The sequence below is a fragment of the Loxodonta africana genome, unplaced genomic scaffold (assembly GCF_030014295.1).
Source record: "Loxodonta africana isolate mLoxAfr1 unplaced genomic scaffold, mLoxAfr1.hap2 scaffold_32, whole genome shotgun sequence".
Taxonomy (NCBI): Eukaryota; Metazoa; Chordata; class Mammalia; order Proboscidea; family Elephantidae; genus Loxodonta; species Loxodonta africana.
Genome location: NW_026975036.1, coordinates 1,531,498 through 1,603,586, shown reverse-complemented (window position 1 = coordinate 1,603,586; position 72,089 = coordinate 1,531,498). Strand labels below are relative to the sequence as shown.

The 72,089-nt window shown below is 37.1% G+C and overlaps 2 pseudogenes; both read right to left on the bottom strand.

The window, feature by feature from the left end:
* Positions 1–35,119: 35,119 nt before the first annotated feature.
* On the bottom strand, positions 35,120–36,060 carry LOC135229499 (olfactory receptor 13G1-like; annotated as a pseudogene).
* Positions 36,061–58,686: 22,626 nt separating this feature from the next.
* LOC135229501 (olfactory receptor 6F1-like) lies at positions 58,687–59,647 on the bottom strand (annotated as a pseudogene).
* Positions 59,648–72,089: the final 12,442 nt, after the last annotated feature.

Genomic DNA, 72,089 nt, shown 5'->3' with positions numbered 1-72,089 from the left:
TTCTGTTCCATTGGTCTATGTACCTGTTGTTGTACCAATACCAGGCTGTTTTGACTACTGCGGCTGTATAATAGGTTCTGAAATCAGGTAGAGTGAGGCCTCCCACTTTCTTCTTCTTTTTTGGTAATGCTTTGCTTGTCCCAGGCTTCTTTCCCTTCCATATGAAGTTGGTGATTTTTTTCTCTATCACCTTAAAAAATGACATTGGAATTTGGATCGGAAGTGCATTGTGTGTACAGATGGCTTTTGGTAGAATAGACGTTTTTACTATGTTAAGTTTTCCTATCAATGAGCAAGGTATGTTTTTCGACTTAAGTATATCCTTTTGAATTTCTTGTAGCAGAGCTTTGTAGTTTTCTTTGTATAGGTCTTTTACATCCTTGGTAAGATTTATTCCTAAGTATTTTCTCTTCTTGGGGGCTACTGTGAATGGTATTGATTTGGTTATTTCCTCTTTGATGTTCTTTTTGTTCATGTAGAGGAATTCAAGAGATTTTTGTACGTTTATCTTATAACCTGAGACTCTGCCAAACTCTTCTATTAGTTTCAGGAGTTTTCTGGAGGATTCCTTAGGGTTTTCTGTGTATAAGATCATGTCATCTGCAAATGGAGATAATTTTACTTCCTCCTTGCCAATCCAGATGCCCTTTATTTCTTTGTCTAGCCTAATTGCCCTGGCTAGGACTTCCAGCACGATGTTGAATAAGAGCAGTGATAAAGGGCATCCTCGTCTGGTTCCCGTTCTCAAGGGAAATGCTTTCAGGTTCCCTCCATTTAGAGTGATATTGGCTGTTGGCTTTGCATAGATGCTCTTTATTATGTTGAGGAATTTTCCTTCAATTCCTATTTTGCTGAGAGTTTTTATCATAAATGGGTGTTGGACTTTGTCAAATGTCTTTTCTGCATCAATTGATAAGATCATGTGGTTTTTGTCTTTTGTTTTATTTATGTGATGGATTACATTAATGGTTTTTCTAATATTAAACCAGCCTTGCATAGCTGGTATAAATCCCACTTGATCGTGGTGAATTATTTTTTTGATATGTTGTTGAATTCTATTTGCTAGAATTTTGTTGAGGATTTTTGCATCTATGTTCATGAGGGATATAGGTCTGTAATTTTCTTTTTTTGTAATGTCTTTACCTGGTTTTGGTATCAGGGAGATGGTGGCTTCATAGAATGAGTTGGGTAGTATTCCGTCATTTTCTATGCTTTGAAATACCTTTAGTAGTAGTGGTGTTAACTCTTCTCTGAAAGTTTGGTAGAACTCTGCAGTGATGCCGTCCAGGCCAGGGCTTTTTTTTCTTGGGAGTTTTTTGATTACCGTTTCAATCTCTTTTTTTGTTATGGGTCTATTTAGTTGTTCTACTTCCGAATGTGTTAGTTTCAGTAGGTAATGTTTTTCCAGGAATTCATCCATTTCTTCTAGGTTTGCAAATTTGTTAGAGTACAATTTTTCATAATAATCTGATATGATTCTTTTAATTTCAGTTGGGTCTCTTGTGATGTGGCCCTTCTTGTTTCTTATTCGGGTTATTTGTTTCCTTTCCTGTATTTCTTTAGTCAGTCTAGCCAATGGTTTATCAATTTTGTTAATTTTTTCAGAGAACCAGCTTTTGGCTTTGTTAATTCTTTCAATTGTTTTTCAGTTCTCTAATTCATGTACTTCAGCTCCAATTTTTATTATTTGTTTTCTTCTGGTGTCTGACGGATTCTTTTGTTGCTCAATTTCTATTTGTTCAAGTTGTAGGGACAGTTCTCTGATTTTGGCTCTTTCTTCTTTTTGTATGTGTGCATTTATCAATATAAATTGACCTCTGAGCACTGCTTTTGCTGTGTCCCAGAGGTTTTGATAGGAAGTGTTTTCATTCTCATTGCATTCTATGGATTTCTTTATTCCCTCCTTGTTGTCTTCTATAACCCAGTGTTTTTTCAGGAGGGCATTGTTCAGTTTCCAAGTATTTGATTTCTTTTCCCTCGTTTTTCTGTTATTGATTTCTTGTTTTATTGCCTTGTGATCTGAGAAGATGCTTTGTAATATTTTGATGTTTTGGATTCTGCAAAGGTTTATTTTATGACCTAATATGTGGTCTATTCTAGAGAATGTTCCATGTGCGCTAGGAAAAAAAGTATACTTTGCAGCAGTTGGGCTGAGAGTTCTGTATAAGTCAATGAGGTCAAGTTGGTTGATTGTTGTAATTAGGTCTTCTGTGTCTCTACTGAGCTTGTTACTGGATATCCTGCCTTTCTCCGAAAGTGGTGTGTTGAAGTCTCCTACTATATTTGCGGAGGTGTCTATCTCACTTTTCAGTTCTCTTAAAATTTGATTTATGTATCTTGCAGCCCTGTCATTGGGTGCATAAATATGTAATATGGTTATTTCTTCCTGATTAATTGTCCCTTTTATCAGTATGTAGTGTCCTTCTTTATCCTTTGTGGTGGATTTAAGTCTAAAGTCTATTTTTTCAGAAATTAACATTGCTACTCCTCTTCTTTTTTGCGTTTTGTTTGCTTGATGTATTTTTTTCCATCCTTTGAGTTTTAGTTTGTTTGTGTCTCTAAGTCTAAAGTATGTCTCTTGTAGGCAGCATATAGATGGAACATGTTTTTTTATCCAGTCTGAGACTCTCTGTCTCTTTATTGGTGCATTTAGTCCATTTACATTCAGCGTGATTATAGATAGATAAGTGTTTAGTGTTGTCATTTTGATGCCTTTTTATGTGTGTTGTCGACAATTTCATTTTTCCACATACTTTTTTGTGCTGAGACATTTTTGTTAGTAAATTGTGAGATCCTCATTTTCGTAGTGTTTGACTTTATGTTTGTTGAGTTATTACGTTTTTCTTGGCTTTTATCTTGAGTTATGGAGTTCTTATACTTCTTTATGGTTACCTGAATATTCAGCTCTATTTTTCTAAGTAAAAGCCTAACTTGTATTGTTCTGTATTGCCTTGTATTACTCTCCATATGGCAGTTCTATGCCACCTGTACTTAGTCCCTCTTTTTGATTATTGTGATCTTTTACATTTTGACTTCAGTGATTCCCTGTTATGAGCATTTTTTTAAAATTAATCTTAATTTGTTTTTGTGATTTCCCTATTTGAGTTGATATCAGGATGTTCTGTTTTGTGACCTTGTGTTGTGCTGGTATCTGATACTATTGGTTTTCTGACCAAACAATATCCTTTAGTATTTCTTGTAGCTTTGGTTTGGTTTTTGTAAATTCTCTAAACTTGTGTTTATGTGTAAATATCTTAATTTCACCTTCATATTTCAGAGAGAGTTTTGCTGGATATATGATCCTTGGCTGGCAGTTTTTCTCCTTCAGTGCTCTGTATATGTCATCCCATTACCTTCTTGCCTGCATGGTTTCTGCTGAGTAGTCTGAACTTATTCTTATTGATTCTCCCTTGAAGGTGACCTTTCTTTTCTCCCTGGCTGCTTTTAAAATTTTCTCTTTATCTTTGGTTTTGGTGAGTTTGATGATAGTATGTCTTGGTGTTTTTCTTTTTGTATCAATCTTAAATGGGGTTCGATGAGCATCTTGGATAGATATCCTTTCGTCTTTCATGATGTCAGGGAAGTTTTCTGTCAGGAGATCTTCAACTATTTTCTCTGTGTTTTCTGTCCTCCCTCCCTGTTCTGGGACTCCAATCACATGCAAGTTATCCTTCTTGATAGAGTCCCACATGATTCTTAGGGTTTCTTCATTTTTTTAAATTCTTTTATCTGATTTTTTTTCAGCCTTGTTGGTGTTGATTCCCTGGTCCTCCAGATGTCCCAGTCTGCATTCTAATTGCTCGAGTCTGCTCCTCTGACTTCCTATTGTGTTGTCTAATTCTGTAATTTTATTGTTAATCTTTTGGATTTCTACATGCTGTCTCTCTATGGATTCTTGCAACTTATTAGTTTTTCCACTATTATCTTGAGTAGTCTTTTTGAGTTCTTCAACAGTTTTATCAGTGTGTTCCTTGGCTTTTTCTGCGGTTTGCCTTATTTCGTTTGTGATGTCTTGAAGCATTCTGTAAATTAGTTTTTTATAATCTGTATCTGATAATTCCAGGATTGTATCTTCATTTGGGAAAGATTTTGATTTTTTTTTTCGGGGGGTTGTAGAAGCTGTCATGGTCTGCTTCTTTATGTGGTTTGATATGGACTGCTGTCTCCGAGCCATCACTGGGAAACTTGTTTTTCCAGAAATTCCGCTAAAAAAAAAATGCAGTCAGATCCATATCAGAACTGCCTTTGCATTATAACCGCCATCTTGTTCCCTGTAAGGATGAAAGTCCGAGATTTGGATCATATATGCTTGGCTCTAGCTGGTTCTGTGTTTTTAGTCCAATTAGGGATGGATTTTTGGTCCCTGTTTTTTTTGTGGTTCCTTCTCTCAGGCGGGAAGAGTGGGTTAGGAAAAGACCAAAAGAAAATAAAAGGGGGGGGGAAGCAAAGCCACAGTGGAGACGGAACAGTTCTCCCTCTGGCTCAGGAAATTCCAATGTTAATGAAGGCGACTGCGGAGGGTGGGGGAGGGATCAGAGAGATAGAAGAGTAGCACCTCGGAATATAGCCAGAGTTGCTTGTCTTGCTTGGAATGACTATTACATCTGAGATTCCTGAGGGGCATGTCGCCTATGTGTGTTGGCTGTATGGAGATTGGCCCCGGGTGTCTGGCCCGCTGAAGCTGCGGTCATATCCTCTGCTGCCAGTCCAAAGCCTAGCGTCAAGGTTCAGCTGCTGGGACGCTGTACTCCCGGCTCCAAAATCAGCCGCTGCCTCCCTGGGATTTCTCGTCCTGCCAGCTGCGTCTCTGCGCCACCCCCGCGGACTGGCTGGGCCCCCTCCCTGGGTTAGTTCAGTGGAGTAGGGCTGCGCCCCGTGCTTGCGACATGACAGCACCCAGTCAAATGCCAGGTGCCAGTCTTGCCTGGCTGAGACACAGTACCCCCTGCTCCAAAACCAGTCACTGCCTCCTGGGGAGTTCTCCCACCAGCCGCGTCGCCAAGCGGCCCATGCAGACTGGCTGGGCCCCCTCCTGGGTTCAGTTCAGGGGGGTAGGGCTGCGCCCCTTGTTTGTGCCGTCACAAGATTTATGAGTTCAGCTCCCCTGGGCCCAGATGCTTGGAGCCAAGGTTACCTGACTGGAACGCTGGCTCCAGGCTCCAAAAACAGTCGCTGCTTCCCCGTATTTGTTCATTTTCCGTCTCTAAATCTGTGTTTGTTGTTCAGGGTTCGTAGATTGTTATGTATGTGATCGATTCACTTGTTTTTCCGAGTCTTTGTTGTAAGAGGGATCCGAGGTAGCATCTACCTAGTCCGCCATCTTGGCCCCGCCCTCCGGAACTGCCTCTGATCATCACTTTTGAGCATGTTCTGATACCAGAGGTAGAATCTGTCACTCTCTGCGTTTTTTATTCTCTCTTACTCTCAGGCATTTAATATCATCTCTGGATTCCTCTTAGCAGCATTCTGTTCTTTGTTTATGACTAAGTGAAGTGGTCACATCTCTATTGATGTGTTCTTATATCATAACTAGTCATCCTGGTCTCTCCTCCTCTAGACTGTCATTGGTCTTTTAGTTATTTTCAAAACTTTAGCAAGAAAGGTCTTATCTTATGCACCTTTGTCTCACAGGTTAGGGATTGTTAGTGCTTTGAGATGCCATACTTTAGATCAATTACACTTCCCAAATTTGGCAATGCCCCGATTTGTATTTTCTACATGTTCCAGGGCTGTTCGTGGTCATAATTGATCAAATATTTGTTATTTAATTTTAGATACAAAGGAAAAATCCATACAGGCTTGAGTAAGAAAATGAAATAATAATAGTACATTGGCGAGATTTGTTTTGTCTTCTTCCATTTAATTCTCTATCGCAGAATTTGCATGAGATGTGAAAGAATCAAGTAATGATCTCGTATTAAAAAAAATAATTCCGAGAATTTGTTAAATGTAATCGTACATAAAATTAAATAAAATCTTAAAATCTCAACCATGTGTTCATTTTAGATATCTGATACTAAAATATTTATTTAATATTTACTCTGTCATTTGAATGACTTTGTTTCACCAAACTGACTGCGATGTTAGTTTTACATCTGTGATACACAAACCACTGTGTAATCTAAACTATCTCCTAGCATAATGGTGTATATCTCACTAAATCTACCCCATTTCTGGCCTTGGCCAAAACTGGAGAAGATTGTTGTAAAATGTTAAGAAATAAGTTGCAGAATTTGTCATGCTTATTAAATCAAATTTTTATTTTATTTGTAGAATAATAATGTTGATGTGAAGGAAAAAAGTTTCTAAAGTACAAGTAAAATGATTTCTCTCTGCTTCCATCCTGACGTGTTTGGGAAGAACTGTCTAGAACTTGAGACTTAAAATTATTAAATATTTAAGCTGGCTGACATTGGCTTATGATATGCTTTTGCGTGCTTTGGATACATAGGTCTGCCTAAATCTATGACTGGTAGTAATTTGACGAACACAGGTTTTTTCTCTTGAAGATATTATGGTTTGCTGTCTTTGAGAAAATTAAGGGATGTAAACATCTCTATTTCACCCCCTTCTTATCCTTGCAAGTCACAATCATCTGATAAAAAAGTCCAAATTACTTGACAGTTATGTGCTCAGCAACTTCTCATGGGATGTAGCTGAGTCTTCAGCAGTAATATGAATGCATAGTCCAGCTTAAAATAGCTTTCGAATAGCTTTAAAGTCATCCTTTAAAATTCAACGCACACAGCAGTGGCAGATAATTCACTAGGTTTGGATGATTGATACCTCTGTAAATAGTTTGACATCTTATACTGATTATTTAAAAGCCAGACTGACAATAATCATATATCCAAGAGAGATGACCAGGAAGACTGAAGGAAAATGTCAGAAGGAAGTAAAACTGATGGCAGTAGATAGGGCGGGAACAATGATTAAAATGATAACATTTATTCTAATTCAAAGAGGCCGAAACTTCAGTGGCTGCTGTGCTTGCCTTGCTAATCTCTGCCAACTCAATCTCAGAGTAGGTGAGCCTTGTAGCCAAAGCATCCTACAGTAGGAAAAAAAAAAAAAGACTTTCTACCCTGATACTTTGTTCTGTTGCCTCTGGTCATCTTGCTGTTTTTCAGAAGCAGTAGGCTACCGACCTTCTGTCTGAGGGCTTGTGCTCTCATGGCATGTTTGTACTGGGATGATCTTGCCCAGAATCCTCTCTGCTCAGTTTCATACTTCCTCTAAATCTTTACTCCAATGTTACCTTCTCGGTGAGCCCTTTTCTAGTTGATGTTGTAGTTCCATACTTTTTATCCTCTCTCCTTTTTTAATATATTTCTTTCTCTTTGCTGTTTGTCACTATCTAATCTATTTTCTATTTTGATTAGTTTTTAATGCATATATTCTATTTTGTTTAGTTTTATGCACATTTTCTGTTTTGATTAGCTTTTATGCATATTTTCTATCTTCTCCACTACAATATAAAGTTTTGAGAACAGGGAGTTTTGTCTTTGCCGCAGCCATATGTGCAGCAGCTATAACATTGGCTCATACATATTCTGAAAGTAAAAAAAAAAAACCTGTTGCCATCCAATCAGTTTTGGCTCATGGCTACACCGTGTGTTACAGAGTCAAATGAAAAAAAAGAACAACACACCTGTTGCTACCGAGACAATTCCTCCTCATAGCGACACTACAGGAAAGAGTAGAACTGCCCTATATGGTTTCCAAGAAGCGACTGGTTGGTTTGAACAGCACACCTTTTGGTTACCAGCCACGCTCTTAACCACTGCACCACCAGGGCTCCTGTTACAGAGTAGAACTGCTCAATAGGTTCTACTTGGCTTTAATATTTATGGAAGCAGATTGCCACACCTTTCTTTTTTGGCACCTATGAGGGGGTTTGAACTACCTACCTTTAGGTAAGTAGATAAGCACACTTTTTTCACCAAGGGACCTCTCACACATATTAGGTTCTGACTAAATATCTAGGGCCACATGGAATTGCTATAAGTAGGAATATACTCATTTTCAGCTAATAAGAGCAACTACAGATGTCTGTTCAATAAATAAAAGAATGGATAAGCTCATTATCATTTGGGACAGGGATATCTTCTGTGCAGACCAACAAATGTCTCCTATGCTCATTTCAGAAGCAAGAGATACAAAAGTAGCAAGGACTGAGGCAGTAACAGAAGCTGCACCCACAGCAGCACATGAGTCTACCATCTAGAAGTCCAGAGAGTGAGAAGGGAAGCCAGGTTATTGGGCCAGAAAGTCTGCATCGAGGTGGCAAGAATGGCAGCTGCAACATGACATCAAAGAGGTGGGTTGTTGAGCAATAGGAGACCACTGAGCTCTCCCAGGTGTTTGTAGTGACAGCAGTGGTCCGAGAAGTGAGGGAACAAATTCTGTGCACATGGCAAAAGGAAAGAGGAAATCATTTCTGAGAGCTCAGCCCCATATCACAAAGTGACTACAGGTTTTTTCAGTGGCAGGAGGCTGGAATGATTGAGCTACAGTAGAGGGGGTAAGGAGAAAGGTATCTTTATCTGACTGGATACTGCAGCAGAATTCTTTGTCCAACCCTAAAACAGGACTCTTTCTTTAATAGTAGGCACTATGTCTTTTTCTCCCCCCATTGCCCTTGGGCACTTAGTGTGCTTGAAGTCTGTCCCAGGGCACCAATCACCTTGTGTCATGGATTGAATTGTGTCCCTCAAAATTATGTGTCAACTTGGCCAAGCCATGATTCCCAATATTGTCTGATTGCCCTCTATTTTGTAATCTGTCTTCCATTTTGTGGTATGTGCTGTAAATTATAACCTCTATATGTTAATTTTTTTCTATGTTAATGAGGGAGGTTTAGGCTGGTTTGTTTCTTGAGCCATAGCCTTACAAGAGAGCATGGCTCAAGTTCTACCCTTACTTAATTCCCACCCTTATTTAAGTCACACCCTTGCTCAAGCCATACCCTTGCTTGAGTCACGTCTTTTATTCGCAAGAGACAAAAGGAGAGAGAAGAGAGCAAAGAGTAGAGAGACCTAACTACCACCAAGAAAGAAGAGCTGGGAGCGGTGTGCATCCTTTGAACCTACGGTCCCTGCATTGAGAATCTCCCAGAATCAGGAGAAGCTTTGTGCCAAAACACGAGGAAATCTCCAAGAAACTCCGGGCCCACAGATGTTGAAAAGAGACGAGGATCTTCCCCCAGAGCTGACAGAGAGAAAGCCTTCCCCTAGAGCTGGTTTCCTGAATTCAGACTTCTAGCCTCCTAAACTGTGAGAGAATAAATTTATGTTTGTTAAAGCCATCCACTTATGTTATTTCTATTATAGCCGCACTAGATAACTAAGACACCTTGCATTTTGGCAGTCATGGAATTCATGGCATATTTTTTGCTTTTGTGGGTAGACCTCACAATGAGAGTGCTTCCTAGCTCTTTGGCTCCTCTTCTGCTGTGTTGTTTCTGAGTGCACTTTGCTCAGAGTACTGAGCCAAGTTCAGATTTTACTTTCCCACACACAACCTCCCCCTCTGTCCCACCATTACAGCCAGATACTAAATTCCAAATTATAGGGGAATCTTTCCTCATCTCCTTTTCCTGGAATGGACTTAAAACGACATTAATCTATTGGGTCACCTTCTGACAAGAATATCTTTCTTTTCTCAGCTTGGGAGGAAGGAGTTAAAGTAGCCTGTTTTATTTCCATGTCTGGGGAAACACTCCCAGGGAAACAAGGAAGTCAGAGAACAGAACAAAATTGCCCTGTAAATATGCTGATATTTGATCTTCAGTTAAGTAGAGTTAAAATTTTTCTAGAAGAAAGGGATTTTCCTTGGAAGGTTCTAAGTAGGTCAATTCTGGTCAGATTATTTACGGTAAGCAAACCTCGACTTATGAGACCTGCCACACATATGGCACAAGCCGTGAAAGTATTTATATTTAAAATGGAGATATTTCAAAATCTAAATGTTCTCCTGCTTTCTGAGGTAGCCCACTCCTCACTTAGAAACTTCTATTATTACCCTGAACAGGAAGGAGGGATGCAGGAAGGAAGGACCTGGGAATTTTCCCTTGATTCCTTGCTTTGCCTGTTCGACTTGATTGCTCATATCTTCAAAATTGTTTGGTAACACTTGATACTAGTTAGAATCTCTTGTTTAGGAGAGTCTGATATCAAAATCTGATACCTCATCATAGCTTCTTTGCCCATTGTTGGCAGTGAAGGTCTCCGGTCTTGCATTGTCCTTCTAAAATAAAGTGGTCCTTTTGTCATCTCTAAGTAAGAAAAAAGTTTCTTTTTCTTTTTTTTTCTATTGGTCACAAAATAAAGAATCTCTCAGGTGACTGAATTGTAGGCTTGTTGAACATAGCAGCACAACAATGATAGTCAGGATGGCATAAGATCAATCAGTGTTTCATTCTGTCGTACATGGGACCTCTATGTTTCAGAACAATCTTGATGGCATCTAACAACAAGACTGGCCAAAGAGAATTCAACTATTATATATATATAAAACAAACGTTTTCGATGTAAAAGAGAGGGAATTTTAATGTTTTGGAGACATTATGCAGAAATGTGAGGCTATAAAAACAATCAATTAGAAACACTGGTTAAAATGCTTAAAGATTCGATAGATAGAATGCAAATCTGGAAGGAGATAACCAAACATTGTATTGCTGAGCTGAAATTTCAAATTAAAAATAAAAAAAACTCCTAAGAAGCACCCAGAAAAGATTAATATATTGGAGATATAAAAGCAAAGCTAAGTGAGTAGGTAGGGTTAGTATCCTCCATAACATGAGAAAGGCTGTCATCCATTATTACAAGTAGGTGCTCTTGCCATGCTAAACCTGAACTTTTTTTTTAATATAAATCTGTCTAAAGAAATGGTAACATCAGTATAATTAAAAAAAAACAAAAACCCTGCTGCAGTCAAGTCCATTCCGGCTCATAGAGACCTTATTGGACAGATTAGAACTGCCACATACGGTTTCCAAGGAGCGGCTGGTGGATGCAAACTGCTCACATTTTGATTAGCAGGCAAACGCTTAACTGCTGGACCACCAGGGCTCCTGTACAGAGCAAAATTAATCTTGGGAAGATAATAATTGAAGATATAATAACCAAGAATAATGCCAAAAAAAAAAGATTTAAAACGATATGAAAATGTAAAAAATTATATTAACAAAAACACTGAAAGTTTCATAGACAAAGGGAATATTTAAAAAGCCTCCAAATAAAGGGAGCAGATCACCTATACTGAAAAACATTAGAGAGGCTGCCTTGAAGAATAAACACTTACAAAATTTGTAGTTCGGTATCCATTAAATTGTTATTTAAATTGGAATGTTAAATTAAAATATTTTCAGCTCTCTTATAATTCTCTTTCAAAGCCCTCTTGAAAAAAGTAATAATTTAAAAACAATAAACAATTGGTACACTGTTGTGTGTGTGGAGGGTAAGAAATGGGGAGTAAACACCATGGTAAACTTTTTTGTTGCTTAAATGAGTACACCAAAACAAGTTATTTCTTTAATTAGTTCTTTAATCTGAATGCATAGTTCAAATTCTAGGCACTGTTGTAATTGAAAACACTATGTGAATTCTTTTAATTTTACAAGTTTGATGATCTCATAGGCGATTACACTCCAGGGTAAACCAAAAAAATAAAAATACATTGCTATTGAGTCAATTCCTACTCATAGAGTTTGGTATTTAGCATATTTATTTGCTCTTCTATATACTTTTTTTTAATATACATTATCCATGCACAGAGGAAGGTATCAGCCTTAGTTTTTTAAGTCTATCTTCTTCTAAACAGGTGGACTTTAGATTTAATTTTGAATTTTTGAGTGGCTGAGAGATAGGAGGTTTTAATTTTAATTTATACAAGTGCAACTGATGATAGAGCATATTTCTTGAGTGTGAAAGCCAGTAATCTCTAGGTTATACACTAAAAATGTATAATGTTGGATTAATCAAATTAAAAGGCAAGAAAAGAGAGCAAGAAGAACATAAAAGCGTATGTATGTGTGTGTATTCATGTGTAATATTCTATTGTGTTGTCAAAAATAATCAAAATTTGGACATAAGGATTATTCTGAGCAGTTATTCTATACACATGTAGGTAGACCATTATGATTCCAGAAAAAAAGCAAATGCCTTGAAGAAGGTAGGTACATTGAGGTTTATAAAGAGAAGTGAGAGATATAGTCAGTCATTGGCTAATCTTGACAGGATTGACTGAATCCTGCCCTCTTCCTTTTATTGAGATCAACTGATATCAGATCACAAGATGGCCTCTGGCCCTCTACCCAACCATATCTTTTGAAATGCAAATTTAGTAAGCCTTGCTATGAACAATATTGAAAGGGTTAGCAACTTTCAGTGAAACGAAAGCCTCTGGCAGTATTACATTTTTGTCAGGAATTTCTTTAGAGTGAACATTTGGTTTTATGGATAAGAAAGTTTTAAAAACAAAGGTGTCTCATTAATTTCTCTCCTTGACAGTTCTACAATTACTTTACAGGCTTGATGAAAAATATATATATATATGCTGCTAACCAGAGAAAAGTCTTATAAAAGGGTGGAGAAAGATATACTATGCAAATGTCATGCAAAAAAAAATACGTTAATCTTATATTGATATGAGACAATCATATGGTCTACTATGTCAGGAATGACAAACTGAAGAGGAATGGCATCACATTCATTGTCAAAAAGAACTTTTCAAGATATATCTTGAAGTACAAAACTGTAAGTGATAGCATAGTATCTCCATGTATACAAGGAAGACCAGTTAATACAACTATTATTCAAATTTATGCACCAAACACCAAGGACAAAGATAAAGAAATTGAAGATTTTTTCAACTTCTAAAGTCTGAAATTGATCAAAGGAATTTATATTTACTGATGATTGGAACGCAAAACTTGGAAACAAAGAAGGATCAGTAGTTGGAAAATATGGCCTTGGTGATAGAAACAGGGTCAAAAGATCGCATGATTGAATTTTGCAAAATCAATGACCTCTTCATTACAAACACCTTTTTTTCAACAACACAAAAAGCAATTACACACATGGACCTCACCACATTGAATACACAAAATTCAAATCAACAACATTGGTGGAAAGAAATAATGGGAAAGCATCAGTCAGAAGGAAGCCAGGAGCTGACTGCAGAAAAGACCATTAATCACTCATATGAAAGTTCAAGTTGAAGCTGAAGAAAACTAGAACAAGTCCATACGACTCAAAATACAACTTGAGTATATCCTACACGAATTTAGAGACTGTCTCAAGAATAGGTTTGATGCACTGAACACTAATGTCCAAAGACAAGATGAGTGATGGAATAACATTGTCTTAGTTACCTCGTGCTTCCATAACAGAAATTCCACAAGTGGTTGGCTTTAACAAAGAAAATTTTATTTTCTCACAGTCTAGTAAGTTACTAGTCCAAATTCAGGGTGTAGGCTCCAGGGGAAGGCTTTCTCTCTCTGTCAGCTGTGGAGAAAGAATGTCCTTGTCCTCAATCTTCTCCTGGCCCAGGAGCTTCTCAGGCACAGGGGCCCCATGTCCAAAGGATGCACTGTAGTTCTGGTGCTGCTTTCTTGGTGGTATGAGGTCCCCAGCTCTCTTGCTTGTTTCCCCTTCCTTTCATCTCTTGAGAGAAAAAAGGTGATGCAGGCCCCACCCCAGGGAAAATTCCTTTTCCTTGAATCAGGGAGGTGACCTAAGTAAGGGTGGGATTACAATCCCACCCTAATCCTCTCAACATATAATTACAATCACAAAATGGAGGACAACAACACATGGTCTGACCAAGTTGATACACACATTTTTTGGGGGACATAATTCAATCCATGACAAACATCAAGGACATTACACATGAAGAAAGCAAGAGGTCATTAAAAAGATAGGAAAGAAAGAAAACACCAAAATGGATGTCAGAAGAAGCTCTGAAATTAATTTACTCTTGAACACAGGGTAGCTAAACCAAATGGATGAAATGATGAACAGAAGATCTCAGAGGGCTGCTCGAGAAGACAAACTAAAGTATTATAATGACATGTCCAAAGACCTGGAGTTAGAAATCCAAAAGTGAAGAACACTTTTGGCATTTCTCAAGTTGAAAGAACTGAAGAAAAAAAGCCTCAAGTTGCAATATTTAAGGATTTTATGGGCAAAATATTAAGCCACGCAGGAAACATCAAAAGAAGATGGGAGAAATACACAGATTTACTGTACCAAAAACAATTGGCTGACGTTCAACAATCCCAGGAGGTAGCATATAGTCAGGTACCAATGGTACTGAAGGAAGAAGTCCAGGTAACACTGAAGGCATTGGTGAAAAATAAGGTTCAGGAATTGATGGACTACCAATTGAGATGTTTCAAAAAACAGAGGCAGTGCTGAGGGTGCTCACCTTCTATGCCAAGAGTTTGGAAGTCAGCTACCAGACCAACCTACTGGAAGAGATCCATATTTTTGCCCATTCCAAAGAAAGGTAATCCAAAAGATTGCGGATATTATTTAACAATACCATTAATACCACACCCAAGTAAATTTTGCTGAAGATCATTCAAAAGTGATTGCAAGTCGACAGGAAACTGCCAGAAATTCAAGCTGGTTTCAGAAGAGGACATGGAATGAAGGGTATCATTGCTGGTGTCAGATGGATCTTGGTTGAAAGTAGAGAATACCAGAAAGATGTTCACCTATTTTTTGACTACGCAAAGACATTGGATTGTGTAGATCATAACAAATTATGATAACATTTTGAAGAATGGGGATTCCGGAACACTTAATTGTGCTCATGAGGAACTCATACATAGACCAAGAGGCAGTTGTCGAACAGAAAAGGGGACACTACATGTTTTAGAGTAAGGAAAGGTGTGTGTCAGGGTTGTATCCTCTCACCATACTTATTCAGTCTATATGCTGAATAAATAATCTGAGAAGCTGGACTATAAGAAGAAGGATGTGGCATCAGGATTGGAGGAACGCTCACTAACAAACTGCGTTATGCAGATGACACAACCTTCTTGCTGAAAGTGAAGAGGACTTGAAGTGCTTACTAATGAAGATCAGAGACTACATATGCCAGTATGGATTGCACCTCAATGTAAAGAAAACAAAAGTCGTCATAACTAAACCAATAAGCAATATCACAACAAACAGAGAACAGGTTGATGTTGTCAAGGACTTCCTTTTACTTGTATTCACAATCAGTGCTCATGGAAGCAGTAGTCAAGAAATTAAACAACACATTGCATTGGGCAAATCTGCTGCAAAAGACCTCTTTAATGTGTTAAAAAGCAAAGATGTCACTTTCAGGACTACAGTGCACCTGACCCAGGCCAGGGTATTTTCAGTTGCCTCATATGTATGCAAAAGCTGGACAATGAATAAAGAGGACAGAAGAAGAATTGATGCCTTTGAGTTTTGGCGCTGTTGAAGAATATTGAATATACCATGGAATGCCAGAAGAACGAACAAATCTGCTTTGGAAGAAGTACAGCCATAATGCTCCTTAGAAGCAAGGTTGATAAGATATCATTTCATGTACTCTGGATGTGTTATCAGGAGGAACGATGTATAATCATAGCATGAGATTTAAACATTCCATTACTAATGTATAAATAATATGCAGATAATAAATTAATAAGAACAGAGAAGATGTGAACAAAATTAAGAAAGTAGCTTTGATATATAGAGAACACAGAACCACAGGGACCAAACTCATAATCTTTTGAATTGTAAAATTGGCCCTATGTAGGACCATAAAACAGGCCTCATCAAATTATACAAGGTAAAATACTTTCTAATCTGTTCCTTGACCACAACGAAATTTGACTAGAAATGTGTAGAAGAAAATTAAATATATTTTTTAAAATTCTCAACTGTTTGAAAATTAAATAGTCTGCTGCTATGTTTCACGTTAACAAATCTGTCTTGGAAGAAATACAACCAGAATGCTCCTTAGAAGCAAGGATGGTAAGACTATGTCTTACATACTTTGGACACGTTGTCAGGAGAGATCAGTCTCTGGAGAAGAACATCATGCTTGGTAAAGTTCAAGGTCAGTGGGAAAGAGAAAGACCCTCAATGAGATGGATTGACACAGTGGCTGCAACAATGGGCTCAAACATAGCAAGGATTGTTAAGATGGAACGAGACTGGGCAGTGTTTCGTTCTCTTGTACATAGGATTGTTATGAGTCTGAACCAACATGACGTCACCTAACAAAACAATAACATATAATCGCTGATTTAAAACAAACAAACAGGAAATTAGAAAATTTTTTACTTTAACAATAATAATGATGTAAAATGCCTAATTTGGGAGAGGAACCCAAGATAGAAAAAGAATAGCAAACCAAACCTATGAATTCAGAAACAAGCAATAAGAAGAAGAGGAATCAACAGAGCACAAAGTTACATTAAAAAAAACCAATACAACTAGAAATGGATTTCATTCAGTATTTATAAAATTGATAAACCCAATAATAATAATGAGAAGACAGAGGGAAAAATCCAAATAAGAAATAGTAGGATTAAAAGGTCCATTACCGTAGAACCTATAGTCCCCGAAAAGATAACAAAAGATTATTAATTAAAACATTATGTCAATAAATTTGACAACTTAGGTTACATGGATGCTTTTATAAAAAGAACAACATGCCAAAACTGAAAAAAAAATTAAAAATTTGAGTACTCTGATAGGTATATTTAATATCAACTCCATTATTACAAAAAAAAATTCAGACCTAGATGGTGTCCTTCATGGCCTTCATGAGTTCTTCTAAGTAGTAAGGAAGAAAAAGAACCAATCTTGCACACACTGGAATGAAATATAAAAAGGAGGAGAAATCTCCAACTCCTTTTATAAGGACAACATAATCTTGATACCTGGACTAACCATGATAATTAAAGAAAGTATAATTTAACTCCAATATTTCCTAAAAGCATAAAGGCAAAAATTGAACATCCAGCTATGATAAAAAACCAAACCCACTGTTGTTGAGTCAATTCTGACTAATCAGCCCTATAAGACAGAGTAGTACTGCCCCAAGTGGCTTCCAAGGAGTGGCTTGCATATTCAAACTGCTAACCATTTGGTTAGCACTCGAGCACTTAACCACCGTGCTATCAGAGATTCCAGTTATTATACAAACTCTTGGAAAAATAATAGAGAGAAATCTTCTCAGTATAATAAGCAGCATCTTCAAAAATAAACCCATAGCAAACATATACAAGGGTGAAATATCTCATAATTCTCTCCCCGAGTATGAAAAAGAAACAAAGATAACCACTGTTCCTAGTTCTATTTAACATTATGTTTGAAGTTAAGCAAATACAGTAAAGCAAGGATAAGAAATAAAATGGCTAAAAATACCAAAGGAAGAAAGAAAATGCATCATTATTCACAGACAACGTGAATTATGGAGAAATATTAATAGAATTTACAGACCATTTGAGAGTTAATGAATAAATGTAGCATGATTGCTGCACACAAAATGAATCAACAAAATTGACTAGATTTCTATGCATTTTAGATAAAATATTATTTTATTTGCAATTGCATCAAATAAGTCAAATTCCTAGTAAAAAGTCCAACAAAAGATATGCAAAACCTGTACAATGAAAACTATAAAATATAATTGAGAAAAATTTAAGACTACCTAGATTACTGGAAGAATTCACCAGGCTTATGGATTGAAGACAATATTTCAAAGATCACAACTCCCATCTCCTAATTGCCTGTAGATTCAATGCAATCCCCATCACAATTCCAGCAGTTTTGTTTGTTTTTAATTGGGAAAGTTGAGTCTCAAAGAAAGGCAAAGACCTAAGAATAATCAGGGCATTTTGAAAAATTAACTAAGTTCTGTGAGTACACTGTACCAAATATCAAGACCTCCTATAAAACCATAGTGACTAAAAAAAAAAAAAATTTTTTTTTTTTTTTAGTGACTAAGACTATGTGGAATTGTTGATATATAGGCAAATAGACCAATGGAACAAAATAGAGTTACAACTTTCTATGTATGTATGTATCTAACTATCTATGTATCTATATGTGTATCTACCTACCTACCTGCCTGCCTGCCCACCTGCCTGCCTACCTACCTATCTATCTACCTACCTACCTACCTGTCTGTCTGTCTATCATCATCTATCATCTATCTATCTATCATATCTGTATATCTTTACACAGAGATATTATATATAGATACATAAAACCTGCTGCCATCGAATTGATTTTGACTTATGGTGACCCCGTGTGTGTTAGAGTAGAAATGTGCTCTATGGGTTTTTTAATGGCTGATATTTTGGAAGCAGATCACCGGGCTTTTCTTCTGAGGCATCTCTTGGTGGATTCAAGCCTCCAACTTCTCAGTTAGGAGCCAAACATATCAACCATTTGCACCACTCAGGTACTACATATATAGAGATAAAGAAGGAGACTGACATAGAGAGAGAGATAGAAATAGAGTGCAAGGGGATGACACAGACTATTTGCACTTAATTGCTAAAAGTAGGCTGGCTGTTTGAACTTGCCCCAGCAGCATCATGGAGGAAAGGCCTAGGATCTGCTTACATAAAGATTAAACCCCAAGGAGCTCAGTTCTACTCCGTAACACATGGGGTCACCATGAGTAAAAATCAACTTGACAGCAACGCTTTAAAAATATATAGATGATTTATGACGAAAATAGTACAGAAAAGCCTTGGTGGTCTTTTCAGGATGGTACTGTATCAATGGATGAAAAAAAAAAATTTACTCTTGACTCCTACGTCATACCAAACACAAAAATAAATTGTAAATGGATATAGATCTAAACGTGAAAAAATAATATAATGATGTTCTAAGAGAATGTAAAGAAGGCCACCTTTATGACGTTGGGTAGATGAAGACTTATTAAACCAGGTTAAAAAAAAAATCACTAACCATAAAGGAAGAAAAAAAACTGAATTATTTTAAGATTAATCACTTCTATTCATCAGCAGGTGCTATTAACAAAGTGAAAAGGCATCCCAGAGAGTTTGATGTTGGAATACAAATGTCTGTCAATAAACTTATAGCCGCAATATATAATGGATTCCTACAAATTAATAGTAAAAAATGCAGTTATCTCAATAGGAAAAAATAAAACAAACACAGAAAAGCAAACAAACAAAAAACACAACAATGCATTGCCATTGAATCAAATCTGACTCACGGCGACCTCATGTGTTACAGAGTAGAACTTCTCCATAGGGCTCTCTTGGCTGCAAACTTCATGGAAGCAGGTCTCCAGGCCTTTCTTCCATGGTGCTGCTAGCTGGGTTTGAATTGCCTACCTTTAGGTTAGTAGTCAGGAGCCCTGATGGCCCAGTGATTAAGTGCTCAGCTGCTAACCAAAGGGTCAGTGGTTCAAACCCACCAGTAACTCATCAGGAGAAAGATGTGGCAGTCTGCTTTCATAAAGATTTACAGCCTTAGAAACCCTATAGGGAAGTTCTACTCTGTCCTGCAGGGTCACTACAAGTCGCAATTGACTCGATGGCAGTGGGTTTTTGGTTAGGTTAGTGGTCGAGTGCAAACCACTTGTGCCACCCAAGGACTTAGTTTTCCCCAATAGATACATGGATAAAAGCCTTGAATACGTACTTCCCTGAAGAGGATATCCAATAGCAAATATGAAAATGGACTCGTTTGTTATGAATCATAAAAATGCAAATTAAATTCATAAAATATAATATTACCTCATGCCACCTAGAATGAATAAAATGGAAAAGACATACAACTCAGTAACTGGAATTCTGATTATTGCTGGTGGGAATGTACATATGTGCAATTAGTTTGGGGCAGGTCTTTGTATGCCTTAAAATCAAGAATTGATGAAAGAAATGTAAATTAATTTGACATAAAAAGTACAAAATCTGCACTGAAAAATGTATCATGTCTAAGGGAAATATTTTCAAAATTTTTATACCATTTTTACAATATTGAAGGACTTTTTAATTTAATTACATTTTATTCCTTTTTTTAATTTCAACTTATAACCTTGAAAAGGGGCTCTTAGAAACCAAGAATAAAAATACCAACAAATGAACAGAAAAAATAGGCAAAAGAAACTAAGAGATAGCTCATCAAAAAAATAGAGAAAATTTGTTTTAAAACACCTGACAAATACATTGAGTTTCATTCATAATGAAAACATGCTGATTAAAAGTACACTGAAGTTTGCAACAATACAAAATTTGACAATATACTCTGATGGCAAGGATGTGTAAAAGCAAGACTGATGAGAGGATAAAGTTTTATAACTCTTATTGAGATAATTTTTTTTCCTATTTATGAAAATTTCAAAAGCATTTCCAATTTGTCATCCATGCTTAGGAATTTACACTATAGATACATCTACCTATATTCAAACTGATGTACTGACAAGGCTACTGAAGCTAGCATGGATAAGGTATTGATGAAAACTGCTCTGCTGTCCACATAATGGAGGAGAAAATGATGATAGATTGACTGAACCCAATTATATGTATTTTTTTAAAGTAGAAATAAAATGAGGGATAGACAAATTATAGAAATGATAATTTTCATTTAAGAATGGGAGGCAAATTATATGTATTATAACTGCTTGCAGTTTCATAATAGAAAGCACATAATTATGTTTGAAGAACTTTCAGAAAATACATTAATAAGTACACCCACTCCTCACTTATTGACATGGTTATGTTCCAAAGACCAGGTCGTTATGCAAAAATTGGTATTATGAGAAAATGGAGGATGACCACATCAGATCATAAAATGGAGGATGACTACATCATTACACAACTGCCAAATTACCTCTTTACATGTCTGCCAAAATATATCATTACATAACTACCAAAACGCTGAGAATCATGGCCCAGCCAAGTTGACACATAATCTTAACCATTACAGCAGCATTACACTTGCCTCACACCTCGGTGTTTGTTACTGCCAGATGTACATTGTTAATGTGCTGAATAGTCACATAGCAGATTTTTTACTATTGTTGTAAATGTGAAATGTTGGAAAATGAGGTAGTTGATAAGTGAAGGGTAGCTGTAAGGCTAATCCAGGGCACTGACACAAAAGATTCTGACTCATAGCAACCCTATAGGATAGAGTAGAACTGCCCCATAGAGTTCCAAGGAGTGCCTGGTGGATTCGATCTACCTATCTTCTGGTTAGCAGCCTCAGCACTTAACCATTACACCACCAGCGTCTCCGAATATAGGGCAATATCTATTAAATAAGAATAATCCTGATGCAGAAAATTCAGTGAGAACAGTGTCATAGAGTGCCAAATGACAATATACGAAAATTCCATACAGGACAAATAAAGTGCTTACAGAAATGAAATAGAAGAATGGGAGATGTGGTATTTCAATCTTGGTGCGTGTTCCTTCACTCCCCTTTCCGGAGGTCGCTGTAAATCCCAATGTTGACCTAGACAGCCTTTTCCGATATGCCCCAAATTGCCTTAGAATCCTGAAAAGAGCCACCTTGCATCTGAGATGAAGCGTATTTCCCATGACAGACATAGTATCTGAGGAAGAACATATCAGGATCTGTATTTCACTCACTTTTCATTCCAAAAGAGTTACATTCAAATCAAATATTTAAATACATAAATTACCTCCATAGAATGGCTAAAATAATAAGTGATGATAATTATAAAACAGTAGTGGCAGGAAGCATCTTTAGATAAAACATGGTTATTCACTGATATTAAATGTCAGCAGAAACCTAAGATTACTGAAAAAATGTGGCATTTTTCAAAATAAAAATGTTAAGGACAAAAGTGAAGATGGAGACTGGAAACTTACAAATCCCTCAATGAGAATTTCAACATCCAAAATTGAGCTCTTTGTGCTTTGACTGTCACAGTTTTACATTTATAACTCATTTCTTCACATACCCTGATTGGCTCTGTTTATAACCCAATCAGTGATCAGTTATTTAATATCTTAGCCTGTGTCTAGCATCCAATCATGCTTTTTTTGGGGGAGGGAGGGTGCGGGTAGGAAGAGGACATGTAAAGGGGCAATGGAGTATGATTCTTTTAATTAGATTGTCAAATCTAAACTGATTAATGTTAGTATCTTTTCTCACGAAGCCTCTTTATCAATGCGGGAGCCAATGTGGCCTGCTGCTTCATAGAAGTGAGTGAGGGCACATGTGAAAAACAACATCACAAACAAAAAGCTTTTGTTTGAGAACAAAGAAAACGCAACAGTATTACCCAGTAATTTCAATCCAAAATCTGATTGCTTTGACTCATCAAACATGTTGCACAGAGAACTTCCCTTGAGATGGTAGGAAGGTTTCTCTAACTTGATAATCACTTGGCATCCCAGTGAGACGTTTTATTAAAATATGCGCAGGTTAAAAGCATCGGGACTGAGCAAAGACTTAGATTGTCTCTCACAGAGGATTAAAAACGAAAGAAAGAAAGAAAGAAGAGGAGAAAGAAAGAGAGAGAGAGAGAGAAAAGAAAGAGAGCAAGCCAGCCAGCCAGCCAGCAAGCAAGCCTTGAAAAGAAGCTTTGTTTTCTTTACTTAGCAAGATGACAATTAGGACCTTGAAAATAAAAAAGGGAGCCCTGCCAGTTAAACCCCAGCTCTGGGCATGCCAGGGAACTTGTTAGAGTGTTTCAATATAATAATTAAAAAGTTTTAATTAAATGGAGGAAATTATATGCACTTGCATATGCAGTTTGGATCCCTAGAGGATAAGAGCTTGTTAAAACATCCCCTGAGTTCCCAGCTCAGCTCTCGCTAGCATCCAGCACAGTAATGAAGTCCCACGTTCACTTCAGAGGAACTTCACAACAGTGAAATCAAAGACAAACTTTGAGAAAAAGTTTTCAGTTTCTCCTTGGATCAGCTGCAATTCTGATACACAATATGTGATTATTAGGAGCACGTCTGTTTGCAAGTGCATTGGGAGCGGGAGCACGGGAGGGGAGCACACCGGTGTGCCCATTAACTTGAGGTGGTAGAAGAGCAACACCATCTCCCCTTGGTGCCTTTGGGCTTGTTTGAACTCCTATGTTAAACCTCCTACGTTTAACCTCCATCTCCACATGATGATCGACTATTGAAGTAAATCCATCAATCCAAAGAAAGAACTCATTTTCCTGGCATGGCCATTTATTTCAGTATTGAAGACATAACTTTAGATTCATAACTTTTTTTTTAATATTTTAACTACATCACAGTATTTATACTAAAACTGCAGCTGCTTTAAAATATGGTGTTTTATTTTATTTTATTTTTTTTGGTTAAGAAACATGGTATTTAACACTGTTGCTTTATACGAATCTATTTGACTGTTAAAAGTTTGCAAACAAATCTCACTCATAAAGTCAAAAGAACTGGGGCTAGAATTCTCAAAAACAGAACTCCAAAAAAATGCTATTATTTTGGTAAAACATTCAGGCAGGTCAGTGAAAAACACAAAAATCTTAAGATAGATTTAACTGACAAGTTATTTCAGTCAAAGTATTCAATTTCAAACCATTTGAACTCCTAGAGAACTCCCAGAATAAGAGAAGCTCTAAAAAATTATCCATTAATTTAATAGAAGATTTGAAACGGCAGCTTGAGAAGACAAAGTAAAATGTTATAATGAAATATGCGAAGAAATGGAGTTAGAAAACCAAAACGGAAGAACTGAGGAAAAAATCCAAGCCTTGTGTTTCAAGGTGGCACAGTTATTAAGAGCTACATTTGCTAACCAAAAGGTTGGCAGTTCAAATCCACCAGCCACTCCCTGGAAACCTTATGGCAAGTTCTACTCTGTCCTCTACAGTTGCTATGAGCCAGAATCAACTCCACAGCAATGAATTATGGGAAAAATATTGGACAACAGAGGAAGCATCAAAAGAAGATGGAAGAAATACACAGACATTGTACCAAAAATAATTGGCTGATGTTTGACCATTTCAGAAGGTAACAAATAATCAAGAACCAGGAAGAAGGAAGGAGTCCAGCCTGCACTGAAGGCACTGGTGAAAAACAAGACTCCAAGAATTGATGGAATACAAATTGAGATGTTTCAACAAGCAGATGAATGCTCACTTGTCTGTGCCAAGAAATTCGGAAGACAGCTACCTAGCCATTTGACTAGAAGAGATCTATATATGCACCCATTCCAAAGAAAGGGGATCCAGTGGAAGCCAAAAATTGTCAAACAATATCTTTAACACTTTCATGAACAAATTATGTATTTTGGGGGACTTTTTGGTGATGCCATAACTAATGGTAGGAATGTTGAATCATTGTTTGTTGGTAGTTTTGTTTTTCTTTTGAAAAAAAATGGGGTACCAACCGCCAGCAAGACATATCAGTCCCGTGTTCCATGAAGCACATCAAACATGCGGGGCATATTGGTCTCATGGTGCTTCACACTTCCTGGTAACACTTGAACCATAAAATATCTTATTCCACTTTCCAAAAACACACACAAACACACACTGTATAAACATTGCACTTGTTGCACATAATTGTTACCAGTATGATTTAGAGGGGCCATATCAGTACCATGTTCAATGAAGCACACTACACGCTTTGGACATAGCAGTCCCATGGCCTAGGAAGTGCATCACAAATTGTCTTCACCCCCAAAATAACTCATTTACTTGAATATTTTTGAATGCTAATAACTGTTGTTATTGTTGTTGTTGTTAGGTGCTGTCGAGTCAGTCCCGACTCATAGCGACCCTAGGCACAAGAGAACAAAACACTGCCCGGTCCTGAGCCATCCTTACAATCGTTGTTATGCTTAAGCTCATTGTTGCAGCCACTGTGTCAATCCACTGCGTTGAGGGTCTTGCTCTTTTCTGCTGACCCCGTACTCTGCCAAGCATGATGTCCTTCTTCAGGGACTGATGCCTCCTGACAACATGTCCAAAGTATGTAAGACCCAATCTCCTTATCCTTGCCTCTAAGGAGCATTCTTGCTGTACCTCTTCTAAGACAGATTTGTTTGTTCTTTTGGCAGTCCATGGTATATTCAATATTCTTCGCCAATACCACAATTCAAAGGCGTCAGTAACTGCACCTTCCCAATAACATGAAGGAAATAGCAAACATACTTGAAAGCCTTATCTCACTGTACAGAAGCCAAACGAAACAAGTTTCACACAATCACCCCTCCAGGAAGCATCCCCTCATACAAATAGCTCTCAACACGCACATGTGGCACAGACCAACTTGCTTGTTTTGTAGGCAGTCGCACCACTATCCACAATGATGCTGGAACGTAATAAAGTGGCTCAAATGCCTGCCAACAAACCTTCAAAACCGAACCAAAAAGAAAACAAACCCAGCGCTGTCGAGTCAATTCCGACTCATAGCGACCCTATAGGACAGAGTAGAACTGCCCCATAGAGTTTCCAAGTAGCGCCTGGCAGATTCGAACTGCCGACCCTTTGGTTAGCAGCTATAGCACTTAACCACTACGCCACCAGGGTTTCCAACAAACCTCCAGGAGCAGAAAATATGATGCCAGCATACATATCCCATGGTCCATGAAAGGGTTAATATCACATGGAAGTAAAATTTTGCAGAAGATAATTTAAAAACAGTTGCAGCAGGACACTGACAGAAATCTAAGCCAAATTAAGATGAAGACTTAATAAGGAGGGATATCGTTGCTGATGTCAGATGGATCCTGGCTGAAAGCAGGGAATATGAGAAACATGCTTACCTGTGGTTTATTGACTATGCAAAGGCATTTGACTATGTGGATCATAAAATTTATGGATAAGGTTTCGAAGAATGGGGATTCCAGAACACTTAATTATGCTCATGCTAAGCCTGTACATAGACCAAGAGGCAGTCTTTCAAACAGAGCAAGGGGATACTGCTTGTTGCTGTTTGGCATTGCTTAACACATTTGAAGTGGAACTGTAATCTTACTTCAAATAAATAAAACTCTTTCATATCTTCAAATGTCTCCTTCCTTACCTTTACACCTACTCCTCACTTATTGACTATCTCGTTATCCAACATTTCACTTTTATGACAATAGTAAAAAATCTCCTATCCAACTCCTTTGCACATTAACAACATATGTCTGGCAGTAACAAATGTCATGTTGCGAGGCAAGACTAACACTGGCTGTGGTGGTTAAGGTTATATGTTAAGTTGGCTGGGCTATGACTCTCAATGGTTTGGCAGCTATGTAATTATGTAGTCATCTTCCATTTTGTGATCTGATGTGGTCATCCTCCATTTTCATACAGCACCAGTTTTCACGTAATGGCCTGGTCTTTAGAGCCAAACCAGGTCCATAAGTGAGGAGTGAATATACTTATCTTATTTTCGTAATGATTATGTTGCTGAAACAATTTGTTTTGCCCGGATGTTGCCTAGGACAAGTTCTTTACCTAATAACTGAGCAGAATAATCAGAAATGGTTATGTTTGTTCTGGTATTTAACACATTTTTTAGATTTTTTTTTTAGAAATTACATTTTGTATCCAATATTTCCACTTGGTTCTTCTTGTATTTTTTTCTCCTCCATGCTACCTATAAAATCGTCATTCTTAACTCCTTGAGGTTATATATTATACTTACTTAAAGGTTTTGCTTTATTGGGAATTGATCAGTATGCATCTGAAAACAAACTTTAATTTTGCTTGTTTAGCTTTATTTTTACTTGGTTTTTCTCATATATCTCAGATTTCTTACCAACCTTTGCTTTAAATGTATTTGGGTGACTAAGTATTAAATCCAATGCCCAACTTATGCCCCTTATATGAATATGTCTTTGTTGTCAGCTACCTAGCTGTCATTGAATCAGCTTCTGCCATGTGGTGACCCCGTGCACAATGAGATCAGAGCATTGTGAACCACAGAGTTTTTATTGGTTAATTTTCAGAAGCAGATTGCCAGGCCTTTCTTCCTATTTTGTCTTTGTCTGGAAGCTTTGCTGAAACCTTTTCAGCCTCATAGCAACATGCTCACCTCCACTGCCAGGTGGGTAGTGGCTGCCCTTGAGGTGCACTGGCCAGGAATCTAACCTGGGTCTCTCATGTTGAAGATGAGAATTATACCACTGAACCATCATTGTATCCTTTATCAATTTATCAAAGTCTTTTTCTACATTTATCAATGCCATCAACTCATCTTCATTTATTTCAAAATAAGTTTCAGGCATTGGTCACGTCACCTCCTAATGCTTCAGGATGTCTATGTATCAAAAATTAGAGCTTAGTTTATTTGCTTATGGGATTTTTTTTTCCATTTATTTTTATTTTTGAGGTTACACAAAATTAATGTATCATTTTTTGAGTGAAATCCAGTTAAATATACAAATGCTAGTGCATTACTCAGTGAGTTTTTGCAAATGTATATACCCATGTAAAGTATTGAAATTGTAATCGCTGCAGAAAATTCCTTCATCCCATCCCCTTTCCAGTCATTCCCTGCCCCAAGCCCCAAGCCCCAAAGAGTCAAACACTGTTCTGGCTCCTTTCATCATGGATTAGTTTTCTTTTATTACCATTCAGTACTATGCAGTTTGCCCTTAGCATTACTTAAGCAAATATCACAAATATTGGTATATGGTATTCACATTTTTATTCAGTTTCTTTTGAGGGTTCCTCTTTTATTCATAGATTGTTTAGAAACACTTTTTATTTATAAATGTTTGATTGTTTTCTTCCTGTTATCAGTTGCTAGTTTTATTTCATTGTGGTCAGAAATAAAGTTTGTATGATTTCAATTATTTTAAGCTTATTGAGGTTTGTTTTTTGACCCAGGATATGGTCTTTCTTAGAGAATGTTCCATGGTTTCTTGAGAAAAATGTATGTTTTGCTGTTTTTGAATGGAATTCTCTAGAAAAGTTTATTAGGCCCTGTTGTTTGATGGTTTTATTCAGTTCTATATCTAATTTTATCTTTAAATTGCTGAGAGTGGAATGCTGAAATACCTGGCTATAAGTGAATTGTGGATTTCTTTATTTATCCTTTCAACTCAATTCATTTTGTTTTGTGTGTTTTAAAGCCCTGTTGTTTGGTGCATAGATATTTAGGATCACTAGTTCGTCTCAGTTGGTTGGGTTTTTTGTTGTTGTTGTTTTGATTTTGTCATTATATACTATTTCTCTTTTTACCCAGCAATTTTCTTTGATTTGAAGTCTACTTTATCTGATTTAAACGTAGTCACTCCTATGCTTTATTGATTATTGTTAACATGGTTTATCTTTTTTTCTATTTTTACTTTCAACCTACTTATGTTATTGTGTTTTAAGTGAGTTTTGTGAAGACATCACGTAGTGTGGTCATGTATTTTTAAGTATCCTCTCAATCTCTGTCTTTTAATTGGTTAACAGTCTTGCACTATTTACATTTAAATTAATTATTAATATATTAGTGGTGGTCTGTTTCTTTAGTTTTTCATTACTGTTCTTCATTTGTTGATTTCCTGTGGCTTACTTGAACATTTCTAAGAATTCCATCTTGTTTTATTCAAATTGTTTTTTTAGTATATCAAACAGTATAGTTTTCTTATAACACTGATGTTATAATTTTTGGTTCAACCATCAAATATGATATAAGGAAATTATGAGGAGAAAGGTAGTCTGTTATAGTTATACCTATTTTTACCCAATTCTTTATTGGTTTTTCATTGTTTTAGAAGGAACTTATGAAGTACGGCAGTGGAGGGTGTAAAGTTCCCAGCCTTATTCTGTCATAATTTCCTTTTTTTTTTCCTTTTTAGAATTTCCTGTAATTGTTCTTTAGTAATAGATCTTTTTTTGCTAGCAACAAATTTCTTACTTTTCCTTCATGTGTTTGTTTCCTTCAAGTGTTTATATCCCCATTATTCCAGGAAAAAAAAAAAAAAAACATTAGTTTTACCAGATACAGTATTTTTGGTAGACAGTTCTTTTCTTTTAGTACTTGAAAAATGTTCCACTTCCTTCTTGCCTCCATCATTTCAGATGAGAAATCCACTATAACTTGAGTTGGTCTTGCTCTTAGGTAATACATTGTTCCTTTCTGGCCGCTTTCAAGATTTTTTCTTTGTCTTTAGTTTTCCAAAATTTAATTATGATACAGTTTCGCATGGATATCTTTGGGTTTACTCTATTTCAGTTTTCTCAGATTCTTGAATCTGTTGATTTATGTGTTTCATCCAAGTTAGGAAGTTTCAGGCATTATTTGTTCAAATCTTTTATCCCATGTTTTTTCTTCTCTTCTTCCAAAGCTTCAAAGATAGGAACATTAGGTCTTTTGTTATTGTCCCATGGGTCAATGATAACAATCTTTTTTTTTCTGTTGTTGTTGTCGATTTCCTCTCCAATGTTAAGGCTGAGCAAATTCTCTTTGTCTCCAAGTTCGCAGATTCCGTTTTCTGCCATCTCTACTCCTGACCCTATCATCAGGATTTTTTGTTTGTTTGGTTTGGTTATTGTAATGTTTAGTTATGTAATTTCTATTTGGTCATTTATTGCAACCTGTATTTCTTTGCTGATGTTTTTCATTTTTTTAGATAATTCATAATTACTTGTTGAATGCCTCTTTTTTTTTCATTTTTATAGCCTTTTATTATCAGTATCTTTATAAATCTGAAAGTGTTTTGAACACAAAATTGAACATCTGTGAGTGAACATCTGAGAATGATAACATCAGCAAATGACATACTGCAACATATTACTAATGATAATATGTACAAAAAAAAGGATGGTCATAAGTTCAGCTTGTCATAACTCAAATGTGTCATAAATTGGGTGCTACCTGTATACCAAATTTACTGAGTTTGTTCCCTAAAATCCTCCTAAGTTCCCCAAATATTTTAGGATCATGCACTGTTGTTGTTGTGTGCCATTGAGCTGATTGCAACTACTCATAACAACCTTATACAAAGAGTAAAACTGCCGTATCAGATTTTCTAGGCCTCCCCAATTTAAACATGTTTGATGTCTTAAATTTCTTACAATTACTATCAGTATTGTTGCACAAATTCCCAATCTTTGCCAGTGGAAGCATGTAAATTGATTTCTGAGTCCATTTGTCATGATCCTATTCATTTTTGATAGCGATCATGTTTTCTGGTTTGACCACAAATTCCTGGCTTGCCATATATAAATTATATCCATAACTGGTAGCCTACCATTTCCCCAAAGAGCTGTGGCACTTTTGATAGGAATTTTTTCTTCTTTTTTTAGATATCACAATCTCAGGGTTGGGAGTGTTCACTGCTACTGTATTGATCATTATTTCTAAGTCTTTTCAGTGGGCAGAGATAGAAAATATGTCCATTTTAAAGGTAAAATGCATCATGAATTTTTTTTTAAACTTGAAATTTTGTTGTTACTGAAGAAGTTGAATGATTTGTACTGAGGAGTTCATGTATTTTATCTCAGAATTACAGTCCTAATCTTATTGAAAACAGTTTAAAAATTGTTGCAATTTTTTTAAAAGTAATTTGAAATAGTTCCAACACAAGGCATTTTTTTTTCCCAATAAAAAATTCCAAAATTTGATGAAATTTTTAGGGACATTTTCATGCTACCAAACTCCAGCTTAAGAGCACACTATTTTTTCAATGCGGAGGTCACATTTTAAAAATAAGTAAAAAAGTTAACTTTTATAAGAAGGTGGCAATAAAGGGAAAAAAACAGATGTTTGAAAATATATCTACTGTTTTGTGAATTTGTTAACAAAAATGATGTAATCAAATGAACTGTAAAACCTCATGTGTGCATACTTAACACCTGTAGAAACATAATTTTCTAATCTGTTTTTAACAAAAGAAGTAGCCCGGATAGGTGTTCTACCCATTTTAAAGAAAACATGCCTGCAATAGCTTCTGATTTACTTGTAAGATAAACTTTCAACAGCATGCCTACATAATTTTTGAAAGATATTGAAAATTGTTATGAGTTAGTAAGCACAACCACTAATGTATTTATTCTATATTGATGTACTGTGTGTCGTGAGGAAACCCTGGTGCCATAGTGGTTAAGTGCTACCGCTGCTAACCCAAGGGTCTGCAGTTCAAATCCACCAGGTGATCCTTGGAAACCCTATGGGGCAGTTCTTCTCTGTCTTATAGGGTCGCTATGAGTCGGAATTGACTTGACGGCACTGGGATGTGTTGTGAGGTGTCATTTTTAGCCCTAGTAGTTATTGAGTGTAAATTCTACAATATAATATGCCTAGAAGCAGGACATTTATTCACTAACAGCCACGTATTAGATAAGATTTCAAAAATATGGAGGCATAGTCAATCACATTGCTCTTACTACAGATATTATTATTAATGCAAATGATTATCTTTTGAAGCAAAAAAAGTACCATGAATAAAGTAAATTAAAAATCTTAAATATCATGTATTTTGTCTTCAATAATTTTATTTATTTTAATATAATATAATATATGATATAAAGAACGAAGTATATATGTGACAGTAAACAACAACAAAAAAACTTCAGAGGTTCACAATAAAATAAAAATGTCAGCCACTATTCTGGATAAATCATTCAATGCAGATCATAGTCAAATTTTTCTTTTTAATCCCATAAAAGTTCATAATCCATATCCTGCTATTGTGACCTAATAATTTGCCCTGAAATGTAAAAAGTATTTCATATCCTTGGAAAGATGCAAACCCAGAGTGGGATCTGGGGCAATGGAGCCAAACCTTGAGCTTTCACTTGTGGCCAACTTCCGGATACTTTAAAAAATTAATTTAACTCAAGTTGCTTGAATTTTTCAAACAAATACTTTATTCCTTGCTTAACTCAGAATAAAGGGTCTTCTATTTTCCTGGAAGAACTTTCTATGGCCATATCTTCCCTTTATAGACCTTTATCCATGCATTTATCTAGAAAAATGTGTGGCCTAAATGAACCCACATCCTCAGATGGAGTTGACCTTTTGACTCCCATATTTGTATTACAAGGAAATCTACATTTTAAATAAATTATCTGAATTCCAACATTGCTTGCTTCTTGGCATCATGTAGCACAGAGAAATACAATTTTGAATACCTGTTTCTGAAAACCAAGCCATATTAAACCCTGGCTAACTTTATAGCCTCTACCAGTAGCATATTGAAGTTTGTGTTATGGTAGTGTTCTCAGTTTTAGCATCCTCATTTTCTCAATCTATATTTTATTCAACCATTAAGTTAGTGACCTCAGATCTTCAGGTAAGATACATTTGTTGTGATAGATACTATTAGTAACCAACGTAACATGAACACTCTCTTTTCTTCCCCACATGTGTAAAGTACAAATTCGTTCAAAGATACTAACTGCCCAGTTTTAAAACTTGCTCTTTCAACCAGTACTTAGCTTGAGTTTGGTTAGTGAAGTAGTAATGGCCAAAATAGTGCTTCTAGCATGAATGAGCCTTATAAAATTATTTCCCTTTTACCATCTCATCCTTTAGTCTTCATTCCGCTTGGATCATGGATGTAATGTTTAGTAATTCAGGAGCTATTCGAGATCCTAGGAAAAAAGATAGAAGAAGCCTAGTTCTTTCACTGAGCTGCTAGAGATACCACTGATTGCCTAACATCAGACTTCTGTTGCATGAGCATAAATCTCCCGTTGGTTTAGCATGATGGTTGTAGTTTCTCTGTTATTAGTATTTGGCTGTGTTAGAGACCTAACGAGTATCTGCCCTACAATTTCTTTCAGTAAGATGACATTTTTTTAATGAACTAAAAGTAAACTAAATGAGTACTATTCTAAGCAAAGTAGCCCAGCCCATCATGAAACACTATTAAAATACTAGATGCAGTGAAATTCAAATCCATCATACACCCTAATTCTCCAAACCCCTCATTGAAATATCGGCAAATTGACACATAGCGACCCTATGTATGACAGAACAAAACACTGCCCAGGCCTTCGCCATCCCCACAATCGTTGTCATGCTTCAGCCCATTGTTGCAGCCACTATGTAAATCCATCTAGTTGAGAGTCTTCCTCTTTTTCACTGATCCTCTACTTTACCAAGCATGACGTCCTTCTCCAGAGCCTGATCCCTCCTGATAACATGTATCAACAAATAAATGGCAAAAAAGACTCAAACCACTCTTGTTCCCTTACTCCGAAACTTAGAAAGATCAGTAAATTCACAATTTAATATGGATGTTTACACTGCTAAGGGTATAAGTGCTGTGTAAGGAAATATTGAAAAGATACAATTTCAACTGCAAAGTCTAGTGACCTGTAGATAATATATACATAAATATTCTAGACAACTAGATATACGTAGTTAATTACCTCCGATGTCTTGTGAGGTATATGTTGCAGTATAATGGATTAGTTATAAAATCATTTAAGACAGTCCAAAATATATTGATGTCATATTTCTTTATATGCATGTTTAAAATGCAATACTGGTTGCAATAATGAGCAAGAATAATACCTGAACTACAGTGGAACAAGCTCTGAGAGGCGTGAGTTCCAAAAAAGTTCCTTTAAAAAATTTTTTTTGTTTAAAATTAAAAAAATGGATAAAAATGCATTTGAATGTTTCAAATGATGGTCTCAGTATTTCGGACTGTGTTTTAACTACATAATTTCATAAAAGGAACACAGTCATGTGGTTATGTAACATTCAGGCTCTTACAAGGCATTAACCTGTGTTGTTGAATTGACTTCCACATAGTTTTCTTTGACAAGGAAGAGAGCATAATGGAGATGGTAATCCACACACTTAACACTAAAAAAGTGAGAAAGGAAAGACAGTCTCTCACAGCTGCAGCTGAACTGGCCTGGCTCAATCACGTCGGCCATGGCGTTCTCGTCTTGATTCTCTAATAAAAGAAAAAAAATCCCTGAACGCCAGCATCAGAAAAAGGTTACTAAGATGGAACTTACTCGATAGACATTTCTGAGCACAGATAAAAACAAGAACACTCGCCGAAGAACTGAAATGGCTAATATCTTATTTTCCCAGTTAATATTAGTGACTGCTGTTTCTTTACCAATTATAGCTTTAGCAATGTTTCATTCCTCCTGCCTCCTAGATATAATTGCCTTCATTTCCAACACCACTCAAGCCAGGAAAATTGTCACTTCCTTGATCCTTCTTCAAATCAACTAACGCCATTTGAAATTAGTCCCTTCCAACACTCTCTTAACTGCGGCCCTACACGATTTCCCATTATATGCTGTTTCATTTATTGCAAAAAGAAAATAAACCCAATATGTTCACTTGCATGTGGGTTCATGGTGGTCTTTAGCTGGAGGGTGTTGAGAGAAATTTATTCTATTGATGTATGTTAGGTATTTGTATACTAAGAATTTGCTGTTAAATGTTATATAATGGACTTTAATAATAATATATGGTTCTTGTATCCATAGAGTAAAATATTGAAGGCAGGCAAAAATGATGTGGACTTATTGGGTTTAAGAAGACAATTATGGAAAAATGCCTGCATCAATAAAAAGATATTGCAGAGAACCCTGATTATAACACTGGTTTCAAAGAAAATCTCTACTGCCTAAGTCACACATATGTCTCATAATGATAAAATATGTTTTAGGGTATATAAACTGGATACATGATCTTATTCTTAGAACAACTGATTCTATAATATTAGAAGTAATCTTTTTTATTTTATATATGTGTTTGATGTGTGAATATGTGTATAGATAAATATTTGTGTATATGAATTTATAAGATTTGAAATTAGGCAGTATTTTAGGAGGATGTTAAGATATACATTGTAATATATATCACAATGTATATATATTTATGTGAGGGTGTATGTGTATTGTATTGCAAGCATTGTTCACATGAAGAATATGAAATGTGTAGAGGCAATAAGAATGATAAGAGCAGGGTAGGAATCAGAGAAATATTTTACACCCACTGTGATGAATTTGGAAAGTTTTCATGAAGAAGAGTATTTCAAAAACTTGTGGAATTACGTGTAGAAGCCAACATAGATGCAAAGGTAAGGGAATAAGTGTATCTTAGAAAATAGGAGCTAAGGAAATGACTTACAGTGGAGTAAAACAGACTTGTTCTTAAGAGAGAATGGGAAATGTGGAGTAGAGGCAACACCGAAAGGTTATTAAAATCTGAGGTGTTCCAGGGGATGATTCTAGCCTACAGCATTGATAGTCTCTTGAAACCAGTAACGTTTCAGAGAAGAAACACTTTCTCAATCCCCACCTGCATCTCCTTGTTCTGGAAACTATACACAATCGGGTTTAATGTGGGGGTCACAATAGTATAGACTGCAGCTACCACCTTGTCCTTGTTAAATGTGTAGCTGGTAGAAGGGCAGATATAGGTGTAGATTAGAGGGGAATAGTAGAGGGAAACCACGATGAGGTGGGATGAGCATGTTGAAAAGGCCTTCTTCTTGCCTTCTGCTGTGCAGATTTTGAGAATAGCAGCAATAATAAAACCATAGGAGATGAAGGTGAGAATAAAGTCATCAATGGCAAGGATGATGTCAGCAACATACACCATCATCTCGTTGACTCTCACGGGACTGCAGGACAAAGCTAGAAGGGGAGGTATCTCACAGAAGAAGTGGTCAATGGTATTGGGCCCACAGGAGGTGAGCTTCAGGATGAGACCCGTGTGCACCCAGGAATTGGTCACTGCAATAGCCACGACAATGCTGAGCAAGGCCACACACATATGACGGTTCATAATAGTGCTATAGCGAAGAGGGAAGCAGATGGCCACGTAGCAGTCATAGGCCATGGTGGTGAAGAGAACCATCTCAGCCCCAAGGGACCATGTGAAGAAGAAGAGCTGGGACATGCAGCCGCCATATGAGATGATCTTCTCTGACGTGAGTGTGGGCCACAGCATTTTGGGTATGATGCTTGTTGTGCAGATGATGTCCATGATTGCCAGTGCCAGAAGGAAGACATAGTGGTGCTATAAATTATGGCAACAACAATGAGCATATTACCAAGAAAAGCCACAAGATAGATGAAGAGAAAGATAACAAAGAGAACTCCCTGGAGTTCAGGATTTCTGGTGAGGCCCAGAACTATGAACTAAGTCACTATGCTGTGGTTCATCCCCCTTTGGCGATTAAATGACTGACATTGCACTGGTTGAATGACGGGAGTTAAAGGGATCTGCAAATTGTTATTAGGAGATTTTCTGTGGTGAGCATGTGTGCGTGAATTTAACGATTTGATACAACTCTGTAGTAGGAATTCCGTTACGATGGAATTCTCCCTTCCAGACAATACCCTTTATTTTCCAGACAGATGCCATTCTCTGACTTGTGTTCTTCTATTGATGACTCAAACTAAAGCCAGTGGTTAAGAAGAAAAAGATAAGAAAAATAAGTCCCTTCATATATTTCTATATTATTTTCTGAGTTGAAACTTGTCTAAGAATAATTTACTTTCTTATGTAAACACCCCATGAAAATATAATACAAATAAATACATATCTCTTTAGCTTGGTTAGTCACATGATATTCTTAGATGTCTTTCTTGAAACATATTAGTAAGAATAACTGGAACAACAGAGCTAATTACAGTGAGGACATTTCAGGGAAAAAACGCCTATCATAATAATCTAACACTGGATATCCACGTGGCCATTGACTATTACAGTCCAAATACTAAAAAAATTAATCATATATCTGCTTTGACACTTTTTCTTCAGTTTGACAAGCATATTGCTGAAGTTGAGTGAACTAATCACTTGCTATACTCTCAGATAATGGCAAGATAATTGGGTTTAAAAATAGATGATCTAGGATTGCATCTTTTTATTGCAGTTTTAAGTTAACCATTTAACTTTCATAAGCTTCAGATTACTTAGTTCTATGAAATTGGATAATTTGGGATAAAAATTAGAAATTATATAAAAACTAGAAACTGAACCAGTTGTCACTGAGTTGACTCTAACTCATGGAGACTCCACGAGTGTCAGAGCAGAATTGTTCTCCACAGGGTTTTCAGCAGCTGATTTTTCAGAAGTAGATCTCTAGACTTCCTCCCGAGGACACTCTGGACGGACTTGAACCACCAAGGTTGTGACGAGCAGTCGAGGGCTTAACCATTGAACCACTCAGGGACTCAGGCCCATATATTGTATAGACAGAGCTAAAGTGTCGGACAGATAACCAAGGAAAAGAGGCAGCTGGAAACAGTTTTCTGGAAAGCAGCTACTATGAGTATAAATGAAATTCTTGTGCTATTTTATTCTTTCCCAAAACTTCTGTAGCATTTTTGCTACCTGTTTTCTTTTTGCTAATTTACTTTGTTAGTTTCTTTTTTTTTAATGCACAGTATGTTATTTACATGAATTCATGGCTGTTAGAACTGTCATGATTAGATGAATCTACTAGAAGTTTTTGAAATACTCATGAATTTATTCACAGCTTTATTTTTTCAGTGTCCCTCGACTTTTTAGAGCTTGTAATTTTTCTCTTATACCTAAACAGAAGCATAAATACAAATCCTTTTTGAGTGTGGGTCCAAAGTCAAGTCTAATTTGTAGTTTTGCAGCCTCATTTAATTAACCGGCTAAATAAATTTAAGCTACTGATTGATTAATTGGCAGTTGTTCAGACCAAGAAAAAAAAAAGATTTTGTCTAATATATAATCAAGATTGAGGATTCTTAACTTTAATTTTCTTTTCCATGTAATGCACTAACATAACAAGTACCATTACTTGGATATATGATATGTGACAGGTTCTGCAGATATGATATAATTTACACTGAGTCTTTAATAACTGAAGGCTAAAGTCTCAATGTGGTTGTGATAATGAAACACTGCACAGAGAGTTAAAATAACCATGGCTAGAATTACACATCTTATAAATGAGTGGGCCAAGATTGGCACTTAGATTGTCTGACTCCAAAAATATTGTTATTAACCTTTCTGGTATATGCCTTTAGGCAAAGCACAGCAAAGTTACACAACACATGAATAAGTAATATTTGCAAGAACAAATGGACAAAAAAAAAAAAGATTCATGGAAGGAAAATATATGCAAATTTGTTTTCTTCAAATATTTAAAAGATTTGATACTGAACTAAATTATATCAACCAATTGTTAAAGTAGTGAGTGTTGAATATGGCTTCAAATGATATTAAAAGGGTATGGAAAGATCACACCATCTGAACCAGAGATCTGGCATCAAAATTTCTTGAGATGAATCTATAAAAAAAAAAAAATCAGTCCCCTTCCAGCCTACATGACATTACCTACATAAAAAACTCAGTTGCCATCGAGTCAATTCTGATTGATGGTGACCCTACGTATTTCAGAGTAGAATTGTACCCCTCGGGATTCTCAATGGCTGAGTTTTTGGAAGGAGATCATCAATCAGCCCTTTCTTCTGAGGTGCCTCTGGATAGACTCAAACCTCAAACCGTTTAGTTAGTAGTTAAGAGCATTAAACTTTTGCCCTACCCAGAAATAAGTACTCAATATAAAAGGAACACCCCCTGTTGAAGGAAAAAAAAAAGAGAAAAAGCTTCAATTTTCCCTTAGAGAACTATTTTTTTTATCCATCTAAATGATATTATTTATCAAAGTCAATTATCTGTATAATTGTTGCCTATCAAATCTTCTGAAGCTTGGCATAAGGGAGAGATTCTAGCACCAAGATACAAAACCACGTTACACAAAATGCCAGTTGCAAGGAGGTAGGAAGCACAAATCCTGTCCACCACCTCTGAGTTAAAAGCAAAGGTGAGAGAATCTGGAGATTTTTTTTTTCCCTCATCTCCTTTTGTAATGCCACCAATTCTCCTTCACAGGAACAATGGCGTTGATTGGACTCTGTTCCCAGTACTGATTGCATGAGTAAGGATGGGTTACACTGTACAGAAGAGGCTGAATCCAGGAGGAGACCCTGACACATTTCACTAGGAGGAGGAATCTATGGACCATAAAACCCTAAGTCTACTTTTGGTCCAGGGTGGAGATATTTATTGCCCATTACCCACAGGTGTCCAAATAGTGTTCAATAATTTCTCCCAAAATTCTGCAAGTGAGATTGGTCTGGCTTGTATAAATTACTCTAGTATCTCCAAAGGCCACAGCTTTCAGAGAACAACAGTCTGCTCACATCAGCACAAAAGCTGTTTTTCTAAGTCTTACAAGTCAAAAGCCATTTACTTTTGGTCACGTCCCTTTCTGGTCATCTCGTTTGGAATTATCAGCTTTGCTGTAGTTATTATGGTGACTCTGGTGAAGACTGACTATTCATTAATATTTGGAGATGAAAAGTCAGTAAAATTTAGTTAGACTAATGGTAATGGGGCCTAAATCTTAACACTGGGTCTTTCTGCCTGTGGCCTTGCATTTTTAATTTACATTTTCCAAATATCAGGCTCTTCACTGATTAATGGGATAATAACAGTTGTAACCTCATTGGCATGTTTTTTAGATTAAATAGTGAATGTAAATTATTATCCTAATCTGGACCCATATTAAGCTTCCAATTAAAGGTAATTATAATTTAGTTCCCAAAACTCGGTCATTTTCAAGTCTTATGTTTTAGTATATAATTTTTTTAAATAATAATGAGACAGTTTTTAATATCTACTGGAAGAAAAAAATTCCAAAAGTATATTTGAAATAATTGAATGGGTATTATATTGTAAGAACAATAAGATTGGTTTGGGACAGTAAAAGGCAAGATAGTTAATTCTAATTACAATAAAGATGCTTTTATAGGTCATGCTTTGTAATAATCAGCATGTTATTGTCTTTGATTACAATAATGTAATGCATGTTCTCAATTATCTGAGGTTTAATGGTGAAAACAAACTTTTGTACAATTAGCTTTCATATGTTGATATAATGAGCAAATTACTAGAAGTAGGGATGATTTAATTTAGTAATAGCACATTTAATTTTTATCTTAGGATCATGGAAAGACTAAAAAATGCTTGTTACATTGTCTCTGAAAAGTAAGCAGTTCTCTAGAAGTGTGAAGGGAAAAGCAAAAGGGAGGAGAAAATAAATTCTAAGGAAAAATACTAATGCGTTAAAGTACAGGTTATAAAGTATAAAATGTGAGAAACAGCAAATAGTTCGATTATCAGATGGAAGCAGCTTTGTGTACAGAGAGGAAGTGCTGTGAGAGGCGAAGTATAATGAGATGTCTTGTTCAGATTATTATACTCTGAGGGATTATTTTGTGCTACTGTAGGCAATAAGGGAGAAATTGGAAGTTTCTGCAAGAGGAAGTAACATGGGATGTGCCAAGATTTTAGAAAGACAGCCTGCAGGCAGCACAGGGAATGGATTCAAGGGATAGACTTTTTTGTCCACATTGGGCAGAGATTGCACTGACAAGCACTAACTGGTTTGTGGAAGAGCATTAATTTCATTAAATTTAACACTAGAACTTATTTATAGTGATTAGGTATTAGAATAAGAAGAAAGTTATGTAATCGATACATAAGTCATTTAATACATATACTGAAACCAAACCAAACCTGTTGCTGTCAAGTTGATTCTGACTCACAGCAACCCTGCAGGACAGACTAGAACTGCCCCACAGGGATTCCAAGGAGTGGCTGGCAGATTCGAACTGCCAACATTTAGATTAGCAGCTGAACTCTTAACCACTGCACCACCAGTGCTCCATATATAGTATAGTTAATATTTAAATGTATGTATACACACATATATAAAGTTGTATAATAGATAAGCCTATACACTAAATATGTTCATTTTAATTATTGAGCAGGATGCAGGCACATTACCAAATAAACACCGGCAACCCCTTCTTACCGTACCTGTTGCCATCTAGTCAATTCTGACTCATAGCAATCCTATAGGACAGAGTAGAACTGCCCCATATGGTTTCCAAAGAGTTCCTGGTGGATTCGGACTGCTGACCTTTTGGTTAACAGCCATAGCTCTTAACCACTACACGACCAGGGTTTCCAGACCCTTTTTTAGAGGCATTAAATTGAGGTGACCCTGTTTGCTGACTCTAACACCACAGTCAGTAGCAGTCCATATTGGCGCTTTATGGATATGCCATTCACTGTGTTGCTTTATTTAATCTTGATAACAGGAGAATTAAGAATTAAAAATATCAATGTCCCTACCTTACACATGAGGAAGTTGAAGCATGACAAGTTTAAGGAACTTGCTCATTGTCACACAATCAGACATTGGTGATGTTAGGATCTGAATCCAGGGAGTCTAATGTCAAAAGTCATGTTGTGACCTATGAACCCATGTTATGCTGCTGCCAGCTCCCAGAGCACCCGTTATTCTGCATCATCATCTTCTTTTTTAAATAATATCTTCATTTCCAACTTGAACAATGTAGACACAATTGTAAAGGGCCTGGGCAGTGCAAATGGTTCAGTGCTTGGCTACTAGTCAAAAGGTTGGCCGTTTGAACCCACCCAGAGGCACCTCAGAAGAAAGGCCTGGTGATCATTACATCAGAAAGATCACAGCCATGAAAAACCTGTGAAGGACGGTTCTACTCAGTCACATATGGGGTCGGCATGAGTCCAAACAGACTTGACGGCAACTTTTTTTTTTTTAAGTATGTGTGAGGCAAGGTGCTAGAAACTCACAAAAGCAACCACTGTGTTCTATGAGACTAGAAAGGTAAAATCTACTCTATATTCTGATGTTCCTGAATGATTTCTGCCAGACAATTTTGTTCTAGGCATCTCTCCTCAGTTGTCGTTGTGTGCCATCAAGTCCATTCTGACTCATAGTGACCCTATTAGACAGAGTAGGCCTGCTCCACAGGGTTTCCTAGGCTGTAACCTTTATGCGAGCAGATTGCCAGGTCTTTTCTCTCACAGAGTGGCTGGTGGGTTCAAACCACTGACCATTAGCAGCCTAGAGCTTAACCGATGCACCACGGTAAGTCAAAGGCGGTGCTAGTTAAAGTCGTGTTCAAAGATGATGCTGTATTTTCTTCAGCTTAGCTTTGCAGCTAAGTAATGAAAGAGAGGTGAAAACTGATATTTCTCAGTTTTCTAAGGTTTTGAAGTGATCAGTGAGATAGAGGAAAGAATGGAAGAACACAGTGTCTGGGAAGCAGAGTGCAGCATAGAAAGAAAAAATGTGCCGGGGCTAGTGGAGTGTGTCTCTAGCCCGGGTACAAACCACGGCACTACTGAGGCAGAATGATCAATGTTCTGGTTAGCCCGACACTGTCTAGTTTTATCACCGAAAGATCAATGTCCTAGGAAATTGATCAGTCCCAGGAAAACTGGGAAGGTTGGTCTCCCCAGGGTTTGTCAAACAAATGCAATGCCTGGTTCTGAGAACCTCAGCCACTTATAACTCCCAAAACACTTTATTCTCGAACTTTGTGGAGAGATTATTGTCCAAGTTTAACTTTAAACCCACCACTCTCCTTATTCCAGAGTCTCTCAAAGTTAGAATATGCACATTAAATTAATTAGTAACTCAAATGTGTATACAAGCCCTACTTTTGCCAGGTGTTTGAAGCTGCTTAGAGCATCCCCTTACAATGAAAAACTTTGAAACTCATTTGAAATCATTTTGCTGATTAAACATTTAGGCTAATTGAATAAATTACATATTCTAAAATAATTTCCCAAACATATTAATCATCCTTATCACAATGGTAACACTGTTTAGCCTACATATAGTTGCTTGTGTTCTAAACTCCAATTTGTACATATTCAATATGAAAGAAATAACTTCAACAAAGCAGGGAGGCAATATAAATAAATGTAAAATCAAGTAACTATTACTGTTTTCAGTGAATTGCAATCTAACTGTTGGTAGATGCATGATTTGATGGGTAATGTTTTCAGCTTCGGTAAATGACAGTATACGTCTTTTACACTATTTTGGTAAGTAGCTCCTGTAACCATTAGCACATCTGGATATATTTTCAGGATGGCTAACAGAGTTCTACAGTGCTTTTGGAACAGGGGTACAGAATAAATCAGACACATTTCCTGAATTTCCTTAGTAGCATTCCCTAAATATGAGAGCCATAGATGCATTACACCTCCTTAAAAGAAATTGTCAAATTCCACATAAGAAATTCTAATTACACAAACAGGATTAACAGAGATGCGGAATCTTATTCTCAAGAGGTATTGTAAATATATCTAACTTGATCAAGTCATATGAATTAAAAGAGAGTAACTGTTCTTTTTGTTGTTGAGTGTCGTGGAGTCAGTTAGTATTCATAGCGGCTCCATGGGACAGAGTAGAACTGCCCCATAGAATTTTCTCAGCTGAAACCGTTATGGTCTTTATGGAAGCAGATCAGCAGATCCTTACCTAAGGAGCGGCTTCGTGGATTCGAACCACTAAACTTTTTGTTAGAAGCCCAGCGCCATTTTCCCCACTAGGGCTCCTTACAGAATAACTAATGTTTAATAAAGACAGATATTTTATACATGCTGTTAATTTTTGTAATAAGTGTTATATCTCTTCAGAAATAAATCTTTTATTTCAGGTCCATATGTCCTGTGAGAAAAATTTGCCTGGAAATATCATAGCCTAAGTACAAGCATATAGAGTTTTACAATAAGCAACATCTGGAGTGTTTCCAAAATTGATTAAAGGAAAGCTGTCAAATTTAAAACTATTTACCTTATGCAACAAGAAATAAAGTTTATGCATCCAGATTTCTATATGAAAAATCTTGTTTTTGTATCCCATACACATTTTTTTAATAATTTTTATTGAGCTTTAAGTGAACGTTTACAAATCAAGTCAGACTGTCACATATAAGCTTATATACACCTTACTCCATACTCCCACTTACTCTCCCCCAATGTGTCAGCCTGCTCCCTCCTTCCAGTCTCTCCTTTCATGACAATTTTGCCAGTTTCTAACCCTCTCTACCCTCCTATCTCCCCTCCAGACAGGAGATGTCAACACAGTCTCAAGTGTCCACCTGATACAAGTAGCTCTCTCTTCATCAGCATCTCTCTCCAACCCATTGTCCAGTCCCTTCCATGTCTGATGAGTTGTCTTCGGGAATGGTTCCTGTCCTGGGCCAACAGAAGGTTTGGGGACCATGACCGCCGGGATTCCTCTAGTCTCAGTCAGACCATTAAGTCTGGTCTTTTTATGAGAATTTGGGGTCTGCATCCCACTGTTCTTCTGCTCCCTCAGGCGTTCTCTGTTGTGCTCCCTGTCAGGGCAGTCATCTGTTGTGGCCGGGCACCAACTAGTTCTTCTGGTCTCAGGATGATGTCTCTAGTTCATGTGCCCATTCTGTCTCTTGGACTCATAGTTATCGTGTGACCTTGGTGTTCTTCATTCTCCTTTGATCCAGGTGGGTTGAGACAAATTGATGCATCTTATATGGCCACTTGTTAGCATTTAAGACCCCAGACGCCACATTTCAAAGTGGGATGCAGAATGTTTTCATAATAGAATTATTTTGCCAATTGACTTAGAAGTTCCCTTAAACCATGTTCCCCAGACCCCAGCCCCTGCTCCGCTGACCTTTGAAGCATTCATTTTATCCCGGAAACTTCTTTGCTTTTGGTCCAGTCCAGTCGAGCTGACCTTCCATGTATTGAGTATTGTCCTTCCCTTCACCTAAAGTAGTTCTTATCTACTAACTAATCAGTAAATACCCCTCTCCCACCCTCCCTCCCTCCACCCCTCGTAACCAAAAAAGTATGTGGTCTTCTCAGTTTATACTATTTCTCAAGATCTTATAATAGTGGTCTTATACAATATTTGTCCTTTTGCCTCTAATTTCACTAAGTATAATGCCTTCCAAGTTCCACCATGTTATGAGATGTTTCACAGATTCCTCAATGTTCCTTATTGATGTGTAGTATTCCATTGTGTGAATATAGCATAATTTATTTAACCACTCATCTGTTGATGGACGCCTTGGTTGCTTCCAGCTTTTTGCTATTGTAAACAGAGCTGCAATAAACATGGGTGTGCATATATCTGTTCATGTAAAGGCTCTTATTTCTCTAGGGTATATTTCGAGGAGTGGGATTTCTGGATTGTTTTATGGTAGTTCTACTTCTAACTTTTCAAGAAAACACCAGATAGTTTTCCAAAGTGGTTGTACCATTTTACATTCCCACCAGCAGTGTATAAGAGTTCCAGTCTCTCCGCAGCCTTTCCAACATTTATAATTTTGTGTTTTTTGGATTAATGCCAGCCTTGTTGGAGTGAGATGGAATCTCATCGTAGTTTTAATTTGCGTTTCTCTAATAGCTAATGATCGAGAGCATTTTCTCATGTATCTGTTAGCTGCCTGAATATCTTCTTTAGTGAACTGCATGTTCATATCCTTTGCCCACTTCTTGATTGGGTTGTTTGTCTTTTCGTGGTTGAGTTTTAACAGAATCATATAGATTTTAGAGATCAGGCGCTGGTCGGAGGTGTCATAGCTGAAAATTCTTTCCCAATCTGTAGGTGGTCTTTTTACTCTTTTGGTGAAATCTTTAGATGAGCATAGGTGTTTGATTTTTAGGAGCTCCCAGTTATCTGGTTTCTCTTCGTCATTTTTGGTAATGTTTTGTATTCTGTTTATGCCTTGTATTAGAGCTCCTAAGGTTGTCCCTATTTTTTCTTCCATGATCTTTATCATTTTTGTCTTTATGTTTAGGTCTTTGATCCACTTGGAGTTAGTTTTTGTGCATGGTGTGAGGTATGGGTCCTGTTTCATTCTTTTGCAAATGGATATCCAGTTATGCCAGCACCATTTGTTAAAAAGACTATCTTTTCCCCAATTAACTGACACTGGTCCTTTGTCAAATATCGGCTGCTCATATATGGATGGATTTTTTTCATACATGGATGGATTTATATCTGGGTTCTCAATTCTGTTCCATTGGTCTATGTGCCTGTTGTTGTAGCAGTACCAGACTGTTTTGACTACGTATAATAGGTTCTAAAATCAGGTAGAGTGAGGCCTCCCACTTTCTTCCTCTTTTTCAGGAATGCTTTACTTATCTGGGGCTCCTTTCCCTTCCATATGAAGTTGGTGATTTGTTTCTCCATCACATTAAAAAATGTCGTTGGAATTTGGATCGGAAGTGCATTGTATGTATAGATGGCTTTTGGTAGAATAGGCATTTTTACTATGTTAAGTCTTCCTATCAATGAGCAAGGTATGTTTTTCCACTTATGTAGGTCCTTTTTAGTTTCTTGCAGTAATACTTTGTAGTTTTCTTTGTATAGGTCTTTTAGATCTTTGGTAAGATTTATTCCTAAGTTTTTTATCTTCTTGGGGGCTACTGTGAATGGTATTGATTTGGTGATTTCCTCTCCGATGTTCTTTTTGCTGGTGTAGAGGAATCCAAGTGATTTTTGTATGTTTATCTTATAACCTGAGACTCTGCCAAACTCTTCCATTAGTTTCAATAGTTTTCTGGAGGATTCCTTAGGGTTTTCTGTGTATAAGATCATGTCATCTGCAAACAGAGATAATTTTACTTCCTCCTTGCCAATCCAGATGCCCTTTATTTCTTTGTCTACCCTAATTGCTCTGGCTAGGACCTCTAGCAAAATATTGAATAAGAGCGGTGATAAAGGGCATCCTTGTCTGGTTCCTGTTCTCAAGGGAAATGCTTTCAGTCTCTCTCCATTTAGAATGATGTTGGCTGTTGGCTTTGTATAAAAAAAAAAAAAAAAAACTTTATTATGTTGAGGAATTTTCCTTCAATTCCTATTTTGGTGAGAGTTTTTATCATAAATGGGTGTTGGACTTTGTCAAATGCCTTTTCTGCATCAATTGATAAGATCATGGGGTTTTTGTCTTTTGTTTTATTTATCTGGTGGATTACCTTAATGGTTTTTCTAATATTAAACCAGCCTTGCATAAATATTTTTTTTTTTTTTTTGCATGGCTGGTATAAATCCCACATGGTCGTGGTGGATTATTTTATTGATAGGTTGTTGAATTCTATTGGCTAGAATTTTGTTGAGGATTTTTGCATCTATGTTCATGAGGGATATAGGTCTGTAATTTTCTTTTTTTGTGATGTCTTTACCTGGTTTTGGTATCAGGGATATGGTGGCTTCATAGAATGAGTTAGGTAGTATTCCGTCATTTTCTATGCTTTGAAATACCTTTAGTAGTAGTGGTGTTAACTCTTCTCTGAATGTTTGGTAGAACTCTGCAGTAAAGCCAACCGGGCCAGAGCTTTTTTTTTTGTTGGGAGTTTTTTGATTACCGTTTCAATCTCTTTTTTTTTGTTATGGGTCTATTTAGTTGTTCTACTTCTGATTGTGTTAGTTTAGGTAGGTCGTGTTTTTCTAGGAATTCATCCATTTCTTCTAGGTGTGCAATTTTTCGTAATAATCTGATATGATTCTTTCAATTTCAATTGGGTCTGTTGTGATGTGGCCCATCTCGTTTCTTATTCAGGTTGTTTCCTTTCCTGTATTTCTTTAGTCAGTCTAGCCAATGGTTTATCAATTTTGTTAATTTTTTCAAAGAACCAGCTTTTGGCTTTGTTAATTCTTTCGATTGTTTTTCTGTTCTCTTTTTTAGTTCAGCTCTAATTTTTATTATTTGTTTTCTTCTGGTGCCTGATGGATTCTTTTGTTGCTCACTTTCTATTTGTTCAAGTTGTAGGGACAGTTCTCTGATTTTGGCTCTTTCTTCTTTTTGTACGTGTGCATTTATCGATATAAATTGACCTCTGAGCACTGCTTTTGCTGTGTCCCAGAGGTTTAGTTCAGCTCTAATTTTTATTATTTGTTTTCTTCTGGTGCCTGATGGATTCTTTTGTTGCTCACTTTCTATTTGTTCAAGTTGTAGGGACAGTTCTCTGATTTTGGCTCTTTCTTCTTTTTGTACGTGTGCATTTATCGATACAAATTGACCTCTGAGCACTGCTTTTGCTGTGTCCCAGAGGTTTTGATAGGAAGTGTTTTCATTCTCGTTGCATTCTATGAATTTCTTTATTCCCTCCTTAATGTCTTCCACAACCCAGTGTTTTTTGAGCAGGGTATTGTTCATTTTCCAAGTATTTCATTTCTTTTCCCTAATTTTTCTGTTATAGATTTCCACTTTTATGGCCTTGTGGTCTGAGAAGATGGTTTGTAATATTTCGATGTTTTGGATTCTGCAAAGGTTTGTTTTATGACCTAATATGTGGTCTATTCTAGAGAATGTTCCATGTGCGCTAGAAAAAAAGGTATACTTTGCAGCAGTTGGGTGTAGTGTTCTGTATTAGTCTATGAGGTCAAGTTTGTTGATTGTAGCAATGAGGTCTTCCCTGTCTCTATTGAGCTTCTTACTGGAGGTCCTGTCCTTCCATGAAAGTGGTGTGTTGAAGTCTCCTACTATAATTGTGGAGATGTCTATCTCAGTTTTCAGTTCTGTTAAAGTTTGTTTTATATATCTTGCAATCCTGACATTGGGTGCATAAATATTTATGTCTTCCTGGTCAATTGTCCCTTTAATCATTACATAGTGTCCTTCTTTACCCTTTGTGGTGGATTTAACTTTAAAGTCTATTTTTCAGAAATTAATATTTCTACTCCTGCTTTTTTTTGCTTGTTGTTTGCTTGGTACATTTTTTTCCATCCTTTGAGTTTTAGTTTGTGTCTCTAAGTCTAAGGTGTGTCTCTTGTAGGCAGCATATAGACCGATCGTGTTTCCTTATCCAGTCTGAGATTGTCTGTCTCTTTTTTGGTGCATTTAGTCCATTTACATTCAGCGTAATTATAGATAAGTATTTTTTTTATGTGTTTAATGCTCTCATTTTGATGCCTTTTTATGTGTGTTGTTGACCATTTCATTTTTCCACTTACTTTTTTGTGCTGAGACTTTTTTCTTTGTAAATTGTGTATTCCTCATTTTCATAGTATTTGACTTTATGTTTTCTGAGTCATTATGTTCTTCTTGGTTTTTATTTTGAGTTATGGAGTTGTTATACCTCTTTGTGGTTACCTTAATATTTACCCCTATTTTTCTAAGTAAAAACCTAACTTGTATTGTTCTATATAGCCTTGTTTCCTTGTCCGTATGTCGTTCTATGCCACCTGTATTTAGTCCCTCTTTTTGATTATTGTGATCTTTTACATATTGACTTCAATGATTCCCTGTTTTGAGCATTTTTTTCTTTTTAAAATTAATCTTAATTTGTTTTTGTGATTTGGGTTGGTATCAGGATGCTCTGTTCTGTGACCTTGTGTGGTGCTGGTATCTGATATTATTGGTTTTCTGACCAAACAGTTTCCTTTAGTATTTCTTGTAGCTTTGGATTGGTTTTTGCAATTTCTCTAAGCTTATGTTTATCTCTAAATGTTTTAATTTCTCCTTCATATTTTAGAGAGAGTTTTGCTGGATATATGACCCTTGGCTAGCAGTTTTTCTCCTTCAGTGCTCTCTATATGTCATCCCATTGCCTTCTTGACTGCATAGTTTCTGCTGAGTGGTCTGAACTTATTCTTATTGATTCTCCTTTGTAGGAGACCTTTCTTTTATCCCTGGTTGCTTTTAAAATTTTCTCTTTATTTTTGGTTTTGGCAAGTTTGATGATAATATGTCTTGGTGATTTTCTTTTTGGATCAGTCTTAAATGGGGTTCAATGAGAATCTTGGATAGATATCCTTTAGTTTTTCATGATGTCAGGGAAGTTTTCTGCCAACAGACCTTCAACTATTCTCTCTGTGTTTTCTGTTATCCCTCCCTGTTCTGGGACTCCAATCACACACAAGTTATCCTTCTTGATAGAGTCCCACATGATTCTTAGGGTTTATTTTTTTTAATTCTTTTATCTTATTTTTTTTCCAGGTATATTGGTGTCAATTCCCTGGTCCTCCTGATCCCCAACCCTGCATTCCAATTGCTGTAGTCTGCTCGTCTGACTTCCTATTGAATTGTCTAATTCTGTAATTTTACTGTTATTCTTTTGGATTTCTGAATGCTGTCTCTCTACGGATTCTTGCAGCTTATTAATTTTTCTGCTATGTTCTTGAATAATCTTTTTTATTTCTTGAACTGCTTTATTGTGTGTTCCTTGGTTTTTTCTGTAAGTTACCTTATTTCATTTCTGAGGTCATCCCGGATGTCTTGAAGCATTCTGTAAATTAGTTTTTTATATACTGCATCTGACAATTCCAGGAACGTACCTTCTTTTGGGAAAGATTTTCATTCTTTAGTTTGGGGAGTTGTAGAAGCAATCATGGCCTGCTTCTTTATGTGGTTTGATATCGACTGCTGTCTCCGAGCCACCTCTAAGATATTGTAGTGATTTATTCTATATTTGCTTACTGAGTCTTATCTTGTTTTGTTTTCTCTCAATTTATGTAGATGGGCTACTAGATTGTGCTGTCTTGATTGTTGTAGCCCTTGAATCACTTGTGTCCTATTACCAGCTGGTTTGGGCTGTTACCAGATATATAAGCCTAAGAGTCCATTCACTATTCTTGAGTAGAATCTGATTTTGGATCATCAAGTGCGTGGTGCAGACTGTCACCTATCCACCTAGAGCAGTAGTGGTGATAGCTGTGTGCACCAGATTCTAGTAGCAGCAGGAGTTCACACTCCGGGGGGGGGCAGGATGCTGACAGGCTTCCCCCAAGTGCCAGTGAGGTAGGTGTGTCTCTATTCCTAAAGCACTTTGGTGGGTGGGCTCTGCAGCTGTACCTTAGGCCCCCAATGCAAGTACCTCTACAGATTGGTAGGTTTCACCCTCCTTAGACCCCTAAGGCTGGAGGCTAGGTGGTCTAGGGGGGAGCTTCAGCCCTCAGTTCCCCATTGTGGGTCAGCAAGGGCTCTGTTTAATAGGAGAGATATCATACCTGGGAAACTTGTCTTTCCAGTAATCTGCTAAAACATTTACAGTCAGATTCCTATCAGAATTGCCTTTGCATTATAATAGCCAGCTCATTCCCTGTAGGGATGAAAGCCTGACTGTGGATCACATATATTTGGCTGGAGCTGGTTCTGTGTTTTTAGTGCAATTAGGGAAGGATTTTTGGTCCCTGAGTTTTTTGTAGCTGCTTCTCTCAGGCCAGGAGAATGGGTTAGGAAAAGACAAAAAAAAAAAGAAAGAAAGAAAGAAAAACCACAGTGCACTTCCCTCTCTGGCTCAGGAAATTCCAATGTTAATGAAGCCTGGGAAGGGGAGGGGAAGATTCAGAAAAATAGAAGAGAGTAGCACCCCGGAATATAGACAAAGTTACTTATCTTGCTTGGGATGACTGTTTTATCTGAGATTCCTGAGGGGCGTGTTGACTGTGTGTGCTGGCTGGGTAGAGATTGCCCCCAAGGGTCAGGCCTGCGTCCTGTGCTTGTGCTGTCTCATAAGTCGTGGTCAGTTCCTCCACTCCCAGTCCAAAGCCCAGCGCCAAGGTTCCCCGGCTGGGACACCACACTCCTGGCTCAAAAACCAGTCTCTGCCTCCCAGTTACTTCTCCTCCTGTCAGCCGCGTTGCTGCTCTGCCTGCGTGCCCTGACTGGGCTTTCCCCGAGGTCACTTCTGAGGGCTAGGGCTGCGTCCTGTGTTTCTGCCCTCTCAGGATGCCGTGCTCAGCTCTCCTGTGCCCAGTCCAAAGCCTGGCGCCAAGGTTTCCTGACTGGGATGCTGGCTCCAGGCTCCGAAAACAGTCACTGCTTCCCCGTGGTTCTTCGTTCTCAGTCTCTTTCACTCAGGTCAACTCTTTAGATCTGTGTTTGATGGTCAGAGTTCGTAGATTGTCATGTATGTGATTGATTCACTTGTTTTTCCGAGTCTTTGTTGCAAGAGAGATCTGAGGTAGCTTCAACCTAGTCAGCCATCTTGGCCCCACCTCTCAGGAATCACCTTTTATCCCATACACATTTTTAAAATAGAAAAGGAAAAACTATTATAATGGTTAATCTGTTTTGGATTGAATTAAAATCATCTGATGTAATTTCTCTTGTCATGTTCCTAAAAACAGAAATAAAAAGGTTACTTCATTCCTATATATCTTGGCTGAGGTCATGATTTCAGGGCAACCATGAAAATTAGACACTGTGTCCACAAATACTCACTTTAGTTCCCTGTATCATCATGCTCAAATGGTAGTAAGAGTTAAATCACTAACAAAAACTTAAAATCAAGATGATAGCTCCTTTTGGATTGTTGTCAACAGGCCCGTTTCACGCTTGTTTAAAGTGCTGGTTTCTTCATATTTAAGATCAGTCAAAAACATGTTTCCTGACTCAAGTATAAAGGACACCAGGGAACAGTATCTTGGACTGAGTTTCCGACACCTAAGTTAAAATGGACCTCAGAGGAACAATTAAAACCACCCTACACTAACTGCTAAAGAATGATGTGGACTGACTTTGAGCATCATCATTTATTTATGAAGGCCAGAAGCCATCCCATGATAATACCTCTGTGGGGTGTAAGAGTGGGGTAGGATATGATTAATGAGAGACACTGGGAATCCTGGAGGGAATTCAAAGAATGGATGAACATTTTTATAAATAACAATTACAACTGCTTGGGAGACACCCTCTACTCCAATGGAAACAGTGGAAAACCAAAAAAAAAAAAAACTGAACCCATTGCCATTGAGTCCATTCCGACTCATAGTGACCCTATAAAAAAAAAAGCCAAGCCTGTCGCCTTCCAGTCAGTTCCTACCATAGTGACCCTAAAGGACAGAGTAGAACTGCCTGCATGGGGTTTCCAAGGAGCACCTGGTGGGTTCGAACTGCTGACCTTCTGGTTAACAGCTGTAGCTCTTAGCCAGTGTGCCACTAGGGTTTCCGAATAGGGCAGAGTAAAGCTCCCCCATAGAGTTTGCAAGGAACACCTGGTGAATTTGAACTGCTGACCTTTGGGTTAGCAGCCGTATTTCTTAACCACTATGCCACCACGGTTTCTAAACAGTGGAAAGGATGGTAGGAAATGAATTCAAACACTAGGATTACAGCAAAGGTGAAACACGTTCATTTAGTTCTCTAGCCTGGGGCAGAGGGTGGGGGCAGCTACAAATACAGTATGGTATGATACATAGTTTCCAGTTATTGAATATGACAAAATTAACTTTTCAGCTAAATTTCTTTCGAAATTGAATAGAATCATTTGAAAATTGATTTCATTCATCATTCTAGAACTAAGTATATACAAAAAGAAAAAAAGACCATTGGCATTGGGTCGATTCCGACTCATAGCGACCCTATAGGACAGGGTAGAACCTCCCCATAGGATAATCAAAGGAGGCATGGTGGATTCAAACTGCTGAGCTATTGCATAGCAGCTGTAGCTCTTAACCACTACACCACCAAGGAACTGAGAATGACCATACACAAATGCAATTAATCGGTGTGATAGACTCACAATCAAAGAACATTGACTCTGGTCCTCTTGCTAAATAGTATTATAGTTTAAAATATCCGTGATAACCCAAACCTGCATTTTAATGTTTACCATACGGACTTCTTTCCTCTGCTTATCTTAGAGAAAAGGCAAATAGGTGGATATTAGACCATTTAATCAACTTCTTAAGCTTTCATTCAGTGACCTTTTTTCTTTTGTTGAAGTTTTCTCTATTGAAAAACTTTTTTTTTTTCCTTGTATCATAGGGCAAAAGGCTGTTTTGGTTCTTCTTCTAATTTACTCTTCACTCTCAGCTTTCTTTCCTGGAGCTTCCTCCTATCTCTGATTTTTATATTTTTAATTTTATTCTGGTAAAAATAAGTATAACATAAAATTTGCCATTTTAACCATTTTTACATGTACAAGTCAGTGACATTAATTACATTCATAATGTTGGGCAACCATTATCAACATTTATTTCCAAAACTTTTTCATCACTCCAAAAGAAACGCAGCATCCATTGAGCGATAACTCCCCACTTTCCTTTCCTCTCTACCTCTGATAACCACTAATCTACTTTAGTCTCTATGCGATCGCCTATTCTAGAGCATTGAAAATGTGTCCTTTCTTGCCTGACTTCTTTCAGTGAGCCTAATGTTTGTAAGGTTCATCCATGACGTAGATGTATCAGAACTTCATTTATCTTTATGGTTGAATAATGTTTCATTCTACATAAGTACAACATTTTGTTTATCCACCCACCAGTTGGCTACTGTGAATAGTTCTGCAGTGAACATTAGTGTACAAATATCTGTTTGAATCCATGCTTTCAGTGATTTTGGGTATATACCCATGAGAGGAGTTGCTGGGTCAAATGTAATTTTTTGTTTAACTTTTTGAGGAATCACCAAACTGTTCTCCACAGTGGCTGTACCATTTTACATTCCCACCAGAAATGTCCAAAATTTCCAGTTTCTTCACATCATCATTAGCAATTGATTTTTTCCTCTCTCTCTCTTTATAATAGCCATATTGTTGGGTACAGACTGTTATCTCATTGTGGTTTTAATGTGCATTTGCCTAAAGAATAATGATGCTGAGCATCTTTTCATGTGCATGACGGCCATTTGTAGTCTTCTTTGGAAAAATGTCTATATCCATTGTCCATTTTTTTATTGGGTTATTTATATTTTTGTTGTTGTCAGAGTTCTTTATATATTATGAATATCAAACTCTTTTTTTTAATGTGCTTTAAGTGAAAGTTTGCAATTCAAGTCAGTTTCTCATACAAAAAACTTACACACACATTGTTATGTGACCCTAGTTACTCTCACCACAATGCGAAAGCACACTCCTTCTCTCCACCCTGTATTTCCGTGCCTATTCAACCAGCTCCTGTCTCCCTCTGCCTTTTCATCTCGCCTCCAGACAGGAGCTGCCCACATAGTTTCATGTGTCTACTTGAGCTAAGAAGCACACTCCTCACTAGAATCATTTTATGTCTTAAAGTCCAGTCTAATATTTTAATCTTTGTCTGAAGAGTTGGCTTTGGAAATGCTTTTAGTTTTAGGCTAACAGAGAGTCCAGGGACCATGACCTCTGCGGTCCCTCTTGTCTCAGTCAGACCATTAAGTCTGGTCTTCTGGTAGAATGTGAAGTCTGCATCCCACTTTTCTCCTGCTCCATCAGGGATTATCTGCTGTGTTTCCTGTCAGGCCAGTCATTGATTGTAGCCAGGCACTATCCAGCTCTTCTGGTCTCAGGCTGATGGAGTCTCTGGTTTATGTGGCCCTTTCTTTCTCTTGTGCTCACATTTCTCTCTCATATTTTCCTTGTGTCTTTGGTGTTTGTCATTCTCCTTTGCTCCAGGTGCATTGAGACCAATCGATGCATCTTAAATGGCCACTTGCTTTTACAATCCCAGATGCCACTCACCAAAATGGGATACAGAACGTTTTCTTAATACACTTCGTTATGCCAGTTGATCTGGATGTCCCCTGAAATCATGGTCCCCAGACTCCCCCCCCCCCCCGCTACCCTGTCTCTCAAAGTATTTGGTTGCTTTTAGGAAACTTCTTAGCTTTTAGATTAGTCCACCTGTTCTGACTTCCCCTAAATATCAAACTCTTATTGGATATGTAATTTCCAACTACTTTGTTCTATTACATAGGTTATTTTAACTTTCTTGATAGTGTCCTTTGATGTACAAATAGCTTCATATTTGTTTGTTGGTAATGTTCATTTTATCTATATTTACTTTAATTGCATAGGCTTTTGATGTCATATATGAGAATCCATTGCCATGTATGAGGTACTGAATATTTAACTTTATTTTTCTTCTAAAAATTTTACAGATTTAGCTCTTATATTTAGGTACTTGATCCATTTTGAATTAATTTTCATATATTTTGTGAGGTAGGGATCCAAATTCATTATTTTTTCACATGTGATCATTAAGGTTGTGTGCCAGCTTGACTGGGCCATGATTCTCAGTGGTTTGGCAGTAATGATGTAGTTTGGTGTTCAAATAATGATGTAATCACCTCCATGATGAGATCTGATATAATGTGATCACCTCTACAATGTGAGTAACCAAGTAGTTGAAAGGGCGTTTCCTTGGGGGTGTGGCCTGCATCCAATATAGATGGACATTCTGGCAAGGCCCACTGGCTTTTGACCACTCTGGATCCTGCACCTGGAGCCTGTTCATCTGACCTCCAGTTCTTGGGACTTGAGCTAGCAGCTTACCTTCCTTTCTTGGGATACGTCAGCCTCTGCAGTCTGTAAACCAGTGGCTTGCCATTTTACCTGCCAATATTGGGTTTGTGAGCCCCTGCAGCTATGCGAGTCAGGAGAGGCTTCCAGTCTGGCTCACAGACTTGGGACTTTCCAGCCTCCACAACTGTGTGAGGGGACATTACAGGAGAAGTCAGCACAACTGTACTAAATCAAAAGCTAGGATGTTTTCTGAATACTACCAAAGACTTCGAGGGACAGAGTAGCAGGGGCAGGGGCCCGGGGACCATGGTTCCAGGGGACATCTAGGTCAACTGACATTACAAATTTTATAAGAAAATGTTCTGCAACCCACTTTGCTGAGTGGCATCTGGGGTCTTAAAAGCCAACAAGAGGCAATCTAAGATCCATGGATTGATCCCAACCCACCTGGAGCAAAGGAGAATGAAGAACCCCAAAGTCAAAAGGAAAATATGAGCCCAAGAGACCCTGATGGAGCAGCAGAAAAGGGGGTGCAGAACTCAAATTCTAGTAAAAAGAGTAGACTTAATGGTCTGGCTGCAACTAGAGGGACTCCGGAAGACATGGCCCCCAGACTGTCTGTTAGCCCAAAACTAAAACCATTCCCTGAAGTCAACTCTTCAGACGAAGATTAGACTGGGCTATATATAAGTCACAAAATGATACTTGTGAAGAGTGTGCTTCCAGTCTAATCTTTGTCTGCAGGTGAGATGAGAAGGCAGAGAGGGACAAGAGTTGGTTGAATGGACACGGAAAATACAGGGTAGAAAGGAGGAGTGTGCTGTCACATTATAGGGAGAGCAACTAGGGTCACATAACAATGTGTGTATAAATTTTTATATGGGAAGCTAACTTGAACTGTAAACTTTCACTTTAACCACACACAAATAAAACCTAAAAACTTGTTTTGTTTTTATGAATGAGCACTTTATGTGTTTTACTTTAATGTAAATTGTTCATAATAAACCAGTTTAAAGACAAAAATTATTTTAATTGCCAAAAAAAAAAAAATCTAAGTCGAAAGTATATCACTTTACAATATATCATATATGTACTGCAAAATTACATTTAGGTAGAGCTCATTAACATAGAAAGGAAATACCTGATTTAGTAAATTTTATTCTGTATATTCCTAATGATTTTCTTCACTTAACATTAAATCTTGGATACAATTCCACGTCAAACTGACTTATCCACTTTAAAACTAAAACTGCTCTCTCCTTGTTTTTACTGTAGGGAGATGAAGAGCAGATGTGGGAAAATGTGTTGAAGGTAACTTTTATTGAGAGTGATACTAGACATTGCTTTTGTGGTCTTGAGAGTCGGTGACTCACCTTTGGAAATATAAATGCTATTTGTCTTCAAGGGAAGTGAGCAAGTTTACACCAGTAGTTTTAGTTATTTAGAAGTTCCCATTAAATAAGCTTAGAAATATTGAATATTTAGTCATGAATTTGAACCTTGTCCTCACAGTGAATAAAGTAGGGAAGCGGACCAGGTATAATTTGATTCATTTTTATACCACAAGAGGTAGATCTTCAACATAGACATGCTTTTTGAATAATACTATTCATCACTGATACAACGAAATATTTTTTCGTATTTCCCTCAAACCCCTCTTCCACTCCATTTTTAATTGGGGACTTGGAAGGAGTTTCAAATAATGAAAACAAGGTTAAGTGAATAGCTGCTATTCAGCATAAAGGCTTTTCTCCTACGAGAAAGCACCCTCATTGCATAGGTGTAAACCAAAGAAGAATGGGACATGTAGAATAGAGCTGCAGCCTGGTTCAGACTATAGATCCCTGGTCTGCTTCTTCTAACCCAGAGCCGTAGAAAAGTGTTCAGATGGAGGGAAACGAACCCTTCATGTGTTGATGATTAAAAAGGGTCATACCTTGGTTCCCTAAGGGATGATCCCCTTTGGAGAAAAATCAGTTAACTACTATAATTAGCAGTACATTGTTTTTCCTCTGAAGCCACAGGATGCCATGCCCTTGGTGACTTGCGTGGACTAACAATCAGAAGCTCATCACTCTTTTGGTCTCTATGAGTCAAAAATAGACTCCATGGCACACAACAAGCAAGGACAAAACTTTTATGCAAAGGGCTTCTACTGTCATAGCCAAACCTTCCCCCATCCTGATTATCTACTTTTTACTATTCATCACCCACATTTTGGATAGCTTAGTAAACTTGTTAAACAAATGCGGCACATTATACTTGCAGTTCCTAATTTCATATGTATCTATTTTATTATATTTTATCCAAAAAAATTATGCTGAAATAACTGTATGTTTCAATTTCATTTATCATTTTGTTTAAACTTTTCCTATTTCTCACACCTCATCATTCATAAATATCATTATTCTTAAATTGTTCACTTTTGTGATAAAAAGAAAAACTTTAAAAAGGACAAGAATGTATAATCTGTTTCGTAAAATATCCTTCTCACTGCATGTGCTCCTAATTTTATAAATGGAACTCAAGGACAAAATTCTCCTTAAAAAACAAAGTCTGCTTACATCAAAAACAGTAGCACCAATTTACTCAGTTTTTTGTTGTTTTTCACTTTTTTTCCCCCTTCCCTGTACATAGGGTCCCCCATGAGCCTTAATCAACTCTATGACAATGGGTTGGCTATCATGGATGGTTTACTTTGTTTTTCATGTTCTTACTTGAGACCTCTATACATCTGGACACAATTTACAGGAGATTTGTTATGTTACAGGCAATTTATTTTCTCTTCCATTTCTTTAGCACTGTTTCTCTTACTTTCTTGTTACAGAGCATATAGATGAACGGGTTTAGAACTGGAGTCACCACAGTGTTCAGGACAGTGACGGCCTTGGTCAGATCTAAGGTGTCCTTGATTGAGGTTCGGACATGAAGGAATGTGGTAGATCCATACCACATGAGCACCACGGTTAGATGAGAGGAGCATGTGGAGAAGGCTTTGCTCCAGCCGCTGGCTGAGGGGATCCTGAGGATGGTGCTAATGATGAAGACATAGGACACCAGGGTGATGAGGCAGGAACTTAAAATGACCACAAAAACAATCACAAAGGCCATGAGCTCCACCACCTGTGTGCTGGTTCAGGCCAGGGCAATCTAGGGGGCAATGTCACAGAAGAAGTGATTGATGGCATGTGGGCCACAGAAAGAGAGGTCACTGATGAGGGCTGTGGGCACTGTAATGGCCAGGAATCCACAGACCCAGCAACCTAGGGCCAGCTGCACTGAAAGCAAGCTGCTCATGATGGCACCATAGTGTAGAGGATAGCAGATGGCAAGAGAGCGGTGGTAAGCCTGGCTGCCAGGAGGAAGTATTCTGTGCAGCCTAATGAGAAAACAAGGTACATCTGAAAAAGGCAGCCAGTGAACAATATGGTCTGGCTTTTCCCCAGGAGGATGGCCAGGGTCTTGGGGACTGCAGCTGTGGTATACCAAATCTCCAGGAAAGAGAGTTTACTCAGAAAGAAGTACATGGGGCTGTGGAGCTGGTGAGAGGGACTCACCGACGTTAAGATAGCAACATTACCACCGACTGGGAGGATGTACATCACTAGAAAAAACATGAAGAGAGAGAGCTGAAGGGTCTTGGGAGCCTGGAAAGCCCAACAGAAGAAATTCCTGGAAGACAGTTCCATTGTCTGTGCCCATTGTGGTACTGAAATAAAGCAGGAAACAGAGACTCAAGACTGAAAGACTTTGAAACAAATTACACACTCCTAGAAAAATGAAAATAAATGAATTCATGAAAGAGAGTGAACTGAATGTAGATATTCAGACATTTTCTTACATTTATGAATGCCTCTTCTGTACCCAGAGGAGTGAATGGTTAGTATCTGTTAATTTAATGCAGCAGTGAGTCATTTGTTACTATAACCAAGTATCAGTTTAGGACACTAATCTGCAAATAATTTTATCTTTTTTGCAAAGATTGTAAATTTAAGATACAAGATTCAAATCCAGCCTCTCTGCTCCTATCAGCCTGTTCTAGGCATCACCATGCATTTGTTTCAGCCGTAAATTAAATCTAAACCCACAAGGACTGACTGCATTTCATTTGGACTCAGTATTTTCTAAGGCGACTTTTTGTGCATGGTCCTTGAATAAAAATGTATAATTTTGTCTTTGTTCAAAAATCTGCCTTCCAAACATAGGTTCCTTTCACATGCATATTTGACAGTAATAGCTTCCCAATTGTTCCTCTAATTCCTAGGCTTTGTGCTCAAAAGTACCCAAGTGTCTGTTAACAGATGAACCGATGAATAAAATGTGATACATACATACAATGGGATATTATCCATTCATAAAGAGAAATAAAGTTAAGATACCTGCTAAGACACGAATAGACCTCGAAAATGTAACAGTGAGTGAAATAAGTCACACGAAAGGACAGATATTATATGATCCTACTTATATGGAATATTTAAAATAGGCAAGTGCATTAGTGGATACTGAATTTCTCTTAAAGATTGCATGCATTTGGAAATGAATAGTTTTTATAGTTTCACCATATGACTGACAATTGATGTCACTGAATTGCATGTGCAAATTGTTGAAATGATAAATGATTTGTTATATACATTTCACCACAATATTTTTTAAAATAGTCTTCAGAAATAAACTATAAGAATTTGAAAAAAAAATGGTTTCAATTTTTTTTTCCTCTTTTCACAATTTTACTGTGGGTCTTGATTTTTCATGTTTAAACTCATTAATGTGATATTCAAAGTTCTCCATTACAAGAATACATAGTTCACACCCAGAAATATTTCTATATCCAGCAATGCACTTAGGCAAACTGCTTCCTTTATCTAAGACACATGAAGCTTCCTTCCACTTTAGTAACTTCACTCAGCATTACCTTTTTCTCCCTTTCTTCACCACGAATCACACTCTTAAACTCAACAAATGTCCTATACTCCATCAATCTCAGTTTTCACTATGTGTATTCAGTATCAGAGAGTCTATATGGACTGAAAATGTGTCTATAAAGTAAAGTGGTCTATACATCGGCCATACCTCATTTACGGAGAAAAGGGTTTTAAGGTCATCTAGATAAGGTTTTTTTTTTTTTTTTTTAGATCTCAGGGTCTCAAGTACTACTCAGCATGTCAATTACCTAGGGTTGTTGTTAAAACGCACCTTCCAATCCAGTCACTTGGGGTGGGGCCTGTGAGTCTGCATTTCACACAAGTTTCCAGAAGATATCCCTGGTCAGAGCAGCAATGATTTAGTATTCTTCTGATTTTTAAACAAAGAACCTACAGATCAGAGAAATTGCATTAGTTTTCCAAGATGTGCTAGGTTAATCCATTTCTGTCCAGCCTATTCTGACTCAGAGCGACCCAGTGGGACAGAGTAGAATTAAAACCAACTGAGTAGAAACCAACTGCCACTTCCTTCTTCCCTGGTTTGGTTGGTGGATTCGAAAAGCCCATTTTGATTATCAGCTGAGAGCTTAACCACTGTGCCACCAGGGCTTCCCTAGGTAGTGCAAGAACCTAAATCAATAGTTAATTATAAAGATAGAGAAAAAACATTTCAGCTGTTTTAACTTCAGATTTTTTATACATGTCTGTGGAATCTAATTACAAGGTTCAAGGAAATGATAATTTATATTCAAATATGAGTCACTGCTCAAAGTTATTTCCAAAATCTACTGATATGAACAGCTTCTATTTTAAATCACAAGATGTATGAATAAAATAATAAGATTTATCATATTCCATTTTCAAAATTGAAAAATCAATTTGCAATGATGGTAAATAAGAGGATCAATAGAGTATTTATTATTATATTATGAGATGGTATTTTTCAAATTTTACTTTCAATTACTCTGTTGAATTTGTCAGATCATGAACTCATCACATTTCCTTGAAGTACGTGATAATAATGCCACATATTTTAATACATATGTACACTATTTTTATTTGATTATTTTTAGTATTAGTTGTAAGAGACTATATACGGAACTCTATGCATACATTTTAACAAATGTTAAAGAAAAGCAGAAAGAGAAATAATTTGATTTACTATTTTTAGGTAAATTACCTTTCAATTTTTCAAATTAATTCATAGCTTGATCTATTTTATATAGAGCATATCCAGTTCCTGAACAAGGGCAATAACTAATTACTAATTTTACTGTCTTGTATTTGGGGAGTGTTTGATTTTGAGTATACAAAATAACATGTCTTTTTCATACAAACATGCAATATTTTAGCAAAAATAACTACATGTAGACTGTTTTTAAATTATAGCATTTTTGATGTATTGTTTGTCATGATGGATCTATCAGTACAAATTTGTGATTATATATGTTCCCATTGATCAATCATTGGATAGAACATGTCAGATATGTAATAACCCCCATTCACTCATGCAGTTACAACTCTTTCTACCATAAATGTAAGTTCCATAGACTCTGTACTTTGATTCCACCTTTTCTCACTTCTTACATGATTTTCTTCTTTTATAAGTTATTTTTTGTTTCCATCATTCTCTCTGTCTCTTTTTTCTTTTTATCTTATTATTTTATTAATATTAACATTTATTACCCTTCAATTAGCTCAATCTTTCATAGTCTTTGAACATTGTTAGTAGTGTTCTCTTGTTTCCTTTTGCCTTGTCTCTCTGACTCTGTCCAGTCCGGTTTCTGTCTAACTTCTCTCCCGATCTCTTACATTTTCTTTGCCTCACACTGCCTCATAATGAGTTCCCTATTGACAACAATTTGCTATTAAATTATGGCTTAAATATTTACGGATAAATATTCTGGGAGAAGGTAAAATATTACATCTCTCTCTTGGGTATTTAGGGCTAGTGCAAGGAGACATGGCCTTATTGATAGATTTTTGTTAGATCATTCTGAATGAGCGGTTTCGAAAACTTATCAATAAAATGATTTAAAGAACTAAACTATAAAGTTACTGGTACAGGAAAGAAGCATTTCCTTTGGGTTTTAAATATGTTAACCTAGTTCTTTTGTCTTGCCTAAAGCTCTTTAAAACTAATTAAGCATAATCCAATTAAACAAGTGAACTAGTTAAAACATGATAATTTAGTATGAAAAGTGATGGAACTGAAAATTAAATAAAATTTATTTTCAGGATAAGAAAATTAAAAAAAAAAAAAACCCCGGTTATCTATTAGACTAAAAAATAGCAAGTTGAGAGAAAAATAGCTTTAAATGGAAATAATTTCAAACAAGGACTTGTTGCTATTGTAAAGTATCATACAACTCCCTTCTTTGAGTAATCACTGCTTTATTGCTGTGATAAGCTTTCTTCTTTAAAATTTTTTAACTTTTAGAAACTTTGCCATTTGAAATTATATGAGTTAGAATGAAATATTCAACCCTTGTTGTTGTTGTTAGGTGTCGTCAAGTCCCTTGCTAGGAAGCACTATATCACTTCTGTATAACCTCAGTTTCTAACTCAGACGAAGAGCTTTAGACAAGGAGTTCCTGTGAAAAAAAATTGCAGATATATCTCTACATTGTATTTTCTAAAGAAACAATCTTTTGGTCCAGTTTATAGTTCAGATCTGATTTTGACCACTTTAACCATAGCCTTGCTTTTCTTTCAGGCTATCAGAATGCTCCTTCTATTAAATTTCACCTAAACTCCACCTTTCTGCAAAACCTATAGTAATTATTTTACTTTACTGGTTCCTTTTTTTTACTGCAGTGAGTTGGTAAATCTGACTTTGTTGGACCAGTGCTCTGTCCCCAGTGGTCTTAGGCTGATTGGGCTGGGATGGAACAAAAGGAAGAGTGCAAACACATGCCAGAAATCATATACAGGATTTTTTTTTTAACTCTAACTAGTTCTTCATATGCACTCACTTGCAAGCTTACATATTGTGCTGCTTAATTAACTTTTATCTTCAAGCTATTTGTTGATAAGCATTCTTTTGATAACCACTGAGAACTAAACCACTGTACAATGAAATTTAAGGGATAGAAGAGTTTCTATTTCTCCTTTGTTTTTTTTCACATCTAATAGATTTCATTCATTTGTGAAGTGATCTGAAAATATTTTAAACAGTATCACCACTAATGCTTAATAGAAGTAGATTTATTTCATAACAGCCAAAAACATACGATGAAAATCAGAAATCAGATTACAGATTGAATGCTTTGAGTTTTAAGAGGACCTTCAAGTCGACAGAAGGTTTAAAAAAAGAGGTAGAAGGTATTTTAAGGAAAAAAATGCTCTAAGAAAAATGAGGCAGTAGGTTATTATTTTTTACATATTCATTTATTATTTTTTGCCTTAGTGAATGATTCCAGTTGGAGAGCCATAGGTATAAGAATTTTAAAAAGTCTTGAAATCTAAGACTAAGGTATAATATTCAGATACTGAATTTAATACATTAGTTGATAAGATATGCGTGTACCTGGCTAAAGCGTGAAAAAGAAGGTATATGTATCTTAAATTTTTTTTTTTTGCGTCATGTCTTTGAGATGTCCTATTCCTGAAATAGAGTTGAGTTTTTAAAAATGAAATAAATTAAATCTTTAAACTACAAAACTGTGTATTGATACTGAAAAATAAAAAAATACACAAAGTTTTATTTTATTTTTTTATATAGCTGTTTGCAAGGCGATTTGGTGCATGCATAGAAGCCTTCTCTCCATTGAGCAATGACTGACCGTGATGGTACGTTTCTGTGTCAAGTTGGCTGGGCCATGATTCTCAGTGATGAGGTAGTTATGATGTACCTTTGCAGTCGTAGATGGAGGTAATCACCTCCATGATGAGATCTGATATAGTGTGATCACCTCTGTGAAGGACAGTAGTGAAGGGAAATCCTCCCAATGAGATGAACTTTGAGCAATGCATGTGATTATTCACTTTGCTTGGAAGGAGAAATGGTCAGATGTGCAATTGTATACTGTTTCATGGGCTGTGGCCAGTGGTTTGGAGGAATGGTCAGGGACTTGGAAAGAACATGATTGAAAAATTGGAGACAAGGAGGATACACCTCTCTGAACGGGCCAAATAGGTGAAGATATTTGTGTCTCATGCGAATACTCACCAAAGAGTTTCTGTTCTTGGAACTCTATGTTTTGCAGGTCTAGGGGTATCAGTTCCAAAGGGAGGAATGCTCCCACCTAGACACACATCACTGATTCATTGAACTGGAAGTTAAGAATGGCACCTGGCCACTTTGGGCTCCTTATGCCTCTGCATCAACAGGCAAAGACAGAAGTTACCATATTGGCTGGTGTGATTGATCCTGATGACTAAGAGGAAATTGGATTGATACTGCATAATGGAGGTAAAAAAGAGAATGTCTGGAAAGCAGGAGATCCCTTAGGGCATCTCTTAGTACTACCATACCCTGTGATTAAAGTCAATGGAAAACCATATGAACCCAATTCTGATATGACTACTAATGGCCCAGACCCTTCAGTTCACCCCGCCAGGTAAAGAACCACAACCAGCTGAGGTGCTTGCTGAGGGCAAAGAGAATACGGAAAGGGTGGTAGAAGAAAATAGTTCTAAATATCAGTTATGACCATGTGACCAGTTGCAGAAATGAGGGCTGTAACTGTAATGAGTATTTCTTTGTGTGCATCAAATATATTTGTTTTCTTTACCTATAAAATATAAGATATAAACAGGGCTGGTGTATTTAGTTGTATGTGTGTTAGTTGTATCATGTTAGGCACAAGTATGACTTTATAAGTGTCTTTATTCAGAGACTATGTATGCCAAGTTGACAAGGGGTGGACTGTGATGGTTATGTGTCACCTGGGCTGGGCCATGATTCTCAGGGATTTGGCAGTTATGATGTAGTTTGGCAGTCATATAATGATGTAATCACTTCCATAATGAGATCTAATATAGTATGATCACCTTCATGATGTGATCTGCTGTGTGTAGCCAGTTAGGGAGGGCTTCATTGGGGGGGTGTGGCCTGCATCCGATGTGGGTGGACATTCCATAAAGGCTCTCTGGAGGTTGCTAGCTCTGGATCCTTCAACTGGGCTCTGTTCATCTAACCTTTGGTTTTTGGGATTTGAGCATGTAGCTTCACTTGTTTTGCTTCTCTACAGAACCTACCCTAAGACACTGACAGTACATAACTTCTGGTACAATTGCTAACATTTTATTTACTGTAGTTTATTCTTCACGTTTGTATTCACAGTAATTATCTATATTAAGAATGGCAAAAAAAAAATGATTCTTTCAAGTGTTCCAAGAAGAACTGTATGAGTGACTTACAAGGGGAGGAGGAGTGGGGCACTTTGACCTCCTATCAGATGTTGGCATAATGACTGTCATGGTGTAAGCTGAAGGGGACGGTGGCACTGAGATGTGATGGGTGGCTAAGATGGTCTGCAACTGTTCTCTCCGGCTCCACATCAACTCACCCATGAGAAGGAATGAGTATATCATACCTACTAGTTTTCCATCGCAATTTATTTTTGATATTTTTGTTTTACTCTAACATACATTCTACCAATCATCTATCAGTTTGTTGTAATGTGATGGCTTGCACGGTGCTGTGATGCTGAAAGCAACGCCATCAGTATTTTAAATTCCAGCAGGGTCACTGATGGTGGAAAGGTTTCAGCATTTTCCAGCCAATAAAGAACAGGAAGAAAGTCCTGGTGATCTGCTTCTGAAAATTAGGCAATGAAAACATTATGATCACAACAGAACATTTTCCAACATGCTTGCTTTCTACACGTCCTCAGGAGGGATCAGTCACTAAAAGAAGGGATTGTGTTTGGTGAAATGAACACCCTACGTGGATGAAGGAGACAATCGTGGGATTGATTGGCACAGTAGCCTCAACAATCAACTCCAACATGCTGACCATGACTTGGAGTTGATTAGGCAGCAGCTATCTATCTCTAAAAAAAAAAAATATATACCTTAATTAAAAAAAAAAATTCAAAATCACAGAAAAGTTAAAATGATGTCACAAAGAATTCTAAAAAAACTTTACCCCAATTCCTATTTTTAATGCTTTGTCACAGCTTGGGCAATAAAAACAGAAAACTGAATATTGATATAGAACTTTTGTCTAGATTTTGTCCATATCCCATTTTTAATACATTTTTTAGAACAGTTTTAGGCTTACAGGAAAATTGTGCAAAAAGTGCAGAAAATCCTCATATATGTCCACTTACTCTTGCACCTTCAGCATTAGTGTGGTGCATTTTTTTTGCAATTGATGAATCAATACTTAACATACTGTTATTAAATAAAGTCCATAGGTAATATTACGGTTCACTCTTTGTTTTATATTCAAGGCATTTTTTGGCTCTCACGGACTTTCTCTAATTTCTTCAGCTTCAACTTGAACTTCCATATGAGCAGTCAATGGTCTGTTCCACAGTCAGCCCCTGGTCTTGCTCTGACTGATGATATTGAGCTTCTTCTTCTTCTCTTTCCACAGAAGTAGTTGATTTGTTTCCTGTATATTCCATCTGGTGAGATCCATGTGTATAGTCACCATTTATGTCGTTGAAAAAAGGTATTTGCAATGAAAAAGTCAAATTGTATTGTGGGATATCCCGCATCGTTTTTATTACCAAGGCCATACTTCCCAACTACAGATTCTTCTTCTTTGTTTCTGTCTTTTGCGTTACAATCACCAATAATTATCAATGCATCTTGATTGCATATTTGATCAATTTCAGACTGTAGACGTTGGTAAAAAATTTTAATTTCTTCATTTTTGGCCTTAGTGATTGGTGTGTAAATTTGAATAACAGTTGTATTAACTGGTCTTTCTTGTAGGCATATAGACGTTATCCTATCACTGATAGTGCTGTACTTCAGGGTAGATCTTGAAATGTTCTTTCTGGTGATGAATGTGATGCCATTCCTCTTCTATTTGTTATTTCAGGCATAATAGACCATATGATTATCTGCTTCAAAATGGCCAGTCCCGGTTCATTTCAGCTCACTAATGCCTAGGATATCAATCTTTATGCACTCCATTTCACCTTTAATGACTCCCAATTTTCCTAGATTCATACTTTGTACATTCCACATTTCATCAGAGTTTACAGACCATCTCAAGAATAGATTTGACACCGTGATCACAAATGATCTAAGACCAGACAAATTCTGGAATCACATCACGGACATCATACGTGAAGAAAGCAAGAGATCAGTAAAAAATGGAAAAGTAGAAAAGACCAAAGTGGATGTCAAAAGAGACTCTGAAACTTGCTCTCAAATGGAGAATAGCTAAAGCAAACAAAAGAAATGATGAAGTAAAGAGCTGAACATAAGATTTCAAATGACAGCTCAAGAAGACAAAGTAAGGTATTGTAATGGAATGTGCAAAGACCTAGAATTATAAAACCAAAAGAGAAGAACATGCTTAGCATTTCTCAAGCTTAAAGAATTGAAGAAAAATTTCAAGGCATGTGTTGCAATTTTGAAGGATTCTACAGGGAAAATATGGTATTTTCTGTCACCTCATATGCATGCAGAAATCCTGGTAGCACAGTGGGTAAGGGCTACAGCTGCTAACCAAAAGGTCAGCAGTTCGAATCCACTAGGTGCTCCTTGGAAACCCAACGGGGCGGTTCTACTCTAGCTTATAGGTTTGCTATGAGTCGGAATTGACTGTTTCATATGCAAGTGAAAGCTGGACAATGAATAAAGAAGACCAAAGAAGATTCGACGCCTTTGAATTGTGGCATTGGCAAAGAATATTGAATATACCATGGACTGCCAAAAGAATGAACAAATCTGTCTTGCTAGAAGTATAGCAACAGTGCTCCTTGAAAGCCAGGACAGCGAGACTCCTTCTCACATATTTTGGACACGTTGTCAGGAGGGACCAGTCCCTGAAGAAGGACATCATGCTTAGTTAAGTAGAGGGTATTGAAAAAAGAGGAAGACCCTCAATGAAATGGAATGACATACTGGGTGCCACAATGGGCTCAGGCTAACAAAAATTGTGAGGATGGGGCGAGACCGGGCACTGTTTCATTCTTTTGTACACGGGGCTGCTTAGTCGGAACTGACTCGTGACACCTAACTACAACAACTTTACATTATACAGTTCTATAAGTTTTGACAAATACATAATACCATGTATTTTGCAAATAATAATATCATGCAGAATAATTTCACTGGCTTTTACAATGTTCCGTGATCCACATATTCCTCTCTTTCCTTTTCCCCTGTGAACCTCTGGCAACCATTGATCTTAATACTCTCTATATTTTTGTCTTTTCTGAAATGTCATAGAGATAGAATCACACAGTATGTAGCTTTTTCACAAAAACTTCTTTCACTAAGTAAATGCATTTAAGGTCTCTCTATGTCTTTTCATAAAGAGCCCTGGTCGCACAATGGTTAAGCACTCAGCTGGTAACTGAAAGGTATGAACTGATCAAATGGGAAAATAGTCCACGTTGTAAGATAGCAAGTCTCATCCAGTTCTAAGTTAGATTGTTCATATAATACAATACCAATAAAAATTCAATGAACTTTTCTTGTTGAGCTAGACAAATAATCCTAAATATCACTTGGAAAAATACATACACGAGATTAGCTAGGAAAACACTGAACAGGAAGATTTATGAGGGAGGGCTTACTGTACCAAATATTGAAAATAATTCAAAGACTGTAATAAAACAGTGAACTATAGGTGCATGTGTAAAAGTAGAAGAAAAGAACAGAACAAATGAAAGGAGAGAAGACAGTGGAGTAGCAAAGAAACTTAGATCCTACTTCAGGTAGAAATCTAACATATGGTTCAAATGGTGTTGCAAATCACTGGGGCAAAGATAATCTTTGATATGAATGATGTTAGAACAATTCTGTAGTCATTTGCCAAAAGTAAAATTGGATCTATTACTCATGCCACTTACAAGAAGACAAGAACAACAAATGAATCAGAGTTCTCAGTGTAAAAATTGAAATGATACAAATAATGCAATAAAAAATGGAAGAATTCCTCTATAAGCTAGGGAAAGGCCTTCTGACCAAGACCCAAAAGGCACATGCAGTAGGAGAATAGTTTGGTAAATATGCCTACATAAAAATAAATGCATGAGGAAAAATATCGTAGGCAAAGTCAAAGACAAATATCAAGCCAAGAGAATATGTCTGTAACGTGCATCACTCATAAATGGGCTAACATCTTAACGGAAGCAGATCAGCAGACCTTTCTTCTGAACCAGTGCTGAGTGGGTTTGAAGCCAAACCATCTTTAGGTTAGTAATGGGGCGTAAATCACTTGCATCATCCAGTGATCTTTTGATTAAAGATCACACAGGTAGAATTCCAGATGAACTATCTGTATACATATATATACTCTTGTGTGTGTGTATTCAAAATTTTAGATTATATATAAACATACACGTATGTGTGTTTTCACACCTTCAGTTTCTGTTTTTATGCAGTTGGTAATCTATTTCTGAAATTTAGTATACACAAGATAATGTGTATAATGATATATTCTGTGTTTTACTTTTTCCTCCCTGCAATGTGTGTTTGTAGAATCCTCACCATAGATATGTAGTAAATGGCAATGTTCACCAAAGGTGGAACATATTATGAGCCAGAGCTTGGTTTTCCTGGTTTGATGCACAGCTGTCTGCACGCTGTTAGCAGATTATCTAACCAAACAAAGTTTAAACAGGCTCTGAAAATTTGCTTCAGCCCATCTGAATTCCCCTGTGCTGGCTTCCATTTTTGATGTGCAAAAGATACTTTTTACCTCTTCTTATGAAGGTGAAGGATGATGACAGGGTGACCAATACCAGAGTGGGAGTAACTGTGGTGAAATCAGTCCTTCACATATGTATAATTATCATACCTTTGCAAATCTGTCTTAGAATTCTATTGAATAGGAGGAGGATTAAGAATAGGGTGCTTTTTTCTTTATTACAATGGATATTTGAAATCATACACATAGGAAAGTAAAGGGATCTATTTTCTTGCACTATTCATTAAACAAATAAAAACAGAATCGCAACATAACCATTTAGCCAATCCTAATCAACACATAGATTATTATCCACTATATTGCTGGAAGATGAGCCTTCTAGGTTGGAAGACATTGAATATAGACATGGCTTCAACAATGGACTCACGCATACCAACCATCGTGAAGATGGCGCAGGATCAGAGCTTTGTTCTGTTGTGCATATGGTCGGTCACATAGAGCCAGAGCGACTCAGTGCAACTAACAACAAATCAACAAATAGCCAGTACATTGAGTAATCTAATATGTTCCAGTTTCTTGCTTAAGAATATGGACTCAGGAGTCAAATTGTTTGGTATGACCATGGGCTTTGCAAATTACTAGTTTGATTTTCTCATTCTTTTTATTTATTTGACCATCTTGGGTATTCACTCTCTCTGTCTACATTTCTATCTCCCCTTTGCTTCAAATTCAAACAACCGAAATAATGCTTTATATTTAGAGTCATCATTGAAATCATATTTCAATCATTCTCTAATGGAAGGTGGGGCCAAGATGGAGGAATAGACAGATGCTTCTGGCGAGCCCTCTTACAACAAACACCTGAAAAAACAAGTGAAACAAACATTAAAGGCAAAGTTAGAAAATGAACTGAGTGGCAGGGGGAGGAAGAAGCAGTTCAGAAGCAGACAGGAATTACCAGACCTGAATCGCTGGGAGCCCTCAGGCACCATTCCCAGGAGCGGGTGTGTTGGGCTGGTACTAGCATTAAGCTGCAGTTTCTGCAGGGAAAAGCATCCAGCCACACAGCCTGCTCATACCTCTGGAACCAGAGAAGAACGGTGCTCTCGGCAAAAGCTAAGTATTTGCATACATTTTACTGTGCCCCCAGCCCCCAAGCCAGCTTCAGTGGCTGTCGATTCCCCTGGGCCTAAGACGGGCCCTGTTGAGTGCCTAGACCCATCCTTCAGCCTTGGAGATGGAGTAAATTCGCAACTGGGGGAAAAGAAAATGTGCCAGCTCCACTAAGAGGGGGAGCTCAGGACAGAAGTGGCTCCTGTCCAGGCATAAACAATCCATGGACTTTGAGTACCTTTCCCCCTGCATGGACCTGTGTGAGTGCCTATTTCAGGAAAATAGGCCCTTGTTGGCAGACTACAACTGTTTCAGCTGTGCT